The sequence below is a fragment of the Coffea eugenioides genome, chromosome 6, assembly GCF_003713205.1.
Source record: "Coffea eugenioides isolate CCC68of chromosome 6, Ceug_1.0, whole genome shotgun sequence".
Taxonomy (NCBI): domain Eukaryota; kingdom Viridiplantae; phylum Streptophyta; class Magnoliopsida; order Gentianales; family Rubiaceae; genus Coffea; species Coffea eugenioides.
The window spans coordinates 8,051,306-8,119,585 of record NC_040040.1 but is presented as its reverse complement, the minus strand read 5'-3'; the positions used below and the strand labels follow the sequence as shown (position 1 = coordinate 8,119,585).

At 37.4% G+C, this 68,280-nt stretch overlaps 9 protein-coding genes, 1 non-coding gene and 1 pseudogene across 10 annotated transcripts; 4 read left to right on the top strand and 7 right to left on the bottom strand.

Moving 5' to 3' along the window:
- The first annotated feature begins 8,102 nt into the window (after positions 1-8,102).
- Positions 8,103-12,069, top strand: LOC113773369 (beta-glucuronosyltransferase GlcAT14B-like). Its single transcript, XM_027317998.1, has 4 exons — positions 8,103-8,915; positions 9,540-9,615; positions 9,752-9,867; positions 11,033-12,069. The coding sequence occupies exons 1-4, from the start codon at positions 8,372-8,374 to the stop codon at positions 11,542-11,544; spliced, it is 1,248 nt and encodes a 415-aa protein (XP_027173799.1). The 5' UTR covers positions 8,103-8,371; the 3' UTR covers positions 11,545-12,069.
- Positions 12,070-12,513: 444 nt separating this feature from the next.
- LOC113775871 (pentatricopeptide repeat-containing protein At5g48910-like) lies at positions 12,514-14,470 on the bottom strand. The gene has a single exon (XM_027320915.1). It carries the CDS (start codon positions 14,154-14,156, stop codon positions 12,561-12,563), a length of 1,596 nt encoding a protein of 531 aa, XP_027176716.1. The 5' UTR covers positions 14,157-14,470; the 3' UTR covers positions 12,514-12,560.
- A 2-nt stretch (positions 14,471-14,472) lies between these two features.
- Positions 14,473-16,202, bottom strand: LOC113775872 (annotated as a pseudogene).
- A 905-nt stretch (positions 16,203-17,107) lies between these two features.
- Positions 17,108-43,040, top strand: LOC113775698 (nuclear pore complex protein NUP205). Its single transcript, XM_027320680.1, has 45 exons — positions 17,108-17,389; positions 17,515-17,610; positions 18,886-18,960; positions 19,185-19,289; positions 19,390-19,500; positions 19,873-20,032; positions 21,187-21,272; positions 22,154-22,276; positions 22,356-22,583; positions 23,812-23,901; positions 24,356-24,517; positions 25,338-25,454; positions 25,531-25,737; positions 26,303-26,404; positions 26,533-26,676; positions 27,735-27,865; positions 27,949-28,068; positions 28,266-28,386; positions 29,938-30,135; positions 31,154-31,272; positions 31,380-31,527; positions 32,719-32,831; positions 32,924-33,005; positions 33,107-33,193; positions 33,313-33,390; positions 34,172-34,375; positions 35,257-35,346; positions 35,433-35,546; positions 35,633-35,803; positions 35,968-36,023; positions 36,098-36,170; positions 36,259-36,449; positions 36,551-36,674; positions 36,760-36,837; positions 37,050-37,214; positions 38,257-38,427; positions 38,515-38,652; positions 39,316-39,459; positions 39,729-39,851; positions 39,933-40,028; positions 40,136-40,273; positions 40,403-40,503; positions 41,645-41,764; positions 41,856-41,967; positions 42,735-43,040. The coding sequence occupies exons 1-45, from the start codon at positions 17,249-17,251 to the stop codon at positions 42,816-42,818; spliced, it is 5,637 nt and encodes a 1,878-aa protein (XP_027176481.1). The 5' UTR covers positions 17,108-17,248; the 3' UTR covers positions 42,819-43,040.
- Positions 43,041-44,893: 1,853 nt separating this feature from the next.
- On the top strand, positions 44,894-48,167 carry LOC113774960. The gene is made up of 2 exons (XM_027319631.1): positions 44,894-45,569; positions 47,419-48,167. The coding sequence occupies exons 1-2, from the start codon at positions 44,973-44,975 to the stop codon at positions 47,779-47,781; spliced, it is 960 nt and encodes a 319-aa protein (XP_027175432.1). The 5' UTR covers positions 44,894-44,972; the 3' UTR covers positions 47,782-48,167.
- Positions 48,168-48,604: 437 nt separating this feature from the next.
- On the bottom strand, positions 48,605-50,977 carry LOC113775688. The gene is made up of 8 exons (XM_027320667.1): positions 50,860-50,977; positions 50,610-50,752; positions 50,405-50,474; positions 50,046-50,128; positions 49,800-49,838; positions 49,317-49,387; positions 49,125-49,239; positions 48,605-49,007 (listed from the first exon to the last, which is right to left on the bottom strand). The coding sequence occupies exons 1-8, from the start codon at positions 50,903-50,905 to the stop codon at positions 48,933-48,935; spliced, it is 642 nt and encodes a 213-aa protein (XP_027176468.1). The 5' UTR covers positions 50,906-50,977; the 3' UTR covers positions 48,605-48,932.
- A 416-nt stretch (positions 50,978-51,393) lies between these two features.
- LOC113774710 (chaperone protein DnaJ) lies at positions 51,394-54,520 on the top strand. Its single transcript, XM_027319312.1, has 5 exons — positions 51,394-51,586; positions 51,789-51,889; positions 52,498-52,561; positions 53,018-53,114; positions 54,097-54,520. The coding sequence occupies exons 1-5, from the start codon at positions 51,529-51,531 to the stop codon at positions 54,173-54,175; spliced, it is 399 nt and encodes a 132-aa protein (XP_027175113.1). The 5' UTR covers positions 51,394-51,528; the 3' UTR covers positions 54,176-54,520.
- TRNAR-CCU lies at positions 54,382-54,454 on the bottom strand. The gene has a single exon. It is a non-coding gene; the product is annotated as a tRNA-Arg (tRNA).
- Positions 54,521-54,649: 129 nt separating the features above from the next.
- Positions 54,650-61,559, bottom strand: LOC113774709 (embryo-specific protein ATS3A-like). The gene is made up of 3 exons (XM_027319311.1): positions 61,146-61,559; positions 60,909-61,025; positions 54,650-55,082 (listed from the first exon to the last, which is right to left on the bottom strand). Exons 1-3 carry the CDS (start codon positions 61,290-61,292, stop codon positions 54,828-54,830), a joined length of 519 nt encoding a protein of 172 aa, XP_027175112.1. The 5' UTR covers positions 61,293-61,559; the 3' UTR covers positions 54,650-54,827.
- Positions 61,560-62,055: 496 nt separating this feature from the next.
- LOC113774779 (probable alpha-amylase 2) lies at positions 62,056-63,864 on the bottom strand. The gene has a single exon (XM_027319397.1). The coding sequence runs from the start codon at positions 63,544-63,546 to the stop codon at positions 62,305-62,307; it is 1,242 nt and encodes a 413-aa protein (XP_027175198.1). The 5' UTR covers positions 63,547-63,864; the 3' UTR covers positions 62,056-62,304.
- Positions 63,865-64,557: 693 nt separating this feature from the next.
- On the bottom strand, positions 64,558-67,572 carry LOC113775038 (heme oxygenase 1, chloroplastic). Its single transcript, XM_027319758.1, has 4 exons — positions 66,675-67,572; positions 65,657-65,880; positions 65,029-65,136; positions 64,558-64,891 (listed from the first exon to the last, which is right to left on the bottom strand). The coding sequence occupies exons 1-4, from the start codon at positions 67,102-67,104 to the stop codon at positions 64,799-64,801; spliced, it is 855 nt and encodes a 284-aa protein (XP_027175559.1). The 5' UTR covers positions 67,105-67,572; the 3' UTR covers positions 64,558-64,798.
- Between the last annotated feature and the right edge of the window lie 708 nt (positions 67,573-68,280).

The following is a 68,280-nucleotide window of genomic DNA, read 5'->3' as shown; positions in this document are numbered from 1 at the left end:
CCGGTAGTATTTAGACATCTTCTTCACAAAATTGAATTAAATCTTATTGTGGCAAGTAAATCTTATTGTGCATGAATCTAATTGAATTTGATTAAAATTTTTCTTTTCCTATGAGGATATTATTTGATTCGGGTTTATTGCTTTCCTTTTTAGGATGAGCTGAGTTATGCACGCACCCACAAAAGCACTACTGAGCTTTTTGGCTCACCTTAATGATTTCTTCTGGGGTTCCTAACCTCCGTATGCATACGATACAACCTAATAATTAATTGTCTACATTGGATTTATGGGATTGTTTCTATTTTTGGCATGTTATTTTATTACTACTTGCTATGAACTTCAAGGGTAGCAATCCCTTTGGAAGCGCTCAATGAAATGAGACACCCAATATTTTTGTTCTCCAACACAAAAAGAACAAAAATGTGAAACACCAAAAAGTTAAAGATATTGTTTAGAGTGCAGTATTTCTTGAAAATTTTTGAAAAAAAAAAAGAGATTAGGATTAATCTTTCCTGCACTGACAATGTATACACCGTCAAGTACTGAATGGATGAATGATAACTATGCAAAATTTGAATTTGAACTCCAACTTTTACATATATGTCATGGATTCAACGGTGAAAGTGCATACACTATCAGTGTATATAAGATTTAGGGTTAATTCCACTTTGTCCCCCCAAACTTTGGACGATTATCCACTTAAGTCCCTAAACTTCAAAATGGGACACTTAAGTCCCTAAACTTATAAATACCTCCCACTTAAGGAAAATTGTTAACAAATCCTGAATGCCATTGGTAGTCGAAGTGTCCCATTTTATAAGGGTTTAGGGATTTAAGTGTCTCATTTTATAAGTTCAGGGACTTAAGTGGGAGGTATTTATAAGTTTAGGGACTTAAGTGTCCCATTTTGAAGTTTAGGGACTTAAGTGGATAATCGTCCAAAGTTTGGGGGGACAAAGTGGAATTAACCCTAAGATTTACTCAAAGGATTATTATAACACGTTTGAAAATATAATGTATGTGAAGTAAAAAAAACGATTGAGAAAATGGGTAAAATGAATTTTAACAAAAAAAAATTCTCCAAAAACTAGCAGTCCAAGCAGAGCTTAATAAGTAGTAGATATCAAACAACAGGAACCTAGAGCACTTGCCCGTTGCCCACTTGTTAGCATTCTCTAGTTACCTTTTGGATATTTAATTAGTGGTAGAATGCAACAATGATAATTAATTGGCTACTAGAATAGCAAAGTGGAAAAACCGGTATGTGCCTTCAAAACAATAATAACATGAACGACTGCTTGCTGATTAGTGGTCTAATTACAAAGAAAAATCATGAAGGCAGCAGTCAAGGTATACCTTTTATTTTTTTATTTAAAAAAAAGAAAGAAAGAAAGTTAGTCCAATCCAATGGCACCCATAAATAATTACCAGGTGGAAGTATTTTTCGTCTTCACGCTGGGCCCAGATATTCAAACTGTAATTGAATTCCCGTCGCGTGTTAGTCCTGCTTCTTTCTTTCCCCAAATCTCCTTCTTTTCTATCTAAAAAAAAAAATTGTAAGTAGTCAAAAAGGATAGCCAAAATCGTTGAACAAAGATGTCAGTCCGCATCTTTCACGCCAGCACCTTCCCTGTCAATCCCCAAATCCCTGGATCAATAAAATAAAATGAAAGAGTCCAAGAAGGTAGGTGAAATACGACTACTAGTAGTGTGTTTCTTTACCAAAATCTTGCAATTTTTCATAGCTAACATTATTATTATTGAATTGATTGTCATGACAAGCCATCTCCACTTCACCCATAACCCGAACTCGATTGATTGATAATGGTTTCATGAAAGTAAAATTGCACCCTTTCATTAATTTCAAGTGGAAAAAATGGGATATCCTTCCCCATATGCCATGGGTGGGATAATAATAAATGGAGGAGTGAGGAGTTGGGTTCTCGTGGGCTTAGCAGCAGGCTCCCCCGTTGTGGAGGTTTGGGGTGTCGTCCCCTTTGATGTATTCCACATCGGGGTTGGGAGTGTTTGGATTGGTAGTTATAAGTCTCCTGTGGAATCTCAAAGGATACCGGTTTTTGGGGTTTTCTCGGGGTTTAGGTTTGTAAAATTGACGTAAGCTCTTTGGGCTTCGAAAGGAAAAAAAAAAAAAAAAGGACCGAGGACTAACATGGTGCCTTAGTACAGCACCTGCTTTTTCTAGAAACTTTTTAAGAGCTTGCATCAACTCTCAATGATTAATTGCTTCAAAAAAAAAAAAAACTCTTAATGATTAATGGATAGAAGAATTTCACTGGTTGGAAATATTTAATTTGTTATGCACAGCCAAAGAAGAATACTCCTATTTAACCTGTTATACACGACCAAAAATAAGTCGTTACATTTCTAAATTGAATGACTTGAAAAGAACAGTAGAAAATTGCTTGAAAGGGAGGTTGGAGACATGGAGATGGGAATATTGGAAATAACGGGACACTTGTCACTGGTTGTTGAAGGTTTAACGTGTGGAGGATCGGAATTTGGTGGTTTGTTTAGTGTTTACGATGGTTTTCACATGCCCAATCCGACCGACCAGTGACTTGAGGCATTGACCATCAAATGTACTTTTTTTTTTTTTGAGGAGACGTTGAAATGTTTGGTAATACGTTCTTGCCTGTTTGTAGTTTTTCGATCTTTACCTCAACGTGTACATCTAGTTAGTAGGAGTATCTTTTCTTTTTTGTTTTTTTTTGGGAGGAAAGTTAGTGGTAGTATCTATTACGTTTGATTGACAGAAGGAACGAGAAGCAGGGGCTGAAACATTTTATTGACATTGGCTGCGTGGTCATTGGTTTCCCGTAGAACACTCCACGATTCCTTGCCCAAGCTCCGATGTTACCTGTGTGTCAGATGGAAATTGCACGCACAAATCATGGGATTGGTCGATTAAATTGTTCTTGTCGAATTTGATGGAGTACTCGAAATTTCCCGTTCAATCAATGTCATGGCGGGCGATGCCTGGAAAGCTTTTTATGATTCCCAGATGCATTAGTGTATTATATATAGTGGATTAATAAAATGTAAAGCACTAATCTTTGCAGTGCTAAGCATCGTAATTGCTTCTATTCAGAATTCATTCAATGCGGCTTGAGCAAAACCAATTTCACTTCGTTGTTTCTCCGTAGCTCGTAAGAAAGATTGCCGAGAGATTATGTGTGCTCGTTTTGAGTATCTGTGGAAAAACGTCACGAAGTTCTTGGCATTCAAAACCAACGTTGATAAATCCAGACTGGATAGCGACTCGAGTAAAATTATTGGATTAAATGTCAACTAGTTTGATCGGTCAGACCATTATAAAAAAATTTGCTGATATCGGTATGATATTATAACTATTACATATTTTTCATAAGTTTTAGAAATATTGAAATTGAGTTCTTAATTGTATTCGACCAACTGTATAAAATGTTCCAAAATACTAGGGTTACAGTCAAACATACACCTAAAAATTATATATAAAAATGTGAATTGATGTCTAAAAAATGTTCATTCTCCAAAACTATTTGAGAAACTGAATTAAAATAAATTATGCCCAATTCGAGATCTTTTTTATTGGGAATATAGCTTTATAATGCAAGTTGGGATTGCCGATGATAAATTGACAATATGATAGGGATGAAAATTCTTGATTTTATTTAGAAATAATTTAGAGAAGCATGTGATTTTAGTTTTCGTATTAAATGGGTGGCATTTTTTTATTCCTATTAACAAATGAAAATTTTACAATTTAGATAATTCAAATTATGTCCGAAGAAAATAAGGAAGAAAAGTTTAAGAATCGGATCAAGCAATTGAACCGGATCACTGATTTGACTGATTTATGATGTTTTTGACTAAGGCAAAATTTGTGTTGTTAATCAATTCGGAAAGAATATCAATTCCAACCCCCCCCCTCCGAATCTAACAACGCTATTCAAAACTTGTGAAACTTGGGCTGAGAATTGGTTAAAGTTCGTTAGTGTTTGAACCATATAATGATTTTTAGATTAGTCCCGGACTTTAATCAAGCGCCTAAGTCAATAGGTTTTGTAACTTCAATCGAGCTATATGATTTTATCATGTTCCCAATCAAAAAAAGTAAAAAAAAAAAAAAAAGGAGAGTACGAGCTTGTAGGTAACTTTTGCAAAACGGCACCAAACAATCGGAGATTCTTTCTTTTTGTTTTTTTTCTTCATTTACGAAATGGAATTAAAAAAAAATAATATAATTGTTTATTTATTTATTAGATAATAAGATACTGAAAATGTTAATTGTCATGTTCATAAGTTGAGAGTTGAGACTGCAGACATGTCCATGAACTTGGCCATTATGTTACGGATCTACTTATTTTACTATTTTCTGTCCCACAACTTAAACCACAAAACAAGCAGGCTCAAACGCTACTTTCCTCTCGAACTCATTTCTAAATTTGCTGGACTTCAGCAATGCGTGATCAGAGTGACGGTCCACCATGACCACGCCTTGTTTGAATAGCTTTTTCTTAAATTTTTTTTTTATACTTTCATAAATGCATTTTTAATTATTTTTTTTATTTTACATATATCACACGCCACTATATATATATTTTTTATAAAAACTTCAGAGAATAACAAATAGAAACTTTTGTTGTTTGGTTTTGGGGGAAACCTAAAAATTAATCAACTCTAAGTTCGGACAAGCCTGAAGAGGGCTGGGTGGATTGATTTAAGTTAAAGATGTCCATAGCCCAACCTAAGCTACGTGTGGTTTGAAGCTGTTGAAACAACTGATTACCCAGTCTCCAATGATGTTTTTCCGTAATAGGCCCACGCGATTCTGTAGAGTTTGTGGTGTGTCATTGTCCAGCTCTCATTCTGCTCATCCTCCTTCAATCAAATTACTCTGTTTTCGATAAATGATTGAACTTTATTTTGGTCCAGTGTACTTTTCATGACTTTCTTTTTAAAGAAAAAGAAAAAGAAAAAAAACTTGAGAAAGTTACAAGAACTTTTTTCCTTTTTAACTTCTTTTTTTTAATCTTTTCATCTCTCTTTTTCACCATTCATCCTTTTAAGACTTAATTGTGAGTATTTGTGGCAAACAAATCCTTTTAATTAAATTTACCCATACCTACCAATGACTAAATGGATATGGGTATTTTAAATTTTTGCATATGAATGTAAATTGATTATCCAATAATACCCATTTAATAAATGAGTATTATTGGGTAATTTATCAAATCCAATTAACCCATTTAGAATTGTCTTCTTCCAATTCTCCTATCTTTCCTCACCTTTTTTTAGATTCTTCATTTTGTCATAATGTTAACTATTTTTGTTTCATTATTATTACTATTTGTTAGTTTTATCTTATCATTTTATTTTTTCTTAGTTTTTTAACTTGCTCATTTTTCAGCATTGCTAATTTATGACAAGTTTTAGCTTCTTTTCCTACCTTTTCAAAATAAAATTTTAAATTTACACACAAAAAAAATGCTAGGTGTTCAAAATGTTTGGATTAAGTTTTTATGTTAACTTTTATAGTATTTAGTTCAAATTTTTATCTTCTTATTGTTCAATTATTAAATAGTATGTAATTTTGCGACATAGAGTACGGATGGAAAAAAAATTGGTAATTAGATTTATTGACCATTATAAGTAAATATTTAAAACAAATGATGAATGCAAATAGTGGTATGAATTAATAGCTTAACTTGCAAAAATGAATTTAAATGAGTTTACAAAAAGTTAAAATAAATGGGTTATAAATGGGTAATTGGGTTATCTAATTTATTTTTTGATTTATACTTATCTAATTAAATGTATATAAATGGATTGACTCATTTATATTTATTATCCATTTTAACCAACTCAATTTCGCCCAAATCATCCATTTTGACGCCTCTAATTGCGGATTCGAATTCTAAATCGGGTAACAAAAAAGACCGGTGAAAACAAGAACTTTATTGACCTTTATACATCGACGCCGCGGATGCACCAACATTTGATGCCATCGGGGCATGTGATCATCATATTGGCCTGGAATTTTCAACGTTCCCAACCATCCACATCATCGACGAAAGTCTCTCACAAAATGCTTATTACCCAACTGGGGACCAATATTCTTCACACCTTTTATAAGTGCTCTCCTTCCTTGGCTTGTCTTTTGGGCACTATGATATTCCTTGGTTTTAATAAATGTTTACTTGGAAGAATTCCAATTGTATTGGAGACGATCTTTCCTGGGTCTACTTTTTGTGGAAACTTTTGGTCAATCGCTATTTTTCTCTTATTGTATTAAAGTATAAAGCTAAGTCATTGATTCACCATATGAACCAGAAATGAAAACTAATTTCAATTCAAATTTCAGCAAAATGCGAAACAGAAAAATTGTTCATAGGTAACTGTACCTCCATTAGTCCAATTCGCAACCGAGCAGTTAGATTTTCCGAACGCGGCTTAATTGGCACGAGTCAATCAAGCAATAAACATCCAAGTCTGTGGTGAGTCTCCTGATCACGCGCTTGTGAATCGCTTGGTTAAACTCAAGTGTCATTTGTCCAAAGCAAAAATTTTGTAAGAGTTTTTCTTTTAATTATTTAAATAATTAAATGTTTTTTAGTAGTTGGTGCCTTAAGAGCATGTGATAAACACGCCAGAAAAAACAAGATGGACTAATTATTGATGTTTTAAAATTATCATTTACCTCCTGAATTGTGGCAGTATTTTCACAGCAAAATTTTACGTTTTTTTATAGAGAAATAATGCCGACTCAATTTCTTAACATGTGTTCTATGTACATTAACTAAATTATGTTTTATAGCATTTGCTTCTAGATTTGAAAATTTAAAAAAAGCGTGCGTAACTTTCTGACGAGATGAATTTCCATATTATGCGTCTCTACTAAATTTTCATAATATCTCTCATCAAATATGGTGACGTGCATCACTCGTATAAATATCTGCATTTGGTGGGAATTGGGTGATTTTGAGTACATCGATAATTGATTAATGTTCGTTAATCAAGCAATAAATAGAACAAAAAACTTTAAATTGGAAGTTTCCATATAGACAATGAGCAATTTAGTAGAAGTTTGTCAAAATATCGAATAGACCATTGTCATTATTTTAATTAGATATTTAGTAGAAAATTGTCAAAATATTGAATTGACCATTGTCACTATTTTAATTGGATGATATTGCATGGAGTTGATTCCAATTACAGATATGCAATATGCATTAGAAGGTTTCGATCAATTCTTAATACTTCAAAAATTCCCAATTTATAATATGTTTGCACGAGAAATTTATTTTTTTGTAAAAAAAAAAAAATTAGACTTATTTCTTATTTGGTGCTCTAAAGTCACGAAATACACAAATCTTTATAAGAAAATGTTGCTAACATTGGATCCACTCTCTCGTTTAAGGTATTAAGTTAATGTATCATCATCAATATTACTTAATGAACAAGAGAGATTTCACCATCAATGACATTAATTAAATTATAAAAAATGACAGTTTTGTTTGGTAACAGGAAGAATTTAAGTTTCAGACTTTAACCTACAAGGCCGATAAGTCAAGTTAAAGATCTCTACGTCTCGCTTTTCATTTTAAGTCGCCAACTAACAACCAAGAACATTGAGATATTGTCAATACCACCAATAGTTTTTCAACTTTCATCAAAAATCCCCCCACCACCAAACCCTCCCAAAAGGAAAAAAGCAAAGAAGAAAAAAAGCACTTTTTTGATTATCAGCTTAAAGGTTTAAACATTAAATAAAACAGTCATTTGTGTTACAAGAACCAAACTCAAATTTTTAGAAAAAATTTACGGGTCTGGGGTTTAGTTAATTGATTTTTTTTTTTTTTTGACAAATTCTTCTTAAGGAATAGACACTCAATAGTTTTGTGGACGAATTTAATTGCTCAAGTTACACTGCTGTAACATAACACCTATTTAATGGGCAGGATGACCGCGCGTGGAAAGCAACCACAAAGATTTGTTAGTAATATTTTACTCCCCTCACAAGACTGGAAATTCTTTCATTAGTCCGCGCAGTCTCACCACCAAGTCCCAACAAAACTCAGAGGCCACCAGTATCATTTTCCACCAGTCGTCAGTGCAGAAAAGAGAAAAAAAAAAAAGAGAGTCGTCAGTGCAGTAAAGAAGTCGGCACTAGGAATTTCTCAGATCATATCCACTCTTAAACGCGTTGGAAAGTTAAATCACCGATATCCATAAATTCCGTGACCAGCGGTGCAATTAACGCAACCAACATCGATCACCTTCCCACTTCTTCCCTTTACTTTACTTTGACACACAGAACAGCATCTGCAGGCAGCTAAATGGGAAAGTAGCACAAGCAGCCATTCCTTTAATGGAGACTAATAAACCATTGAAAAGCAAAAAATGGGCTCTTCCTCTCATGTTCTCAATTTCAATCTCATGTTGTCTTACCATTGTTTCTGTTTTTAGTGCCAACCCTTTTGAGCAAAGATCCAAGAACATCAAAGATGAAGTTCCAGTCTTTGTCGAATCAAAGTTGCATGTAGCTCCGACTCAGCCCTTTCCAAGAATTCCAAGACTGGCTTATTTGATCTCTGGTTCTAGCGGTGATGGTGAGAGCTTGAAGAGGACGCTCATGGCCCTTTATCACCCGTTGAATCAGTATGCGGTGCATTTGGACCTCGAGGCTTCCGTTGAGGAGAGACTGGAGCTGGTGAATTTTGTAAAGAATGAATCTTTATTTGAGGAAGCTGGGAATGTGAGGGTCATTGTGAGATCCAATTTAGTGACTTATAGAGGGCCTACTATGGTTGCTAATACCCTTCATGCTGCTGCTATTTTGTTGAAAGAAGGCGGAGATTGGGACTGGTTTATCAATTTGAGTGCTTCAGATTATCCTCTGCTCACCCAAGATGGTATGAAATACTCGTTGCTATTATATACGAGCATTGCTTTTACTAACCTGTGAATTCTTTTCCCCAATAAATTGTGGGTTGGCACTTGTTTCTGCGGTATGTGCTCTGGCTTAATTCTTGAGTAACCAGTTGATACTTGATAGGACATGCTATTTCTGTCTCATGATCATAGGTTCTTTTTCGGATCATATCAGTCTCCTGGGGTTTCTTATTTATTTATTTATTTTCAAGGTTGAAGCAGTGGATGCAATTAGTAGTTGCTCTATTTCTTCAAATGGATGTGTGAATGTTTACCCTGCAGTTGGAACTTCATTTTCTTTACTGTCTCTTGATGTTCTGCTTGGTGTTTCAATGCATTCTAAACTATTACCTCGTTGTCACGAATTTTTAATTTTATTCTCCTTTGTTCTATATCTGTAACATTAGTCCATGCTGCTTAAGGTGGTTAATTTTTAGTGCATAACAAGATTCAGTTTTTGCTAATAGGATGCTGTTACAACTGAAATGTCTAAACTGAATTTAAGCCGTTATTTATTCTCATTCTTAGAATTAACTACAAATGAAAGTATGGAATGCATGCTGACGCAGTTTGCTTTGTGTTTTTGCCATCACCTATGCGAACAGATATCCTTCACACTTTATCTACTGTTCCTAGAGAACTTAATTTTATTGAGCACACAAGCGACATTGGTTGGAAGGAGTAAGTATTCACATTCTCTCTTGATCTGTACAAGAAGAGCTTAATAGTTTTACATATTTCAGATAAAAGCTATTCATAGTGTAGCATGTTAGGCTATATTTTTCCCCTTCAAATACTGCAGCTTTTGATCTTCTAGGTATCAAAGGGCGAAGCCTGTTATAATTGATCCGGGACTCTATAGCCTGAAAAAATCAGATGTCTTTTGGGTCACACAGAAAAGGAGCGTGCCTACAGCATTCAAACTCTTTACTGGTAAACATCTTCATAATATTTTTGCATATGTTATTGTTGTTCTTCCCTGTGATTTTGAGCTCACACCAAGTAACGGATGTAAACATTAACAACATTCGAACATTAATAACATCCTGCTTGAAGTAAATGTAAATGATTTCTTCTGAAAAAAGGATTCACTTGGTCCAAAGATCACTTGAGTTCAAACAAGTCTACGTTTTGATGACTCTCTGATTTTCTGACTAAGTTAATCATTCATTCTGATTTCGGCGGGGATGCTCCGGTTGTTGCACCCTTTCCATCCTGTTTCATTTCTCTTATGAGGTCCTTGAAAAAAAGAAACTGCCATATGTTTTCTGAATCTTGAAAGGTAAAGGTGATTATCACACAAGGAGATGACCGAATGTGCAAGTGTTGGTTGTCCAAATAGTTGGCAAGGCATGGAAATCTTGGTAGAAGTGACAATGTTGCGCTACCTACAAGCTTCTCTATCAAACCCAGTGTTGAGTAATGGTCAAACAGAATGCATATCCATGAAGCAGGAATATTTGTTTGTCGATGATATAGTTAAAGTCAGTTGCTCAGATAGATTTAGATGTCAATCTGAGTTTTGAGTAATATAAATTTCTTTACCTGAATGCTTAGTTGGGAAGATCAGTCAAATTTAATATGTTCCTTGTACATCTTTTCTTTTCTTTTTTTTTCATGACATTATCACTGCCAGAATGTGTGTAGTTTCCTAGCTGTTCATGCATTAGTAACGTTTTATTTCCAGTGGAGCATTAATTTGAGCATACAATTTTAGAACATTACCGCAGTTACCATTAGCATCTTTAAGAACTGCTTTTTTTGAGGAATCTAACATATTATGGGTGTTTTATTTTCTCGGTTTTGGGTAATCTCCAATAATTTGACCTAATGTGCAATTAATTTCTTTGACAGATAATTTAGGAAATAGCTAGTCATAAAGAGCTAGATTGTTTTTGGTACTCTCCAGCAAGTGGAAGTTTGAAATTGTACAGGCATTTCTGACGTTTTTGATACCCTAAATGGTAGCTCCCATCTGGGGTACAGGAGCAAGTTTTGTCGTTATTCATAACCTGATGATTATTCGATTTTCTATATATACTTTTAATATGCCAATATTGATAACCTTCCTGGCTTTTAACATGGTTTTTGCAATCAGGTTCTGCTTGGATGATGCTGTCTCGCCCTTTCATTGAGTACTGCATTTGGGGTTGGGATAACCTACCTCGGATAGTCTTAATGTACTATGCCAACTTTCTTTCTTCACCAGAGGGATATTTTCACACAGTGATCTGTAATGCAAAAGAGTTTCGAAATACCACAGTGAATCATGACCTCCATTTCATATCCTGGGACAACCCTCCAAAGCAGCACCCTCATTTCCTCACAGACAATGATTACCAGAGAATGGTAGACAGCAATGCTCCTTTTGCCCGAAAATTTGGCAGAGATGTAGCTGTTCTTGGAAGGATTGATTCTGAGCTTTTGGGCCGTAAAGCAGATGGCTTCGTCCCAGGCAGTTGGTTTGATGGTGGGACAAATAGAACTGATCTTCGGTATATTATTAGAAATATAACTACCCTTAGGCCTGGGCCTGGTGCAGAAAGATTCAAAAATCTGATAAACAGTTTGTTAGCTGATAAAGATTTTGATGTGAAGCATTGCATCTAGCCCCAGAACCAAGCAAATCTTTGGAGAGTGCATCGCCATTGAAGTAATTCAACGGCTGATAAAATTTCCTTGTTCTTCAAATAATGGGGTACAGCTTTTGAGACTGCTCAGAAGGTTATAGGAATTGACATAGGTAGAGAGTCATACAGTTTGGGATGGTAAGCATCCTTCCCTTATCTTTCAACATATTAATTTGTAGGTCAAAGATATAAACAGCTGCTTCTTTGTCTTGATTGGTTAACAAATGGGAGTACTGTAATGTTCTTACGGGTGGAATAACTCATGATCCTGAGTCCACTAGGACGCCAGAGCTTTGGACTTACTCAGAGACTTCCTGAACGGGTGGAGAAGAACACAGAATGTGTGAAGATACTGTTCGGAGAGCATGGATGGCTGGTGCAAGGTCTGGTCTACTGAAAGATTCTTATTCTTGATAGTTCATAAAGTGCCTGAACGCTTTGAAAATGTTCTGCAGATTGGTTCCGATTGGCGACTGGGTCCCCAAAAGTTAAAAGAGTTCTTTAACCAGGCGTCCACCTCACCCTTTAGTTCTGTCATGTTGAATGAAGAACTTCGTTTAATACCAAAAGCAAATCTTGAATAGACATAAAATTTGTATCTTGAATAGGCAATAAAAGCCCCTATAGGTACTATGACACTTCCATTAAGGGTTACCACCAAATGAAGGTTCAATGTGGTGCCTTCTCAACTGGGAACTTAATACCATGGGCCAGAATGATTAGAAAAACAAATGCTAAGAGGATGCTTAGTCATGGACCGGCATCTCCCTCTATTTTTTTGGGGAAAAAAAAAATCCACTCACTCTTAAACGTACTCGTCTAAAATCGAGATTTGACTCAACGGATGAGCATTCTCTTTGGATTTATAATCCCATCTACAGATAATAATAAAGAGAACGAAAAACAACAATAAGTTAAATGTATCATTGAAATTTTCCTCCAATATTGCTTCATTCTTACTATACATGGTCTTAAAATGTCAAACCTGTATATAATTCAGTTAGCAAGATGCATTACATTGAACAAAGAATCAAGCGTCTGGCACACTTCTGGTGCTTTGGGATGCACGAAGGCACCAGCACGGAACTCTTCAAGCAAACCATTGACCTCTATAGCACTACAACCTGGCTTCTTCTTCATTCCTGTGTCCTCCATCAGTCTCCAAACTCTTCTTGCTTCCATGTCACTGCCGGCTTGCCTGTAAATGTTATATGAAAGGACGTGAGTCCCATAATCTGTTACTCCCATGTTAGCTAGTTTTCTCCATATTCTATCCCCCATTGCTGTATTGCCATAAATTCTACAAGCACCAAGTAAAGCACCCCAGATATTAGCATCACCTTGGCTAATTCCTCCAATTTTGTCTTCAATGAATTCCTCAGCCTCTTCCAACCTACCGGCTCTAGCCAAAAGGTCAACCACACATGCATAATGCTCAAGCCTTGGTTCAACCTTATAAACACTACTCATTTGTTCAAATAACCAGAGGCCTTTGTCAACCATACTTGCATGTGTACAAGCACTGATGACAGCAACAAACGTGGCCTCAGAAGGTTGAGTCCCACCGAGCACCATTTGATCAAATAATTCAAGTGATCTAGTAGCGTAACCATTCATTGCAAAACCAGAAATTATAGCATTCCATGCTCCACTGTCTTTGTTGACAATTCCGTAAAATACAGAAGAAGCCAGTTCCACCAAACCGCATTTTGAGTACATATCAACCAAAGCAGTAGCTAATATTTGGTTATCCTCGTATCCACAGCTTCTGGCATATGAGTGTACCCACAAGCCTTGTGATAAAGCACCAAGTTGAGCACAAGCAGTAAGGACAGTCACGAGCACCGACTCATTAGGCTTCACAGCAGCTTCCTCCATACGCCCGTATAAATCAAGCACTTCCTTAAAATCACCGGACCGTGAATACCCTGCCATTAGTGCGCTCCAGGAAATCACATTTCTCTCGGGCATTTCTTCAAACAGAGCCCTTGCTTCTTCCACCTGACCCACTTTTCCATACCCATCAATCATCGTAGTCCACAGAACCACATCCCTCCGGGGAATTTCATCGAACAGCATCCGCGCTTTATCCATCTCAAGACTCGACGAATAAAATTCAATCAACGAGCTACTTATAAATGGGTCATAAACAAGACATAATTTCAGCACATGGCAATGTACCAATAAACCCGCAAGATTAAACTCCTGCGAAACCAAGGAACACGCCTTAAATAAAGGCGTGAACGTGTAATTGTTCGGAATAAGCCCGTCTTTTAGCATGCTTTTATAGCACGAAATGGCGGGTTTCGCCAGATGTGATTGAACATATCCTCTGATCATGGTATTGTACAAGAAGGTGGTCTTGTACTGAAGATTTTGGAAAATAGTGCGAGCGTAGGAAAAGAAAGCGGGATTCTTGGAGGTGGCGGCGAAGGAGAGAAGCGGGGCAATGCTTGATGGGTTCTCGGCGAGGTAGAGTTTGAGGAAGTGGGCATGGACTTGTTTGAGCTGGTTGACAGATTTGCATTTTTCAGTAAGAAATCCTAGAATGGCGTTTGTGTGGGTAGTCTTACTAACTGAATTATGAATCATCGGAAGTTGAAGAAGAAGGATTGGCGGGTAACTTCATTTGGGTCCCCCGCACTTTTTGAGTTAAGCAAGTCGAGAGGAATGGAATTAGGGAAGATCTAAAATTGGTAATCCATCTGACTCCAATTCGGCTTACTCTCTGGAGAGAGCTCAAAACCTTTTCAGCATTTTGTTCAAGTCACCTCCGATGGTCACTGGGTCTTTGTAGTTGTTAGGGACAGTAAAACTGAACTGTAACTGCATTTTCTGCTGGCCATTAAATCTAAGAAGACGACTATGAAAATCTGGACTGTTTATAATTATGCCCCTTCGACTGCTAGCAATTTACTATGATGCTTAGGACTTCATGGAAATATGCAACAGGGGCTACCACTGGGAGTGGGACAACCTTGCACTGTCCGATGAGGGTTTCAATTCTACTGTTAAAATGCCGCTCTGTTCCTGTCCCGATGAGGGTGCTCAATAAGAATGTGACGATGATGATGATTCATACTGTCTAACAGATGCTCTAGTGAAATGATTACAGAGCATCTGAAAATTGAACCATTCTTTTCCCAACATTATCGCCACGAAAAAGTCCTGCAAATGCAGATGGTATGCTTTCCACACCATGTGAAATGTCTTCAAGAACATGCATTTTCCCAGTTTGGAGGGACTCGAGTGTGGCTGAAAGGAAATCCTGATAGATATTGAGGTGATCACCAACTAAAAATCCTTGAGTCTTAATCCTTTTGTACACAACATCTACCATGTTCAGAGCAACAAGTCGAATCGTTTATCCGTATATTCAGCTATAACACCACACGCAGCGATCTACCAAAGGCATTCATGTTATCCACTGCTGCTTCTAGCATCCCTGCTCCCACGTTATCAAAATAAATGTCAATCCCATCTGGAAAGTACCTGCAGTAATACTGTAATAAAATTGAGACGGATTCGCAAGTATCATAATTTAAAATCTTTGTTTGGAAAATCCCGACTCCAATTTACAAAATATCAGGTGAGATTTTGGTAAAATTCTGAAAGCACTCAAAACTTCTCACATTCAGAAATGGAGATGAATTACCTCTTAAGATCAGTTTCTTCTTTGTAGTTGAAAGCCTCGTCAAAACCAAGCTTATTCTTGAGCAAATCTACCTGCTATCCACTCAAGGTAACAGGCATGCGTTATATCCATAAAGAATAGTACAGAAACGAATAGGGATATTACCAACAATAGAGCAGAAGAGGGCAAGAAGAGATGCTAGACCTTTTCTGAGCTTCCAGCACTGCCTACAACATAGCAACCGATGAGCTTCGCATACCGTCCCACTAAATTTCCTATCGATCCTGAAGCAGCAGAGACAAATACCTTTTCCCCTTTCTTTGGCTTACACAACTCGAAAAATCCAGCATAAGCAGTAAGGCCACCGAATCCTGATTTACAAACATGGATTAACAAATGCTCAAAAGTTTTCATGAATCCTGGTTTTAGCCTGATACTACAAGTTCTGTCCTCTAGAATGAAGAAACGCTGACAATGTACCTAGAATTCCTACATTGTAAGAAATCGGAAATCCCATTGTATCCACCTTCCTTAACATGGCACCACCCTCTTCTATTATGCTGTACTCTCCCCAGCACAGGAACCCAGAAACCAAGTCATCCTTCTCATGGTCAGGGTTCCCAGAAAGAACAACTCTCCCAACACCATAACCATCAATGCACTATGGACTCAAAAACAAATTCTACGAGAATTAGTACTGCTATTAGATGAAAATGCAATCATATCTTCACGGAGATGCCATTAATCAATACAACTAAGAATGCAACTTACCTTGCCAGGGATAACATCGCCCGCAAAATTTATGGCTCGCTCAGAGGGAGATTGGTTCTTCATGAGGTTGAATTGGTACGGATCAATTGATAATTAAAGATTTTTCACGATAACATCCGTTTTTTCCTGGCTTCGTTGATAAAGAAAAAGCTTCAGACTTGAGCTCAAAATCAGACTCTTGTGGTTCTCCATCAATGTTATGTTTAATGACTGTACCTATTTGTTACTTCCATTGAAAATTATGGGCCTAGAAACTTCACAATTTAAGCTAGTGAAGAAGAATAATACTTGGAATGTGTATTTACTTGGAATCTCCAACCTTTTAGCAGGTGTATTTACTTGGAATCTCTTTGTTCGTATGATGGGCGCGACCGTCTTCTGCGGCGGGGGTCGGAAGAGGACTCAGCTCAGCACAAAATTTGGTCCTTGTTTGTGTTTTTCTTCTTCCTTACCTGTCTTTCTCAGGTTCCCTCCATTCGCCCAAGAATTAAGTGGATCATTACATAATTTACATTGAAATCTTCTGAAAAGGTGGATTGCAGTCCCAAATTCTCAGCATATGATACTCTAGCAAAATGATAATTATATTATCGCCTCTAAAAAGGACCTGAAAAAGCAAATGGTATGCTATATTACATTCTATTTGTAAATTTGTAATTAAATTAACAGGATGAGTAACTTTATTTAAGCCAAGCTTGAGTAATTACTACCCAAGCTCCGTAAAAACAAATAAAATTATGAGCTTGATTAATTGTTTACATTCTTAATTTTTGGGCCGGCGTGCTTGAGCTGTTTTTCATTTTGTGCAAGTACATACGGAACAAAAGCCTTTTGTACTGGATGTGTTGCGTGATTGAGTGGGCTAGATGCCCTCTTTTATTAGGCCTTGTGTTTAAAATTCCAGCGTATTCCAGACGCAATGACTGTTTGGGCTCAAACTTCTTGCTTGTGGATCCATAACTTTTAGTTCCGTGGTTTCCAAATTGAAGGCCCAGTAAGTAAAAGCGTACCAACCACGCGTAAGTAATGTCATAAAACGGACAGTTAAGGCAAACCGACTCCAGAACGCCACGGAACCAGCGGACGCCTTCTCTTTTAGGGCTTTTCCCGCCCAATCTCTCTCTTCTTTTTTCTCTCTCCTCGAGAATTTGCACATTTTTTGTCTGCTTCGCTCTCAATTTTCAACTATTTCCTTAGTCACTCTTATTTCTCTTTTTCTTCACATTCTTCCGAGAGATCAATTGGAGTTCACTGCTAATTGAAGAATTACAGTTCAACAATGGTGTCGCCGAAGCAGCTTTTATCGACAGTGGAAGAGTCGCTGCTTGGCCCAAACCCTCCGACGCCGGCGCAGAGAGTAGAACTCATCCATGCCATTCGCCAATCTCTTCCCTCTCTCCGCAACTTGCTTTCTTATCCTGTCAGTCCATTACTAATCACAAGAACCTCACAAGAAAACCTTTCAGTTAGCATATTCAGTTCTACTTTTTGTGAACTTTTTTTTTTTAATTTTCCTTTTTCTTTGGTGCATTTTTTGACGCTTAGCCTCCAAAACCATCGGACCGAGCTCAGGTGCATTCTAAGGAAGTCAGGCTGCCAAATTCTGGATCAATTACGCTGGATGATGAAGATGTCCAGATTGTTAGTTCCTCTTTCAACAACTTAATTTCGAGCTAATTACTGCTAATATTGGTTTCTTTTTTTATGTTTCTTGCGCAAGGTCGTTTTATTAGAACTTGAAATAGACGACAGTTACAAATTGGCTGTCGTGAAGTTCTGATGTTCTGATTTAGCTTCCATGGTTCTACCCTACAATGTTCCAAGGTTTATTATTGCCCAGTGATACATGCCTAATCAGTATTACTTTTTGTACGAGACATCATATGTGGTGATTCGAAAAGGTTACGGCTTGGCACATGCTCATCTGTTGTAGGTTCTTGTTTCAACTTTACTGCATTTCTTGTTAATATTGAGTTGAGAACTGTAAGCAATCCTTTGTGAACATGTTTCCATGTATTTTAAGCTTTCTCTCTGTGAAATTAGGAGTGCAGGGGTTTTCCAACCTCAAGTCTTTCGGTCTAGACACTTTGAATGAGTAATTTCTGGAAGTTTCACACTGCTATTCTTTAGGTATTTTTGCCTTTTGTTGCTCTTTATCCTCCAATTCATACATAACGCTTATTGTTTCTCTACTGATCACTTCCCTGCAAGACCTGATTTAACTCAGTTTCCTTATCTTTTGTGTAGCTTATCTATTCCCATCTAGACAAACAATTTGGCCCCTCACTTAATCTTCTTCCAAATATTTCTGTGGTTGGGCACTTCCTGAAGATATAGTATGTTGTCAGGTTTTATATGCTTGTAAATAATATCCCCTGAGCTTTATGGAGATCTTTGTTTCTTCTGATCCTCCAAAAGTGACGCCTTTTCTCTGTCTGGGTTCCTGTTACATGTCCTCTGAAACCACCATACAGTTGGTTGTTACCAATTACCTGGCCCTATATTTGAGAGTATTAGCTCAGTGCTGATTGCGAATTTTCTGTCTTTAAGGGAAGTTGAAGGAAAAGATATCAGTTTCTTGACATCAGTAATTGCTTCTGTGACAAATGAAAAAGCACTTTGCAGATGTCATTGATGAAATTTGGCTGCTTTTGGTTGTTTTTTCGGCCAAAGGGTTACTATTTGGTTATCTAATTCTTTGGTGGATTTTCTACAGTTTGTCTTCATGCATGTCTTTGGTTATTCTTATTGGTCGACTTCTTGCAACTTAAGGATTGGTGTTATAGGTCTTGCTCTTTTTCTCCAAAAAAAAAAAAAATTAATAATAATTTTTATGTACTTGCTGCTCTATTTTTCTTGTCTTCAATGTTCTGCTTCAGCCTTTTGGTTAATATTGCCCACTTGCTGAAATTTCAGGCGCTTAAACTCAGTGATGATCACCATCTTAATGAAATTGACTGTGTTCGCTTGCTTGTTGCTGCCAATCAAGAGGTGGAACTTCTCTTATTTTGTTTCTATGATATATCTACGTATTTGATACTTTGAGTTGAGATGTTATTAAGCTGATATACTACCGCTATATATTTTAATTGACACTGGTGTACAATAACCAGGATGAAGTTTTCCTGTCCATTTTTTTTCTCTGTGACTTGAGTAAAGATGTGAGATGTTGAGTTCTCAAATTTGGCTGACGGGTGTTTTCTTTTCACTATTAGTGGAGCTTATTAGGGAGAGATCCTTTAGAAATTTTGCGCCTTGCAGCAGGACTCTGGTATACAGAGAGAAGGGATCTAATAACAGCTCTTTACACTTTACTACGGGTATTGTAAACCTTTTGCTTTACTAGATAAACAGTATTCTTACTGTTATTTGTTTTTAGATTCAAAAGTTGTAAAGCATCATTTTGCTAGTCACGTGCAGGCTGTTGTCCTTGACCAAGGGCTTGAAGCTGATCTTTTGGCTGACATCCAGAGATACTTGGAAGATCTATTTAATTCTGGAGTTAGACAGCGATTTATTTCATTAATAAAGGTAAGTATTGAAAAGCTGTCAATCTCTTTACGGACCAACAGTTTTGTAGCTCTCTCATTGCCCAGGGATTGACTAAGAAGAGAATATAATATCTATTTATGTTAACAATTGTCAAGTTGCTTAAATAATGCCAAATTATGTGGTTCTGATGACAACTTAGCTTTTCATGAGCATGATAAGTTTTAGTAACTAGTGGCCAGCGTTACTTCCTGTCTTGGTGGGATTTAAACAATTTTGTTGACTGGTTTGGTTAATCGTGTCGTATATTCTCTGGATCAACTGGATTTCTTGAGTTTATTTTATAAAAGGTTTCTTTTATCAGTGTTGTAGTGTTGTCCATGTGCTTCATAGCTGCATTTTTCTTTGTCACAGGAACTCAATCGAGAAGAACCTGCGGGGTTGGGTGGGCCTAATTCAGAATGCTATGTTCTTGACTCAAGGGGTGCTCTAGTGGAACGGCGAGCTGTGGTTTGTAGAGAGAGGGTCATTCTTGGTCATTGCCTTGTTCTTTCTGTTTTGGTCGTAAGAACAGGTTGGATATGCTTGATTGTTCAGTTCTACTTTCATGGTCTTTTTTACTTTTATGTGTTATTTTGATTACTTTGGTACTCTATTTTTTTGATATTAGAAATTAACAAGGCTTCCATGGTATTCAGGTTTGGAATTTCAAGTGTTCTTGTGTGAAAATTGCCTTTCTAAGAGCCTTTTAAAGTGATGTTGCTGTGTTTCCTTGCCTTTTCTTTAGTGGTGATCGTGGGTTGCTTTCTCTGATAAAATGCTTTTAATGTTGCCACATCCACATAAAGCGCTTTTTGAACTTAATTTTAAATGGGTGTTATTTACTTGATGCCATTGCTAGCTCCCTAAGCTGCTCTCTTATTGGGTTAGTAAGCTCTGTTCTTGGGTTTTTCTTATGCCAATTGCAAGTACCTGGCCTAAACCCTTGTTATTGGCGTGCTGCGATAGCTGCTGTCTGATTATTTCCTCCATTTGTGGTTTGTCCCATCGAAATTCATATGCTGTTTACTGCTTGAAAGCCTTTAAGTTCTTAGGTCTGCTTATGTTGGCCTTCTTTTATTTACTTGATGTTTCAAGTTTGCAATGCCTTATTGCTCAACCAAGAAGTCTATGCCCATTAAGTTATTCAAAGAAATAGAACCATTCTTCCAATTATTGTACGGATAAGGATTTTAAAGACGGGATTGAGTTCACCCCCTCTTCAACTCCAAAAGGAAAAGAGTCATCAACTGATTTTTTCCTGGCCCGGGCAAGAGTAGACCAACTAATGATCTTTTTAGATCTTTAAATTCTCTACTTTTGATTGTTGAGTAGATGATGACTTTTTTTTAAGTGCTCTGGTTGTTTCTATCTCAATCTTTCATGTGTTATTTCCTTTGTATTGGAACCCTTGGAGAATGAATAGAAGAAGTAAGTTTTGCCATGGGGAAGGAGAACTTACAATAAAGGAAGCAACTTTTACCTTTGGCTCCCTTTTATTTTCTTCTTTACTGGTGTATAGTAAGAAGGCTTTAGCTGTTTGTGCCTAATTGAATTGGCTATTGGAAAGACTTTCTTTTGAGCTTCAGGCTGCATCACTAATTAAGTGACACATCATGACATCACATTGTTGCTAATGCTTTATAGCACATATCTGATTAGCTGCTATTTTTTTATTCATTCTTGCAGGTTCTAAAGATGCAAAAGACATCTTTGCTGCCTTAAAAGATAATACAGAGGACTTTAGTCAGAGCACCGATGTTTTGAAGCATCAGGTCTTGCCTTGTTATCACAAAAGCTGTACAGTTTGGTGTTCGAATACTTGTGATGTAACAACTTGTCAATTGTTAACTGCACTTTATGCTGGTCCTTTGCTTGGTTATGTACTTGCATGCCTTATCGCAGCTTATGTGAGGTCAAGTGAAGTTAATTTTGGATAGTTTATCCCACACTGAACTTTGCACACATTGGAGAAATTGCAGCCTTATCTGTAAATTGAGTTCTTTACTTTCTTGTAGGAATCTGGAACTTCTTACTTTACTAGATTTTTAGTTTTGCTTTTGAGTAATTGTGTGTAGTGGTTGAAACCCTTGATAAACTAAGATGAAGTCTTGAAGTCCACGGTTAGATTATCCTGTTCTTAAAGCATTAGAATTCAGTTTGTTAGAGTTTGCCGGCTATGGAACTTTCATTATATTGATGTGAAGGAACAAGATTGAATAACTAAAAAAGTGTGTTGCATCTGATATGGAATTTGGTGGCTTCCTTCTAGGCATCTCTGTTATGTCCTTGTGTATATTTATTTTATCTCATCATGTGCTTGGTAATTTTATCTTTCCTGTATTCTGTTTTTCATAGATTTTGCTAGAAAAAAAAAGAATTTCTATTCAGACATGTTTTGAAAACACAGAAAATGGAACAGATGATAATCGGTGAATCTGCTTCACCTATCTGTTATTGCCTACATTCAGTTTTTGAGTTGGGGATGGTGAATGCGTGTAATAAATAGCAGTAGTACTTTACTGTTTTAGTATCATTCAACTTGTAGTTAGATGAATAGAACATAAAACACATGCTTGGATAATGCACTTTTTCTTGGATTCCACTTTGCATTTGAAATTTGCGGTCATGACCAAATTCATGTTACTTCTTGCAGGTTATATATAGCCTTCTTTTCTCTCTTGTGATTGCTTTCATCTCAGATGCTTTAAGTGCAGTACCCGATAAAGAGTCTGTATTGTCTTGTGACCCTTCATTTAAGAACGATTTCCAGAAAGCTGTAAGTCACATATTGATTCTTTTGTTTAAAATGCTTTAGTAGTTTTCATCAGCACTGAACATGGTAATGTTTCATATAGGTTATGGTTACTGGAAATGATCCAATTGTTGAGGGCTTTGTCAATTGTGTAAGGCTTGCATGGGCTGTACATTTGATGTTAACACAGGATGGTTTTGATGTAAAGGATACTTCAGCTGCTCCTTCATCTAATCATGCGCAATACATTTGTGCATGCTTGGACATCGTTTTCTCCAACAATGTTTTCCAGTTTTGGCTGGATAAGATTCTTCGAACTGCTGCTTTTAAGGTTGGTTGTCTTCCCACATGCTTGTAACACAAGTTAGTCATGTTTTCTCCTGTGCTTCCCCCCAGCAGAGTTGCTGTTGATGTCAGCATCATTCTGTTTTATCGTGTGTTTTTGGAGCTACTTTTGTGTTTAAATTTATGCTTTCTTTTGTAAGCAATGATTCCTGATGTGGTTGCAAAGAATGATCTCTGGGATGCTGCTTTTTGTGATATCTGTCAGTACAAGGAGGCTAAGTTTATATGAACCCAAGAACTGATGTTGCCAATTGTAGATGGCACTTGTGATCAGCAACCATCAACACCAATTTACCAATCTTATGAGGATCTAATTCTTAGTGTTGAGTGTAGACTATGGAGCTTGGGGATGCTAGAATTTAAAGATTTATATCTAGATCACAAACCAGATAACTGAAAGAATATATAAATAAGGAGAATACTTGGTAAAGGAGTTTCAAGCCATTCACTCTTAACTGTGTACATGTACACATGGATGTGGATTTGTAGTTATGCAGATTAGACCACTACTACTAGAAAACGTTTGCGCACTAAGTTAGGGATATTTCAGATCAAATTGGCAACTGAACTTTGTAAAAATAAGGTTATGCATGAGTAATAGAAATATATGTCTGAATCTTTTAAAATGGACGTTCAGTTTATTCCTTAAGGAATTGAGGACCTTTATTATAAACAAATGTTTGAACAAAAAAAATTGAATTTTCTTGTTTTATGTAATTATAGTCTGCATTTGAATGCTTCTATTTCCTTTTCTGATGCATCTTTGAGTTGATAGAGACTTTATCTGCATGTGACTCCTAAAGGTTGTTCCTTTATGTAAGTTTTCTTTTTTCTTTTTTGCTTCTTTATTCCATTGATCTTGTTATTAGCTGTTATCATGTTACTCATTTTCATCTGACTTCCTTTCAAGGGTTTTATGTTCACTTTTGTCTGGGAGATATTTGTGTTCTTTCTTTTGGGGATAATTAAATTGCATCATGGTGGTGCAATCATTATGTGTTTTGCCTGCTCAGCTTGGTAAACTTTCTGTCAGGGTCCTCGGATATCCTTTCCTTTTGCTGACGTGCTGATGATTCAGTACATAGTTGCTTGTTTCTAACACTTGAATATTGTGTTAGTCAAAGAAAAGTGATTTATAGTACCTTTGAATCTCTGGTGAAGTATTATACTCCCATCTCATTCAGTTTGCATTGAATTTTGGTTGTTTGATGCAGAACGATGATGAGGATATGATTTATATGTACGATGCTTACCTGCATAAAATGGTTACATGCTTTCTATCTCATCCGCTTGCTAGAGACAAGGTAAGTAGATGTCACTTTGTCCTCAAGATTTAAAAAAAAAACTTGTTTAAGCCATTTGAATCGAGGATAAGAAGTTACAAAAGGCAACAAAGAGGACCAGTTTAATAGATCTAAGGCTTAAATAAGTGGATTTTGCCATGTTCTCAGGCTGCAATTTGTTTAAGATCTTTTTCTACAGGGGAAGATGTTAGGAATGACACGATGAGTTTCAAGTCATTGACTGCATCATGATATAGGGGTTACAGTACACTGCAATTATCATTCATGATGACCTAAGAATCTGTTTTTTGTTGAGTACCACTCTAGCTCTGCAAGAGAATTGGAGTTTCTTTTCAATGTTTGACAGCACAAGAAACTTTTTAAGGAAGAATCTGGGTTTGTTTTAAAATGCTTGGCTACATAAGAAATGTAAGTCTTTTAGAATATGATATACTTTGTATGGAACTATCTGTAGGTTAAAGAAACAAAAGAAAAAGCAATGAATGCCCTTGGTGCATACCGCCAGGTTGGTTCGAATGATCCTATGGTGGATGGTGGCTCACATTCTCATCATTCTTCTGAAACAACTTCTCAACCTTTTGTGTCTTTGTTGGAGTTTGTAAGTGAAATTTATCAGGTTGGTCTATTCTCACCTTTTCTCCTGAAATTTTTTGGGTACCTTCTATGTTGTTTGTTGCTTTTAGTTTACATGCTTCTGATAATTGGGCTGTGGAAATGGGATTAATGGGTGGGTAGAGTCTAGGTGTTGTATTCGGTCGGCATTTGTCATCGGTTATTGTATATGTATAGGGTGCCTAGAGTTCCAAAAGCAGGGAAGCATTTTGAACCAAAGAGTATATGTCAGATGTATATACATATTTTGAACCAAAGAGTATATGACCAAAAATGGTTTAATATCTGTACATATTTTTATTGTAACAAGTTTATCTTTGATTTTCAGATATTTGGATGGTGTTGTATGTTGTCTCTTTTGCATCTTACTTTGTCTTTTGCTGGTAACATTTCCTTTATCTGTTGAAAGTAGTCCTTCTTGGGTAAGTTTTTGGGTGCTTTCTATTCTTGCTTGTTTTGGAAAGTATGTGGTGCTTTCTATGCTTGCTTATTTTGGAAAAACAAGAAACTCATTGCATGATTAGTTGCCCAATCTCCAAAGATTTTATTGACCAATTCCTTGCTGAGCCAAGCAAGATCTTGCCCTCACTGATCCTCTTTTACAGGGTCAGTGGTCTTTTTTTTTTTGAACTGATCAGTGACTGCCTTTTATGAGCAAGGTTGTTATCGATAAAGTCTAAAAGCTGCATTTCCCCTTCTTGTGAATTATACTAAATGAAAGTGGAATATATTTTGTTGAAGCCTATGTTAAGCTGGAATAACATCTTTGTTTGTATGATGCCCAATATTATATTTAACCTATTTCTTGTTCTTCCTTTTTTTAGAAGGAGCCTGAGCTATTGATTGGGAATGATGTCTTATGGACATTTGTGAATTTTGCTGGAGAAGATCATACTAATTTTCAAACGCTAGTAGCATTTTTAAACATGCTGAGCACTTTGGTATGGTTTGTGTTATGTTCAATATGATAAAGAATCTTTAATACCCTAATTTTGATGGTAATTTATGCTGACCCAGGCCTCCAGTCCAGAGGGTGCTTCAAAAGTATTCGAGTTACTTCAAGGAAAAACATTTCGCTCTATTGGGTGGAGCACTTTATTTGATTGCTTGTCAATATATGAGGAAAAATTTAAGCAGTCCCTTCAAAGTCCAGGAGCCTTGTTGCCAGAGTTCCAGGAAGGAGATGCAAAAGCTCTTGTTGCATATTTGAATGTTCTACAGAAGGTGATATTCATTGAACCTGTTTTTCTTTTTACCCTACAAATACACGTGGACACATTGGTGTTGTATATATTTTGTATTTTTGAGTTATTATCTTGTATAGGCAGTTGATGTCTTGTGCATTTTTTGGCAATTCTTACCATGACAATATTTCCAGTTGTTGTGTTGGTCATTTTGAGATATTTTTCCCTCTAAAGGCCACATTCCTTGGTCATTTTGAGATGTTTTTCTTTTTACCCTACAAATACACGTGGGCACATTGGCGTTGTATATATTTTGTATTTTTGAGTTATTATCTTGTACAGGCAGTTGATGTCTTGTGCATTTTTTGGCAATTCTCACCATGACAATATTTCCAGTTGTCGTGTTGGTCATTTTTGAGATATTTTGAAAGCATGCAGCTTTTTTGTAAATTTTTCATTTAATGTTGACGATTATCTGTTTTGACATTCTTTTCAACTGTCTTTCCTTGGATTTGGCTATAATTGCTTTTTAACATGTCTTGTTGCTGTGCTTCTTAAGAAATGTGAAGCTGAATGATTTGTAACTTCATTTCACTATTTTAAAGGTTGTTGAAAATGGGAATCCAATTGAAAGGAAGAACTGGTTTCCAGATATCGAGCCTTTATTCAAGCTTCTTGGTTATGAAAACGTCCCTCCTTATCTCAAGGTTGTGAATTTCAGTTTGTTTCCTGTCCTTACTGCTACTTCTCTTATTATGTCTCCCTGTTTACTGATTTGGTCCAATGTTGCGATCAAGTTTTTTTGGTAACTGTCTTGTTGTTTTATCATTTGTAGGGTGCATTGCGTAATACCATAGCTACTTTTGTCAAAGTCTCTCCTGCTCTAAGAGATGCAATTTGGGCTTATTTAGAGCAATATGATCTACCTGTAGTTATTGGTCCTCAGGTCAGAAACAATGTACAGCCAATGCCTGCACAGGTTGGTTTTTGAGTTGTTTTAATTATAGTATTCTTGATTAGAAGTTTACTGAGTGCTAGTTAGGATCTTATTTGTTTATTCTGCTCTTTCGATGCTAGTTTAACCAGATATCTTTGTTTGCTAATAATGTTAGTTTCATTTGTCAAAATCTACTTTGGGTTTATGTGTCTGTTTGTTCTTAAGATTGGAACCAAGCTTTCTAGAAGTACCTTTTCTTGGTCTTACTATATAGTGCGGACACTCTCAAATGGCAATCTTGTGGTGTCAAGCACTGTCTTTTGACTAAACGTTGCAGTGCCAGGGCGTGTGTCAAAAATTGTAAAACTCATGTGACACTTAAGGGAGGTGTAGTATGAAGTTACAAACAAAATTTTCTTAGCAATTTTCTTATAGATGAACAGCAGGCGCAAGGATTTACTCCCTTGAAAGTAGTGAATTGTAAAGGATTACATTGCATCAAGGAATAGACAAAAAGAAATTGTTCTAGTTTGTGACTTGAAAGTAGTGTCTCGCTTGTGTGCTCTTACATGCGTGCGCACACATTTGTGTTTTTGTTTGCTGAGCTTTTTATATGTTCATTAAATTCTTTTGATTCCAACATAATCTTTTATCATAATTTCTTGGCAAAAAAATCTCGGCTGCCATTAAACTATTGTCCGCATCAACTTTTGACTATCAAACAAGCTTTCGTCACAAATTAGCCACTAAACTAACTAATCAGCCGCCCGTGGCCGTTTCGTCGATTATTGCTCTTAATTTATTAAATAATCAAATCGTGTTTGACAAAAAATAACCATGGTGGGCAAATATACCATTGCATTTTGACACGTGTTCTGATTATTTTGTAGAGTTAGAGCAATAATTGACAAAATGGCCACGGACGAGCTGATTAGTTAGTTTCGTGGCTAATTTGTGATGAAAAATTGTTTGATGGTCAAAAGTTGACGCGAGCAATAGTTCAATGGCCATTGAGGTTTTTTGCCCTAATTTCTTTTTGCTGCTTGGTATATGCTCATCTTTTCAGCATTTTTGAGCTGTTCAGCTGCTTCACATTGCAGATATATGATATGCGGTATGAGTTAAATGAGATAGAAGCAAGAAGAGAGCAATATCCATCTACTATATCATTTGTTAACCTACTAAATACTCTTATTGCTGATGAAACGGATGTGAGCGATCGAGGGCGTAGGTATGGTGCAATGAGGATATGGTGCTTCTCTTGTTTTCCTTCTTAGAAAAGCTACTTCTCCTTACTTATGCGTCTTTTTGCAGATTTATTGGCATTTTCAGATTCATATGTGATCATGTGTTTGGACCATTTCCCCAGAGAGCCTATTCAGATCCTTGTGAGAAATGGCAGCTGGTTGTTGCTTGTCTTCAGCACTTCCGGATGTATGCCATCTTCCTTTACATTGGTTACCTCCAGTTAACATTATTTAGTTCTGCTGCTGTATTCTATTGCATTAGGTCCTTCTTTCCCCAATAGAGCTGTCTATATTGTTTGTTACTTACGTGCGAAATTCTTGTACCCGCTTCCTTTGTGCAACCATGGAGAAATGTTTTCTTGATCTTTGACTATGTGTCTGCAGGATACTTGCCATGTATGATATCAAGGATGAGGATATTGATAGTGTTAACCCATCTCAACAATCATCCGTGCTGCAATCTACTCCACTTGAGATGCAGCTTCCTGTGATGGAGTTGATGAAAGTATTGCTTCTTCTTCTTCTTCTTCTCCTGTACTTTTTTTGCCCTTTGGGATGTGTATCTTCACAACAACACCAATTTCCTTTTCACTTTTGCTTAGCATTTGCTGGCTCCTACACGCTACATGCATGGGGGAGTTTCTTGATCAGCAAGTATAGTTGAACTTGCATCCTTCATAATTATGATGATGATTAAACAAAGTAAATGTGTCTATCATCAGAAACATGCTTCTCAACTGCCAAATTTGTTGCTTATCATTTTCCTACCTTTCAGATCTTGCTAATGCTATTGTTGTGTTGAGATCTGGTTCTTTAGCTGCTGTTGACATTCCTCTTCGTTGTAGAAGCTTGGATATTTGTGCTTGAACACTAGACCCAGCCACAATTTGGTCTCCTCCTATGAATATGCAGTAGTCTCTTGCAGATCCTCTACTATTTTTGGGATGCTTATCTTTATAAGTCTTGCTATTAGATTACTGTGCTTATTTATTGCAATTCAATCTTTTTAGGAATAGAATATAAGTATCTGGATGAGAGGAAAGTTTGCATTTTAATGAAGGATGGGTGAGGAGTAGAATATATCTTGGGAACCAAAGTGCTCTTGGTTGAATTTTCTTACAGGCTTCCACATAATGAAGGATGAGTGAGGAAAGTTCGCATTTTAATTGCATGTCTAGTGTGTGTGTGTATGTTTTTTTTTTTCCAATGACTTTTTTAAACTGCAGTTGATATGATGGTTTACCTTCAGGTTTGAATTATTTCTTTACACCTTGACATGTAATCTGTTATCCATTATGTGAATGTGGTATCACTTAGGCGCGTCTATGACTTTTATGATCTTTCTGCCACATTTGATAACACATTTGTCTTGAACTCCTTGGTGAACAGACTTTTTGTTTTGTATATCTCTTTTTCATATTTTCCTTTGGTTACAGAAATTGGTGCCTTTGCTATTGATATTGCTGGTTTTGGTAGTTTATATATCTATATGTCAGATGTCTGTTAAAGTAAAATCATTGCTATAAGTGGCATTTTTAGCTCTCAGTGATTGTTGGAGATGTTTTGGTACTGGAATTAACCAATTAACGTTGGTAAGTTTTGTTGTTGTTGTTGCTGTTTTTTCATGTCTATGAACTCTCTTGGCTTGTCTTGTTCCTTCACCGACGGTAATAACAAGCTTATGTTCACCAGTCCCCTTGGTGGCCTATTAAACCTATCTTAATTTGGTATTTGGCAGCATAAGTCATCCAATTTGCTTCATCTGATTCCTTTTATATTGACTAGTGTTGACAACAGAGATACGTTCAATGATGTGGTATGCACATTTCATGTTGTTATCTTAGATATAAATTTTTGATAAACTTCATTCGTACTTATGTCAGTTCGTTGTTTCTTGCAGTTATATACATGTGTACTATTGACTCTCCTTTTTGCTAGTTGGTGCTTTATCTTTTTGAGGCTGCTGCTAGCTAGATATCCTCAAGTTGAACAGGCATTTCCTTAAAGTTATTATGCAGTTTGTTGAGTGATATAATTCCTGATATTATTCTTGCAGGATTTTATGAGTGGAAAAACTGTGTTCCGAAATGTGATGGCCATTATTTTGCCTGGTGTCGATTCTATAATTACAGACCGCACAAATCAAATTTATGGGCAACTCCTTGAAAAAGCCGTCCTCCTATCATTAGAAGTTATTCTTCTTGTTTTGGACAAAGATGTAACTGTATCTGATTTCTGGCGCCCACTATATCAGGTAAGAAACTCAACTTTTCTGCTGTTTATGCAAGTTGCTTTTTTCCTGAGGTTTTCATTGTTTTGAGAACTGATGTGAGCATCCTGTTCGGCTCAATGTTATGACTTATTATGACCTTTACTTCATGAAATTATGTTCCTTTTTGGGGTAGGAAGATGTATCGGTGGTGGAGTCTGAGTTTGAAGTAGTTGCTTAGCTTCAAACATTCTGGATATTTCTGTGGCGATTTTTCTTTTGTTGTCCAGTCCCCATAGTTTGACTGCATTTGGACTTAGATTTTCCGAGTAAAGAGAGAAAAAAAATGTACTCTCAAATAAGGAAAAGTTTGGAGGAGAGCTCCTTTCCAAGTTCCTAATCTGTTGTAAAGATACATCTGAAAGTTATCAGAAGCTGTAGCCCTGTGGGGTAGGGGAAGCACCCCACTGCTGTTAATTGATGTTGGAAAATCCTTATTCTTCTGTTCATTCAAGTTTCAGAGGATGTAAATAGAATGGTATTAGCATAGTACTCCTTCCAGTCTGAGTTTGAAGGTATTTTATTATATTCTAATCATTCTCACAAATTTACTTGTGATTTAATATGTATCCCCAAAATGAATTAATATAGCCCTGTCCACATATCTCAATTTTCACAACATAGAGTATCCGACACTTCTACGCATATCCGTATTTGACATCGGTATCCAAGTTTGGGTAACATACCAAACAAGGAGAACTTATTCTTTGAGTGAATTTGATGTTAATGTGCTAAAGTATGTGAGTTTTGGCTGAAAATTTAGAATGGCTCTTCCTCCTTAGGAAACTAAGTATTTTGTTGAACTCATTTTCTGGTCAACCTGATTATTCGATTTTCTTCTATACATGATATCATATGCTGTGAACACTTCTTCATCTTGTCCTGTCCATAGATTCTGTCCTTATTTATGCTTTGTATCTTACGACTACACTGGTTTCATATCTCCAACCAGATAAATAGAATCTTTTATTGCATATTTTGACTGTGCTGCTTTGTTCTGCAGCCTTTGGATGTTGTACTCTCTCAGGATCATAATCAGATAGTGGCTCTCATAGAGTATGTCAGATATGATTTTCAGCCAAGAATTCAGCAATGTTCTATTAAAATTATGAGTATTCTAAGGTACTTGTATTGATTTTTTTTAAGAAATCTTGCTCGTGTTATGGTGTATCGTTTTAGTGAAATGGTATTCAACCAATAGTGACAAGACTTTGGTTTTCTTATGGCAGTTCTCGAATGGTTGGTCTAGTTCAATTGCTTTTAAAATCCAATGCTGCAGGTCCTTTGATTGAGGACTATGCTGCCTGCTTGGAGTTACGATCTGAGTCTCAGATTGTTGAGGACAGCAGTGAAGATCCTGGCGTTCTCATATTGCAAGTAAGTCCCTGGTTTGCTCTTCTCTTGCGTGCAGTGCTTCTTCTTGGAGCTGTTTCATGTTTGATACTCCCTCTGTCCCAGTTTTAGGGACGTTTATTGGGAGTGCAACTTTTTATGTACAGTGATATCATTATTGACAGCCAAGCCTTTACTTCCAAATTTACCCCGTTACAAGTACAATAGTCAGCTGAAATTTGTGTTTTTCATGGAGTAATGATTTCGTGGTTCCTATCTCAACCAAATGCATCCCTTCATATGTTAAAGACACGCCATCATTGGCCTTATAAAGTGGGAGTTGTCTCACACACTTCTCTAGCTTCTCCAAATAAACAATAAATTGTGGGTCCTACTAAATTTCTTTGGACTTATTAACACATGCACTATGAGGTGACAATTTTCTGGATCAAAGGCTGACCCCACCTTTTGTGCCTCTTTTCCATTAAATAGAAACTCTGTACATTCTATTCTAGGTAAGAATATATCTACCTATCTAATATATTAATTACAGATATGCTAATGTACAGCTAATATACATGGTAGAGCAGATCCCATAATTTCAGCCATAATCTTTGCAATTATGATAGAACAGATCCCATAATCAGCTGCCCTTGATTATTGCCATTAGTAGACCATAACCTCTGCCCTTGATATGAGGGTAAAGACGGAACGTTAGACGGAAAATGCTGTAGCATGACTCTAATTTTGGGACAATAAAAAAGGTGAAACATGACATTAACAATGGGACGGAAAGAGTATTTACTTTGCAGAATATTACTTTGCATGGGTCATCAAATTGGTGAATGTTGTACTTCGATATATTCTCCTATTTCATCCAGCCATCTTCAAGCTTAAGATTAGACCATTGATAAAAGTAGTAGTGTTTTATGTAAAAGTGGTATAGCTCCCATGCTTATGGGTCGTTTTTCTGCGTTTTTGTAAACTAGATAGAATATTAGAAATTGTCAGAAGCTGGGATAGTGGAGTGAGGTAAAAGACCTCTGATGTTGTGTTGAGATCAAAAGTAAGCCAAGTGATTTGGACACAGATTTTTTTGAGTGCTTGTCCTTTTTCATGATTAAGAGGGTCATGATATGGATGAGCCAGCTAGCCTGATTGGGCTCTTTCAGGGGATGTGGTTATTTGTAGCTTTTTATTGAATAGGCTCATGACATTTCATTCTTCAAAATGCAGCTGCTTATAGATAATATTGGCAGGCCGGCCCCAAATATTGCTCATCTACTTCTCAAGTTTGATCTTGATAGCCCGGTCGAGAGGACGGTGCTTCAGCCAAAATTTCACTACAGGTCGTGCTTAATTCCATACTTCATTTTCTTCTACGTTTTCATTCATTTCCTTTCCGGGTTTTAACACGTGCTTTTAGTTTGAATGCTTCCAGTTGCTTGAAGGTCATTCTTGATGTTTTGGAAAAGCTGTCAAAACCTGAGGTGAATGCATTGCTTCACGAATTTGGCTTTCAGGTTAGCTGTCCTTTGCTGATACCTACTTTAAGTCTTCCTATTACTGAAATTAGATGTTTTTGATACGTTTTTTGATTGCTTATATTTTGCTGTTCGTGTAGCTCCTTTATGAGTTATGTGTGGATCCACTCGCTGGTGGTCCTACAATGGATCTGTTGAGTACCAAGAAGTATCAGTTCTTTCTGAAGGTACATTCTGTCACAACATCATAAATTTTGAAGTTGGATATTGGCTACTGTTATTCAGCTTAATCTCCAATGTTGGTTTTTTTTGTGGTCTTTACTTAATATGATTTTTGTCCCAACAGCACCTAGATACATTTGCTGTTGCTCCACTTCCCAAGAGGAATAACAATCAGGCTCTTCGGATCAGCTCTCTTCATCAGGTTTACTACGACCGAAGTTATTGTTCACCAATCCAGAATATCCCCTAGTGTTTTCTTCTTCCTGTTCTTCTTTTTCCCCTAATTTGCTGCAATACTAGGGTATTTAACTTGGAACAGTTGCTATCTAGGCTAGTTGTCATAGTCTTGCATAGCTAGAATTTTCCGGATGACTTCTGAAGAATTTTGTGCACCATAATCTTGTTATTCTTTCTTTCTCCTTCTTTATGTTGTTATATTTTAGCCAAAAAGCACCATTTATTGGGCATCAAAGGGTTTCACCATTTAAAGAAAGTGGGTAGTAAGTCTGATTAATGAGAATACATGTATGTTAAGATTATTTTTCAGCTTCTGTTTAATGAAGAAATGGCTTTTCTCCCCTATGGCGGATGTGTCTTGTAGAGTTAAACCCCATCCTATTACTGAGACTTGATCTTTGCATCCTTGCGCAACTTTTAGCTTTAGCAAGATGTGTTAGTGGAAAACCCCAAAGTGGCTGGCGACGGTGTTAACCATCTTCCGAAAATGCTTTAGCTGATTTACATGTTTAAATGTTGAAGTTTCTGGCTGAGTTTTGGCTTACCATCTAGCAAATTAGGGAAACTGTTGTCTATTAGATATACTAACAAATCTGCAGAAGTGCTCCCTGGTTACTTGTGCTCTCTTTGTACTTCTTTGTGTATGTTTTAACACTTTTCTGACAAAACCTAGCTTTCTGGTGGAATGTTTGTTTTTTTGGGGTCATTTTTATTTCATACATTAACACCTAACCATATTTCGGCAGAGAGCATGGTTGTTGAAGCTTTTAGCTGTTGAATTACATGGTGCTGATATGGCTAGTTCTCATCATAGAGATTCATGTCAATGTATTCTTGCTGAGCTATTTGGCTTGGAAATTCCTGAGAGTGGCATTGATAAGAATACACTACAACCAATGATTTTGAACAGCAGTGATATTGCTGGAATTAGAATGATGGGCAAGAACAAGGTAATGTTGGCTGCCATTTTAAATTGCCACCAGATGCATTCAAGCTCATTGTTATTGTTTCATGTTGAATTTATATGCCTTCTTTGTGCTTTGATAAACAACTGTGCAGTTTCTTCAACGTTCAAATATTGGTATGCCTACAAGAATAAATTGCGTAGAGGATACTTTTGTGGTTATTCCATCCTGATGCTACTCGCATAAATATTACTGCCCAAAGGACTTGCTGTAGACCATATGCGATTGTTAACTGTCATTGAACAGATAAACAGAGAAGAATCAACTCAAATAAGATTTCAGCTTCTGTTGTTTGTTAGTAGTCTATCTATTTATGGGATTGGTACTTCAGCTGCATATGGAAGAAGCAGCATGGGAAAAAGTTGGAGAGCTAGTTTAGAAAGAAGAAAGCACTTGACCTTGCAAGGGCTGGTCACAAGTCTTCTGAAGTCAATCTCTCAGAGTTGCATCATTTTACTTTTGAACTTTATAGCGTATCTATAAGTTCAAGAATTTCAGAGGACAGTTTTCTGTTATTGGTTGGATAAGTATCTTTATTGAACGGTAACTAATTTGACTTCTATGCCAAACTTTCACTTGCTCTTACTGAACTTTTCAATGTTCAAGTTCAATTCTAGATATGGCATTTAGTGTATTAAACTCTTGTTTCTGTTGCCTCCTTTTTTTTGAATTATGTATGCATTAATGTTTGATTTTATCTCAGCAAACTAGTCATACAGCATTAACTGAGACTCTGTAACTGTTTGATTCTTTGAAACGCAAAATCTAGATTGACATTCCTTTTTTCCTTTTGCCTTCTCGGGTCTAAAGGTTGTCGTGCTCTTGCAATTTTGCTGATAGTATAATTCTTCTGTTTTGGCAAATAGGTTTTAGGATTGCTTGAAGTTGTGCAGTTCAAATCCCCAGACAATGTGAAGTCTTCACAGGCCATCTCTAATATGAAATGTGGTTTTATGGTAAGAGAAACTGTAAGATGTAAGATGGTAATGGGACAATGTTTAATTTCATTATAGTCTTTTATTTGGTGCTTTGTATCTGATAGGCCGAGGAGATCCTTAGCAATCCATCAACTGTTGGAAAGGGTGGTATTTATTACTACTCAGAGCGGGGTGATCGCTTGATTGATCTTACTTCATTTCGTGACAAACTTTGGCAGGTGTTATTTTTATGTCTGCTACTAATATAAACATCAGAACAGTTATGTGGTAAGGTCTGACTGTTTTCATTATTTTTCCTTGGCAGAAATGTAATATATTTAATCCCCAGCTAAGCTCCTTTGGTAGTGAAGCTGAGCTAAATGAATTGAGGGATGTAATTCAGCAGTTGCTGAGATGGGGATGGAAATATAACAAGAATCTTGAAGAACAAGCTGCTCAGCTTCACATGCTAACAGGCTGGTCTCAGATTGTTGAGGTGAGATGTTTTATTTCCTCTCTCTCTCACACACACACACATGCGCACCCAGATTTTTTAACAAGTGAATTGTACTTTTCATTGATCATCTTGTCATTATTATTAATAGTTTATCCTACAGTACTTTCTTATTCTCTGTCCTTGTCTTTATTGCTGCCGATTAGGTCTCTGCATCCAGAAGGATTTCATCGCTTCAGAATAGATCTGAAGTACTATTTCAGTAGGTTACTGAGAACCTTCAGTTTTTTTTTTTTTCCTTGACTGGTTTCTTTTATAGTCTGCTCTACTTCTCAGGTTGCTAGACGCTTCCCTCAGTGCTTCTGCTTCTCCTGACTGTTCACTGAAGATGGCGCTTATGTTGTCGCAGGTCTTATAATGGAAGTCGTTTGGGATTATAACTTCATTTAATTTTTCCTTCATGGCGTTGATTTTTTGTTTTCCAAAATTTGTTGAAGGTTGGTCTTACATGCATGGCAAAATTACGTGATGAACGTTTCTTATGGCCTGGTGGTATGAATGCCGATACAGTCGCTTTTCTTGATATGATCATGACAAAACAGTTGTCTAATGGAGCATGCCAATCTATTTTATTCAAGCTTATCATGGCAATTCTTAGACATGAAACATCGGAAACATTGAGGAGACGGTAGGAGTTCTGTCAGGCAATGAGTGATTGCTTAGACTTTTACCTGCATATTGATAGTGTGGAAATTTAAACCCTCATCCTTATTCTTGTTGCTTATGCAGCCAATACGCATTGCTCCTCAGCTACTTCCAGTACTGTCAACATATGCTTGATCCTGATATTCCTGCCACAGTTCTGCAGTTCTTATCAGCTAATGAGCAAGACAATGATCTGGATCTAGAAAAGGTTTCATAATCTCATAGCTGGAGGTTTTTGTTTTTTGTACTGTATTTGGTCATAGAGGTTACATTGCAAAATTTTTTCCCAACAGTATGACAAAGAGCAGGCTGAATTGGCACGATTGAATTTTGCTATTTTACGGAAGGAAGCTCAACCAATCCTCGATTTGGTGGGTGCATGACAGAGCTTGCTTTTGCTCTGTCATACTTATTCTTTTCTGTCTATAATGGTCAAATTCTTTTCTGTCTATAATGGTCAAATTCTAAGTGCTGGTCCCATCCAGTGAGATTGTGCTTGTAATAGCATCATTGTTATTGTCTTACTGTTGTTTATTTTTTTCTTCATCTCATGTTACGCTTTGTTTTAATATCCTTCAAATAGGTAATAAAAGATGCAACTCAAGGTGGTGAATCTGGAAAGACCATGTCGCTTTATGTTCTGGATGCATTGATCTCCATTGATCATGACAAGTTTTTCCTAAGCCAACTACAAAGTAGAGGCTTTTTAAGGTCTTGCTTAATGAGCATCAGTAATGTGTCATATCAGGTATGGGGAATGAACAAGATGTTATAATTACAAAACTATATTAAATTGTATGCTTTTTCTCATTCTATGTTCTTGAGATTCTATCATTATAAACGGCCTTTCTTATCTCATTTCATCTTTACTTTTTTCCCCATTTTCCAGTAACAAGGCTGAGAATTTTGTTTTTGGTCACAATAAATTGTTGCAGTGTTTAAATTGTGGATTATTGCTTGTTGAGTATTTTCTAAGAGATCATGACTTACCTTCTGAGGTAGGATAGTCTATCTCAAGCTTCTAAATTTATCTAGAAGGTTATATAAAAAGTATTTCTTTTGTTAGATTGATCTGTTAAATTGCCGGTGTACCATTACTGTTAATTTGTAGCTGAAGAAAACAATTTACAAGACTTGGTTTGGGTTTGTTTTTTAGAACCAATTCTTCATGGTGTTGACAAAGTTGGGGGAGGCTTGTCTGGGCCTATTTTTAACCCCCACAGTTGACTCTCTTAAATTTTTTGTTGGATGTTTTTTATGTGATGTTTCTTCATCTTTGAATGCTAGTCATATGTTGTCTGCATCAATAATTAATTCGTCCTTGGATGTTTTGACACTAAATTCGTGTGAATTACCACATCTGGAAACTTAAGCTATGTGGGAGACTGTACCATATACCTTCCTATAGAGAAATAAACAACCAAAAGTAGGCCTGAGTTAATTGAATTGCTCACTATCCCGCACAACTATTACAAATTTCTGAATATAGCTTAACAAGAAATAAACTAGATTGTGGTGTTTGGAGATTTTAAGTAGTTTTTTAATTGCTTCCTTTGATAGATTAGATGTGCATTCCTAGCACTCTCATTCCCTTTGTTGATTCTGTGCTTTATGCCTTTAACTGGATTGAGTTGGTGATTTAATTGTCCTTGATAATTTGTCTGTGTTGGTACTTTTTGGTATGCGTGCGATATTCGACTCATCTCAATGTAGAACATGATGTGTGCATCGAATTTTCCTGGACTTTTCCTGATGACTTTTTGTTTACCCTTGTTGAAATGTCTTACCAGGATAGCCGGCTTTCTTTGGAGTCAATGCAACGGATTTACGCACTTGAAGGAGAGCTGGCACTTCTGTTGAGAATTAGCCATAAGTATGGAAAATCAGGCGCCCAGGTTCTATTCTCAATGGGTGCTGTGGAGCATCTTTCTTCTTGTAGGGTATTTAACATGCAAGTTAAGGTACCATGCTTCAAGTCATTTGCTGGCTATTTTTGCTTGCTGCCTCCTGAATTTGATTGGTGTAAAATGGATGCTGACTTTTTTCAGGGGGGTCTCCGGCGTGTTGATACTAAATTTGGAAGGGACTTTTCTGTGGATGTTGATAAACAACGAATGGTTATTGCTCCAATACTAAGATTAGTATTTTCCTTGACCTCATTGGTTGATACATCTGATTTTTTTGAGGTTAGACTCGTTCATTTACCTGTAATATTGGTGTTTTACATATTATCCTTTGTTTGCTGTAGACAAATTTAGGAAACTCAAACAATGCCAATTAGATGCATAATTATTGTGATTATTCTGTATATGAGTGCTTGTCATATTTTACTTCCTAGCTCTCCTGATGTTTATGACATGGCAGTTTTACATGCCTTTTGCAACTAATTTCAGAAATTCTTTGAATGTATTTGTTTGTCATGATCAGGACATAATTATTGCAATCTGGCTGGACTTAGTTAAAAAAATGAATAAATAATAGATACAAAATACAAAAATACAAATTGAAAATTAGTAAAAATTTGAAAAATGTGGGGTTCGTTGGCATTTTGAGCATTAGTGGAAAGCTGACAATATAGGTCTGCAACTTAGAAATTTTTTGTTTAAAAAAAAATAGAAGAGATAGAAGTTTCCTCTTAGTGGGATAGGGCTAGTTATTAAGAAATGGCTTTTGCCATGATGTCTTTGTGGTGAAAGAAATAATGTTACACCAAATGAGCCCTTACTACTTTATTCTATTAACTTTTTGTTGCTTTTGTATCCTAGGAACCGTGCATTGTACGGAAATCTCTATTCGTTCCATATTATCATTTCTTGAGTATGTTGTAATTGTGGTTTCTTATATGGCAGGTGAAGAATAAAGTTGTGCGTGAAGTTATAGAATTTGTTAAAGGGAATCTATTGCTGTTTGATCAAATTCTTCAGGAAAACATTTCAGATGTTGATGAACTGACTATGGAACAAATGAATCTTGTTGTTGGGATGCTGAGCAAGGTATTAACTATTGGACATGAATTTAACTTTTCGTGCAATGTCAGAAGGTCTTTCTGTGGCAATATTGCTTACATCATCCTAACTTCCAATGGGCTGTGAAACTATAAGCACACCTTCTCCTTTTTTGTGTAGCACTGGAATTATCATGGATTTTGACCTAAGCATTCTGTCATCCATGTTCTACATTATCTGGCATGCATGTCTTGGTAATTTTGTACTCTTTGAGAAATGCAGAAGCTTGAAAAGGAAATCTATTTAATGTCTTGTAGGTTTGGTCATATGAAGAGAGTGGTGAATATGGTTTCATTCAAGGGCTCTTTGGGATGATGTGTGTTCTTTACTCACATAATCCAGAATATTTTTCTTCGACGGAGTCCACACGTTTTTTGGAGGTAATGAGTTGTCTTTGTTATGGATTTTCTGCTGCTAAAATACAAATCATGGGATTTCTACTGACTTGCATGTGGATGCAGAGTAAGAGGAAGGCAGAATTGAACAGATCTCGCCTTTGCTTTAGCTTGAGCTCGTATCTCTATTTTATGGTGAAACAGAAGTCCTTGAGACTACAGGTATATGTAGGGCAAGTATACTCTCTGTCATTAGTCTGTTGTTTGCATATGAGAATTACAGGAAGGGACGAATAAATACTTGATGGGCCCAATGTTCTTTTTGCCAGGTGTCAGATGGTCCCACAGAGTATCGTGCATCTGCCACACGACAGCAACCTACATTGACTTTGCTTGGTCATTTCCTCAACTCTTTGACTACTGCACTTGAACGAGCGGCTGAAGAGAATTGCTTACTACTTAACAAGGTTGACTTCATGATTTTCAGAATAAGTAAATAAAAGGAAAAATAAAAGATAAAAGATAAAAGATAAAAAGAGAGTGTTGCCATGCTTATATACATATGTTGAATTATGTAATGAAAATTCTTTTGCTAGATCCGAGACATCAATGAACTATCAAGACAGGAGGTTGATGAAATAATTACCATGTGTTCTCGTCAAGATTGTATTTCTTCAAGTGAGAATATTCAGAGAAGGTACTTGTTGCTTCTCTCTCCTCCCCCAAAACAACCCCCCCCAAAAAAAAGGGAAGAAGTTTTAAGCTGCTGTATGTTTTTCCTTTTTTGAGATTCATCAGCAATTTTATTATCATCAGCTTGCTTATGCATATTAGCTTGGTGATCCTTTAATACGTAAAGGTTTATTGTGGAGTACATATTTCGAGAACCTTTTCTGAGGCTTCATTTGCTCAGGTTTAAAATGTTGAAAAGATTATTTAAATAGTACTAGTGCATGGGAGGTTTAGCAAAAACCTTCAGGAGTTGTATAGGGACGCCTTTATAGATAGCAGGGTCAAGTTTCTGTTGAACTTTGAGATAATCTTCTAATGCTTGCAACCTTTCGGGAAATGCTGCTTTGCCTTCCTTCCTTGATTATAAGCTCCTTTTATAATGAATGTAGCTTCTGAAAAATGCATTGCCTGGACTGAAGCAGTTAAGCACTTCTCTGTCCTTTCTCTATAGGTTGTGTTTTTAATGTTTTTATTATACTCATCGCCTGTTTTCCACATGTACTTAATTAAAATTTTTTTCTCTGCTCTGGCTGTAGCCATTAGCTTGCTGATATGAACAGCTTCCTCTTGAGATGGTGCCTGCACTTATGCATGCATGTGCATGTCTGCTGGGGGAGGGCTTGAGGTGGTGGGGTGTGAAGAGAGAGAGAGAGTACTTTATAAATGCATAACTGCTGAAAAACTCCTATACTACTGGACTCCAAAAAAAAGATGGCCCCATATTAGACACTAACTTATCTATAACCACTACTGAGTGGCTTTGATACTGAAAATTGTTAATGATTAAGGCAATTAAATTTCCACTTGCAACCAATTAAAAATGCAAATGCCTAGTTAGCAACTGCTTTGACTCACTCCCAGAAAGAAAGTTGTTGGTTCCTATCTGCTTTAGTTGGTACAAATAATCGACCTTCTTTATGGCAATGATTCATTGACAAAAATGTTTACAGTTTGTGTCTTGATAATATTTAGGTACTTCTGTATCTTTAGGATATTGAGTATACTTGTTTGGATCTTGTGGGGTGGTCCTTTATACTTGCGTTAGGTGTTTCAATCATATGTTCTTATAATTGTTGATATTGGTCGGCCTTTCCTTCTTTCTTCAGGAGGTATATTGCCATGGTGGAGATGTGTCAATCTGTCGCAGACAGGAATCGACTTGTTACCCTATTACTTCTGCTTGCAGAAAATGTGATGAACATAATCCTTGTCCATTTTCAAGATGGGTATGCCAACCTTCTTCCTTATTTTTCCTCATAGGTATGTTGTTACCTTTCTTGATGACTTTCTTAGCAGCTCATTTGTCTATGATTTCAGCCAAGTGATGAAAGCATTTACAAATGAAAGAAAAGGGAACTTTGATGAGGACATCAGTTTTCTTTGCCAGAAGTTAGTTCCAATTTTAGAAAGGCTTGAATCGCTAACTGAGGTATTCTTCTGATTCTTGATTGTACTTTCTACTGCCTTCATCACCAACTTCATCTCTTTCATTTCTGTTCTTTTTTCAGATTTCTTGGTTGGATGTGGTCTTGTCTTGCGTCTTTGTGCTGAAGTTGATTTTTTTTTTCTTTTCTTTTTAAAATTTTTTCCTGTTAAATATTCTGCTGCTTTGGTTGGGGAAGTGGGGGCAGGAAGCTTTCATATGGGAGTGGTTCTTCGGTAGTTTTGCTGTCTTGGAGCATATTTTCAGCCTTTTCCTAATAAATGTTTTATCCCTTTGTTTATGTTGTTCGCATGAACTTCTATTTATCAGTAGCAGAAACTTAAAATGGAAGCTATGTTGAAATTTTTATTGATTCCTAGTGATGAGATAATGCAGCAAATTATCTTCTGATGAGGCAATTGCTAATCATCACTTTTTCTTTTTTGGCCCTTTATAGTGGTGTAGTCGTGCTGCCCATTTAGTTCTTTGCATTGTTTGGTTGACCTATTTTATTCTCTCAGGTTAGCATATGTGATATCCCCATATTCCCTTATTGGGCAGATATTGGTCGTGTTCTGTGTTCCTTCAATCAAATTGCTAGTACAGTGCTTTGCGCGAGTGTCTCTTGTTTATGGTTCCTAGTCATCAATTTTACAAATGCTTGCATCTTATGTTTGTTTTCCGTATGAATATGCCTTGTGGATTCTTGAATTCCCTAATATTCAAAACAATTTTTGTTTATTGTTATTTCATTGTTACTTCTTGGTTCACAGGATAAAACGGGCCACAACCTCAAGGTATTTTGTAGATTAGCGAGTTCCCTCAAGGAAATATCTATTCAGAAGCTGGCAATGTGAGTATTGTTATTTTACCATGCCAGTATACCTTTTTCTGTATAATTTGGAGAATGTACAAGCCATTCACCATTTTGTCTTGGGGATCCTTATTTATTGTTCTCCTGTATATCGTACTTGTGCATAAATGAATGTATCATAGAATTCACTTTGATAGTTCTTGAGATCGGTTTGCTGGTTGCCTGAAGATTATCAATGGAGAGTTTGGAGTTGAATTTCTGTTTTCTTAATGTTTACAAAGGACATTAAAAAAAAGTTTTTCTTTTGGGTGGGGGTGTTGGAAAGGAAAAGGGGGGGGGGGGGGTTTTAAGGGTTCGACTGAAGACAATTTTCAACGTTAATCTTTCTGCAAGTCCCGGGCCATCTTAAAAGGGGGTTGTGCAACTTAATCAACTAGGCACTGGGACGGTTGATCAAAATACTGAATTGGCGCTACTTGGCATTGGGAACTTTAGATTTTATTTTTCCTTACTTTAATTGAAGAAGATATTCGCCTAATTGCTGACTCAGCAACTGCAAATACTGCCTAAACATGGACTTGCGAATTGATTATTGGTATTGTAGTGAGCTGGGTAATGTCCATTTTCAATTACCCTAGAGGAAGTATAAAAGGTCTACTTTTCTGATTAATTTTGTATTGGAAATTAGAACTTTCCCAGATTGTGGGTCATATCATACCATTTTGATTTTGGTAAGATATAGGAAATGTATGCAGTAAACAAGGGCCTGGTACTACGTCAATTTCTTGGCCATAAGCATTTGTGCAACTAGCTGTGACTTGGTTGCCAGAGGTGGCGGATTCTAAATGTATGGCTTCCATTCATATTTCGGAGCAGGGAATGGAGCGGCTGCAATTAAGATTAAATGCAATCTTGGTCCTTGAAGTTCCAGACATTGTCTTGTAGGTTACATTCCTTATGTCATCATCGATAATCAAGCAATATTATTAATTTCGCTAAGGAGATGTTGAACGCATGTGAAATTGTCACCCTACGAGAAAGTTCAAGACAGAAAATCTTACATGTCATTGTTTTACCAGTTCCGGGCAGGCACCTCGAACTTGGCAGTAATTCTGATCGATGATGATGGGATTCTCGACAGAAATGTTGTCTCACCCGGAGCTTAAAACGGGTCAGATTTGGATCAAGACTGGAAGACCCACATCCATAGAACATAAAACCCCAAATTGGACGGTTAAGAGACTCCGGATCTTTCGTGTGTTTTTACGCTAATTTATTAATAGAAAATTTTCTAATTTTGGAGGAAATTCTTATTCATGACAATTACTTCACCAAGACTATGAACGCAGTCCTTTTTTTGAGCAATTCTACTTGCATTTTTCTAATAATTCATTTGTTATGTAGAATTTAGTTTTAACCACCGTGCCAAGTTCAGTGGCCACCAAAGAGGATCTTATGTTATAGGTGGGGTTTCAAATTCGACCTATAGCGAAAAAAATTCAAAGATTGTGTCAAAACATCCCTTTAATCTAGTAAGGTATGTGTACCTATTAATTTCTGAAAAAAAAAGTAGATTCTATTTTTATATCTGTATATACTTATGCAGTTTTTTTGTTGTATTCCTTCTTTTACCTTCAAAACATAAGGCAAAACAATAATATCTTCCTCTAAAAGAATAATATATACTCACCTTTACAAGTCTAAGATTTTCAACAATGTGCAATACTCTGCAATCTTCCCAAAAGATCAAAAGAAAGAAAAACTTACATTCATAGACCTAATAAAAATCTCAAATAATTCAACATCTTTTGATTTTTTAAGAATTTTTCGTTTTTGTAAAAATTAGAGGTTTCAATTCCCCTTTTCACTCTCTTGACTTCTTAAATTTCACCCCTTCATGTTAAAAAAGTTTTGAAAAAACACATAAAATGTGCCATTTCCCACTAGTATTAACATGGAATTCAACTAAATAGGAATTATGTATCAGTCCAGATTTTGAGTTGGGAATGGATCAGATCCGGATTCAGACCCGAAACCCAATTCCTCTTTCTCCAAATCTAAAGGGCAGCATAAGCAGTACCCAAGTGGCCCATCCCCCTTCCTCACTCCAAGAAAGATCTCATCTTTCATATTTTTCCCGAAATTTTCCGGGAAAATCCTGTGTCCTCTCTCACTTTCCCTCTCAAATTAAATTTCCATGGCAAATGCCTGGAAAAGAAATCAACCCACAAAAATTCTCACCCCAAAAACCATCCTCCTCTTCCTCTTAACGTCTCTCCTCCTCGTCACCTTCCTCTACCTAGCCTCCCAAATCCAAACTCCTACTCCTAAAACCATCAAAACCCTTGCTCAATTTGACCGAAAAATCAAGCCTTTTGATTGCTACAGTTCACCCCAAGCCCACCCTGTCATTGCCAACATCGTTGAAGGCCTTAAGTACCCTTTTCTTTATTCACTCTCAGACTTTGGGAATTTACCAGAAAAGCCCCACAAGAATATTGTTAGGACCCTTAAAGGAAAACCCTTTAGGAAGGCTGATATTTCAGTCACTGTGCAAGAACTATTGGAAAAATTGAAAGGCGATAAACATGGTATTTTCGTAGATGTTGGTGCTAACGTGGGAATGGCTACCTTTGCAGCTGCTGTAATGGGGATTAAAGTTTTGGCCTTTGAGCCCGTTTTTGAGAATTTGCAGAGGATTTGTGAAGGGATTTACTTCAACAGAGTTGGGGGCTTAGTTGAGGTTTTTGAAGCTGCAACTTCGGATAGATCAGGGAATATCACATTTCATAAGGTAGTATTATATACTATGATGGTTTAGTATCACTATATCCTTATGCATGTTATGGAATTCAGTTATTTGCTTTATAATATGGTGACTCATTTAATGCTACTTTGCTTGCTTGTATTCTTTGTTTCAGTCAAAGTTCTACAACTAATCTGAATGTCTTGTGTGTTTAATGATTTTGGTTTATCCAGATCATTGTATGGTTATTAGTTATTGGTAATTTTGTTAGTATCTGTGACGTGTTCGAATTTGGATCTGAAAATGCCATCTTACTAATGCTTCATTCTACCAGACGCCATTTCTTACCTTTGCATCTGATAAGCAAGAGTGTTGATTTTTGTCTCCCTAACCTGAAAGGCACATGGCTCCTTTTCCTCTTCAGATTATTGTGAGTTAATTATATCTTACTGTGAGCCTACATATTTGGTGACAAGTTTGTAGGCATGCTCTTGTGGTTTATGCAATTAGTTGTCTTCGCTTTTACGAGGCACATTGATTGCTTGACATGTGAGCCTTGCATCTGAGCTTTGTGATCTTCATTCTTCTACTAATCTAGTAAAAGGAACCAATGAGTAATCTGATCTAGATTCAGATTTTTGGCTGTAAGATTAACCAACCGCTTCATAATATTTTAAACTTCCCATCAGAAGCCAGCAGTTCTAACATTGTACATATGACAACCGAGCATCATTATTTTAAGGTAAGAGCAGTGATATTCGTCTTGTCATTAATGGACTGATTTCCACTTTAACACATTATATAATTTTTTTCTGTACATTATCTCGGTAATACTTCTGAACAAAGTCATGAAAGCCTCAGAAGAATTTTGGATGACTGGTAAAAATAACTGTTTCTGCACTTAAATAGGTCAGTCCATATATTTTCATAACATTTAAGTGTCAAAGTCACATTAACTTGGAAAATGCACTAGTAGTCTGAAGTCAACTTCTGGACTCCTAATTATTTGCACAAACATAAGCTGTTACAGTGGATGGTTTGATCCACCTGTCTGTGGTTATGCCTCATACTTTTAAAGCCCTATCTATTGTCAAAAGCTCATATTTTAAGCAATAATTGGTATTTATAATATGTATAATTTGTTCATTTCTCCTTGAGCGGTTGCAGTATGTATAGTTTGTTTAGATCCCTTTGAGCTAATGTCTTGTCTACCAAAGTTTAGAAACAGTGCATGGAGAAATTCAAGTTATACATCTTTTGCTAAGCTGTTGGATCCACCACCAATGACAAGTCTTACATAGTTTTTTTTTTTTTCCTTTTTTTTGGGTCAAATACTATAGCTCATAAAGCTTTTCAGTTTCATCAACAAGAAACCTAATCAAGCTTGTCGATTCAGACATGCTTAGTTATTGTGTCAAAATCTGCAAGATGCCTTTTCCATATAGAGCCCTGAAATGTCTTCCTTGAAGACTAGTAGAGAGTAGAGACCAGCTACACAACAATTCTTATAATAGTTGGCCAATCATCATCCCGCATTGCTCTGTGATCAATATTACAGTCTGTTGATCAGTAATTCTGTTCAAAATTATGCACAATTGTTTTAAGGTATTGTAATTTTAACTGATGGTATGCAGAGCATATTTCTTTTGATGGGCTTCTTTCTTCAAATTCTTAGGTAGGGACAGCTGTGGTGAAATATTTTATTAGTTTATGATTGGTCTACTGTGTACAAAAGCATCTTCTTGAATCCAAGGTGGTGGCAGATCCAGAGATCCAACCAAACATTAATCTGTTATTTTTCTTTTATAGAAGTTATCCTGTATTTTGCTGGACTTGTTTTGGAATGTCTTCATCCATGCTCAATACTTAATATTTGCTTTTGCTTTCCTGCTGCTAGTTAGTCGGCCGGCTAGACAACAGTGCAGTCTCGGCCACTGGTGCCAAAATGGCATTTAAGTCCAACGAAGAGATTGCACTTCAAATCAAGTCAATTCCACTGGATGAAGTGATTGAAGAGTCTGAGCCCGTGCTCCTGCTTAAAATAGATGTTCAGGGTTGGGAGTACCACGTACTGAAGGGTGCCTCAAAGCTGCTATCAAGAAATAAGGGGGAAGCCCCGTACATAATATATGAGGAAGACGAGCGCTTGTTGAAAGCAAGCAATAGTAGTGCCAAAGAGATTCGGGAGTTTCTTCACAGTCTGGGCTATCATGACTGCACTCAGCATGGTACAGATGCACATTGCACAAAAACAGAATGACAAGGTGGTCCTAACCACAGGAAATTCACCATGACAGCTCAGTAAGAACGATGGTGACGTTTATCAGTTTCAAGTCATGCTTATCTGCCATGTGGTTTGGTTTCAGTAAACTCTATTGCAGAGGCAAAGGAATTGACGATTGCTCCGAGCTTATTATCAGCAATGTCATGAGAACTACTATATCATCGGCCGAAACTTGAGTTGGTTGATTGATGATTAGTGGAAGTGATAAACCAATTCATATGCTTGGTTTCAGTTGGATACTCATTTTAACATCCAACCCGATTTGTGATCTTGTAGAGGCTGGTTATTATTCTATTCTTTTTCCAATGCATGCTGCAGCATCGCAGTTTCCAGTGAATACAGTGGCTGGCTGCTTTTGTTTCTGCTTTTTGGGTTATGTGTTTTTTTCTTTCTTGGTTTTGGGTTTTTTTCCCTTTTTTTTTTTTTTTTGGGTGGGGGGGGGGGGGGGGTTTGTCCTGTTTGGTGGTAGGAGAATGTCTCCTTGATGTTTTTTGTTTTTTTTTTCAATGGGTCAATATCGCCTTTCAGACCTTTGAGATTTTGCATACTCATTTATGCTCTTTGAAGTTTTCTGTGTGTTTACAAGTACGTTGTTCTGAACAGAATTGAAATATATTGTCGTTTCTTTCGAACTTCAAGGTTTGAGATGTGGTAGCAAAGCTACTCGGAGCTCTTTTTTATTCTGCGCCAAGACGAGACATTCTAGTTTTGCAATTCACAGAGAGACCATTTACAAGTATTAAAGAAGGTAGCCGTGGTCCTAAGTGGATAGTACAAAGCATATCAGTATACTAGCATATGGTTTGAATGTACGGTCTTACTAGCTATCAAGTTCAACAATCTCGATAAGCTTTTTATGAATAACATGGTTCCAAAGCAGAAAATAAGCCTAAAAGGTAGACTCAATTTGAAGCCTAGGTATCCAATAAATACCAGCAAATGTCTTGAAGGCAAAAAGAAATCTATTGTGACATAAAGTGAAATTACATGTTGCTATTGAATTATTTCCACCTTTCACAATTTTACAGGAAGATTCCTAAAGAGCTAGTAGTATTACAGGGCCTTGTAATATTAGGTGATCACAGAGGACACAGGGTAGGCTCATAGTTTCCTTGAAAACTCCGGGCTTAGGATTCTTTGGGAGAACTAGTTTGTGAAGGGCCACACCTTTCCACCATAACATCATAGAGTTGCTTCCCATTCTGCCCACACAAACAAAAGAACAAAAGGAATTAATGCTCTGATTATATTGCTCTCAAGCTCGTGACTTGAATCCATAAATGCTCCATTTCAAGTCCCAGTGACTCTTGAATACTCACAAATATAACCGGGAAAAAGTGGATTTGTCCCTCAGGTTTTGTTTGCGTCTCCTTAAAATAGACAAGGATTGGAAAATTTGGCCACCAAAGCTCCCAGTTCACAAATGTTGAGTATCTGTTACAACCAATAGGTGAGATGAGTTCTAACTTCTAACGGTTTTAAATGAACAAAAGCGGAGCAGCCCTACTCACTTCCACCGATTTTTTCCGCCCACAAAAAAATTTTCACCAGACTCCTCAAGCTGCTCTCCTACTTTCACCTCCTAAAGACAAGATATGAGAGAGTTGTAAATTGAAGAAGAAAAATGAAGTATATTTTCCTAGGACTAATGTAGAGATCTAGAATTCAACCCCATCTAAAATAAAGTACAAACTTGTCATATGCAGAGCACTAGCTTGCTCCAACACTCAGTATTCTTAACAAGCTGAAAGCAACTGAATCAGAATTCAGAAGGAAAGCTAGAGAGGCATCGTGTGCCATTACTCATTAGACGAACAAGACAAATAAGTACAAGTTGAAAAGGAAGTACAGCAAGATGATCAGAAACTCAAACAAATGAGATAGGACAATGCAATGCCATATCATTAATTTGTAAGTAACTAAGTTCTCTTTCCTTGAACCATAAACATAAAATAGCTGCTTGCATGCGAAAAGGGTTGAGTGAGTAAACAAACCAGGGCCTCTTCATCAAAGACAAACCTCACTCTAGTCGTCTGAAAGAAGGAAATGAAGGGTGTTGTTAGTTGACCATTTTGGCCACAGAGCAAGACAACCAACGCTATTACTCGTGTAGATTTTGGTGCCAAGCAGTAGAGACAATGACTATGTCAGTCAAGCCTAATCTAAAAAAAGTCATGTTGATTACTCGTGATTGTGGGGTTTATGCAGAGGTAACTACTGTATATGGTCACCATATATACCTGGACTAATAGGAGCAACCCAAGTAGTCCTACAGGAGCTGCTCCTAACAGGTTATCTGCATAGATTAAACCTCCAGCAAAACCTGTTTTATCATACCAAATGTTACCACAGCAAATATGAAAGGCATGATCTGTATTGAATTGTGAAGGGAATAGAAGACAAGCTGATAATGTAACCATCAACAGCGATTTGATACCTGAGGTGAGGTGTGTAATGAATAACGTGCTAAACTACTATGAACCATTAACATCAGAGGATATAAGAGGATGAACACAATCTTGCAACCTCAAAGAGACCTAAACAACATCGTGCCATAATGTTAATCACTTGTAAATTTGTTTTAGCGCCTGTGACCTACCAAGAAGAACAATAGGAATTCGGTAATCGGGCTCAGGAACTACAGTCTCTTTCTTGATTTTCTTTCCCAGCTGTCAGAACAAAATCCCATGTACTCAACACTTGAATACTCATCAATCGATTCGAATACTAATTTAACTCGTGTAACGTTATTAGAACTTTGGAATTAGAAAGGGAGAAAGAATGAAGCAGTAGAAAATATGAACCACAGCAGAGATCACGAGACTGCTTCTGTTGCCACCACTGACACTATTATAATTCCTTCCCCAAAAACAACTGCGTCCACTCATCATTTTGCCGTAAAATGAGCTCTGGATTGTGGTTAATACAAGTCTGCCCCCTTCTTTATCTGCACATAATAGAATTGAAAATACAGTAATTCATTTCTGCGCCCAAAAGAAAAATGGCTTTCAAGAACTGATGTGTAGCAGATGATGGGTTAACAAAAATGCTTACTTGGCGAGGGGATGAAGCGAGACAGAGATAACAGAGTGCTTTCCATGTTTGCTGCTGCTTCGCTCTGCTTTCTTGGCGTCGCAAAGAGATTAACTAGAAAAAAAATTTTTTTTTTTGAATTAAGGAGTGAGAGGCGGTGCTTTCGCGGAGTTGTCATTGATGAAGAATTCCCATTGACTCTTCTGTCCTCGGTTAACTTAGGCAAAAGATTTTTCTTCATTTTCTCTGCCCTCTTTCTTTTTCTTTTTTTTAATAAAATCGAAGTACACAAAAATTTCTCAAGTTTTTTGTCATGTTGGAATATAATGAGTACATGCAGTTGAAAGTTGATTAAATTTGTAAAACAAAGAAGCTGGAGGTTCAGTGGCTTAGGACTTTTAAGATGCAAACTTTGAAAAAATAAATAAATAAATGGAATTCCCCCGACAAGGGTTTTTTTGTAATTGAGTAAAAATGGCATTGGAAGTGAAAAAAACGTAAAACCTTATCCAGTTGGCAGCTTCTGCTGCTCACGTTCGTTGCCACCAACGCTTGGCCTCACTTCATCCTCACAGCCACATTCTTCTCTTCCTAGAGTTTCTTGCTTTCTTTTGACTGCCAGCACATTTGCTCATTCTTCGTCACTCGTTTTGCTTGCTGAAGAGCGAAGATTCTTTTCTTTCTGTTTTAATGTCAAATTCGTTGTGTTTCACCCCTCTCATATCTTTCAAACCCACTAATAAGCCAGGTATTCCTCTCTCCCTCTCTCTATGGTAAGACCTCTTCTTTGTAAACTGTCAAAACTTCCTCCTCCTCCTCCTCAATTGATGAGTATTCCTGGGTGTAAGCTTGCAAGATGACTCTATTAAACGGAAAGTTGATATCTTTCGAGTTATTGTAAGTTAATTTTTTGTTTGATGGGATTTTGAATTGTTGATAATTCTTTTTAGGCATTACACTTGGCCGGTGCAATGGTAGAAAGGTCCAGTGGATGAATGATGTGACTCATAGCTCTAAAAATGCTGCTAATTTGCAAAATTTAGAGGTCAAGGTAAGTGTTCATTTCGCACATTTTGGTTGTCTCAAGTTTCAATAGTCTTTAACTTCTGAACTCAAGAACCAACACTACATTATCTCCTTCGGTAATTGCTCCAATAAACTTGCATAATACCAATTATTGGCTAATTTCTTCTTCCTGCATTTGAGATGGAAACAGAGTTCGTTTGCTGCTATACTTTGATTTTGTGAAGAAACTCTAGGCACAAAAGTCTGATTTTTGAAGCCGCTTTATGAGCAGAGTAAATTAGCACAAGCATCCTCCTTGAGTTTTTAAATGAGCATTAGTCTTGTTAACTGCATGCTCAGAGGAGAACATAATGAGGATGGACCTTGTGCTAGGAAGCGAAGCTCTCTGCTATTTTAGCCCCTTTGACCTATTCTGCAACATGATTTTGCATGCACTGAAATGATTGTTTAGTGCATTATTTGGATTCAACAACCTATTGAATCAATGGATTTATGCATTCAACACTATATAACAATGTAGTTTTGCTGGTTGTTCTCTTGTTTTAAGTATTATTTACAGATCTTTCTTAGTTACCAATTGAGAGTGCCCTATAAGTCATTTCACCATAATGCATTTTCATTTTGATTTAATAGGCAGCAGGCAGTGACCAAAGGACCAAACCAAATAGCATCGTCTGTGCTGAATGTGATGGAAATGGTAATGAAACTGATTAAGACTTTGTGGCTATTTGAAGTAACTATTTATTTCTTTCAAGTTGCCACCACCTGAAGGCGTTGAATTGCATCAATTTCTTAATTCTTCTTATAGTGTTATGCAAAAAGAAAATATTTATGAGCATTTATTGACAACTATAATTGCAAGAACCGTTTACAATTGGACTAGCTGTTCCTGTATTTAGTTGTTAAATGTGCCATTTGGACTCGTTCACCGACGTGATGCTAATAGATGTATATCGACAAGGTCTTTGATGAACTTGAGTCACTTATGATATACTGAAATTGAAGTAAAAGCCACAAAATCCTGCAAATTGTTGGTCGTAGGCCAATCTTAGTATGATTTTAACCTCCATTTCCTTGCTTAAGCAAGCAGCAGTACTTTAATAAGTTTTCCTGGTCTACATCTTATGGAGCACTGCGTTTGCTGTTTCTCTAGGTGCTGTTTCATGTAAGCAATGCAAAGGTTCAGGAGTCAACTCTGTTGATCACTTCAATGGACAATTCAAGGCTGGTGGATTATGTTGGCTTTGCAGGTATGTCGTTCAAGTATCATATTCCTCAATCTTATCTTATTCAACCCAAAAACATGAAAACCCCGAGCTTTGGATGTTCCCCTAGTTATCAGTGAAATAAAAGCAGTCATTTGTTACATCTACCCCTTCAGGCTAGCTCTATACTATTGATAGCCCTAGAGATTTGACTGCGACTACACCTGCTCTCCGACTGCAAAAAGAGAACAATAGCAGAAAGTGAACTCGCAACAGTCGTAAAAGATCGTCCATATTTTTCAGACATAGATAAACATGATGTAAATAAATTAGGAAAGACAAAGAAAAGAGTATAAGATAACAATGGAAAATATAAGTAATAGATTTAGGATTGGATGAGATTGAGGAGCCACATATCCTCCATCCCACCTCCATAAAAATGTGTACTGCTATTTTCCTCTGGCTTACCACCTGTAATTCTCTCAGAGTTGTGATCAGATATCCTCCCTTAAACTGGTACCTGCACCATGCATATATTTGGTGGCCCTATACATCCTTCCTCCATTCCATCCCATGGTTTAATTAATACTTGTGAGAACCTATTGCCATTACTGTTTCCGCTTCACCGCCTTCATTTTTCCCACTGCATGCTCCATCAGGCTGTCTGTGGTCTTGAGCAACTGTGTCAACATATGGTGCCCATGCCTTGTAACTTGATATGAAACCTGTAAACCTCAAAAAGCGTTTGGTATCAGGCTGAGGAAGAGGAACACCTATCCCCCTTTTTGTCTATCCTTATCTTTTTCTGCAAAATTGTTGATTTGCAAGTAATGGATTGGGAGAGTGGTATACCTGGCTGGCGCTGACAAGGGAAGTTGTATTTTCAGGATTTTATGTCCTTCTTATGTGAAGAATGATTTAGGATAGAAATGCATTTTTGTGTTGTCCCATATTATCTTCGCAGCATTGTTCACTTGCCCAAATCGAGTATTAACTGGGTTGTGCTCTTCCGTGACTACTTTTGCAGAGGTAAAAAGCAGATTTTGTGCGGCAACTGTAATGGTGCTGGCTTTATTGGCGGAATCATGAGCACTATTGACGATTAGTGTTTTCCAGTCATTGGTCTTAAAGTGTTAGATGCCTCCTGTTGGTGGAGAAGAAAGAAAAGCCTCCAACCAAAATATTTGGTTTTGACTAAAACAATATGCTGTTTTTTTTTTTTTTCATTTGATTGTTCATATACACTGATAGCAGCGGGTTAAAAAGTCTGAATGTCTTATAATAAGACTTCAAGAGGTAAACATCTGTTAAACGCGCCAGGTAGGGGTCGAACCTACGACTTTCTGCTTAGGAAACAGACGCTCTATCCACTGAGCTACAGGCGCGTTGGGTGCCCGTTCAATGACGGAATCAGATAGATGCTGATAACACCTCTTTTTTTGTGGTTTAAAGATGCCGATCACCTTATTTGTCACGCAAAGGCAAACCAATGAAATGCCCACGAAAGCGGAAGTCACTAAAACTATAACGATACGAAGAAAGCAATTGCCCTGGGCATCCCAAATATGGGGCGGAAAGTATACCAAAAATCCATCCATCCATCCATATTCCATACCATAATACTACTACTATAACACTGAGAAAAATAATAATACAATACAAAATCTCACAAAAGAAGTACGTAGTATTTCATTCTGCCAAATCCAACCGTAAAAACGATGTTGTACAGGGCAAGACAGGTGGGAAAGTTTGAAATTGTTACATAAGCAGGGCAGCAGATCCCCCATTACAATGGTTGAAACCAAACCGAACTCCATCAGGCAGAAATGTGTTGTAATTGAAGGTAATTGCCCTCCCATCAGGAACGAACACCTTCACGCTCTCCGGCTCCCAACCGTCCGATCCTACCCTCAGCAAGTAGAGATAACAGACGTCGTAGGTGCAGGGTCCGCGTATCCTAAATGTGTCCGTGGAGCACCTCGATGAGGGATCGTCCAATCTCGCTGCATACACCTACCCGAACAAAAAAGCAATAACATCATCAATTTTTCATCAAATTCAAGAAAAAAAATAAGGGTTAAAAACATAAAAGCCCCCTGTAGTATAGCTATTACACATAAAAACCCCTCGTAGTTTCAAATCATGCCTATCGGTACCCCATGGTTTGAAAGAAAGTGCATTTTCGACGGAAATCGTTAATGAAAACGGAGGTCAGTGAAAAGACATAAATGCCCTAACGATATAAGCGAAAAATTGCTGAAGGAATTAGTCAGTTTGCTGAGATAGAACGATCGAAGAGAGAAACAAAGAAAAAGCCCTAGAGAGAGAGAGAGACAATTATCAGCCAAATTCCCGATTGTTATAGCAATCAAACTCCGACAGCGACAGGAACTACAAGGAAGTGAAGATTTGCTGAAAAAATCGAAGAAAAATGGGTTTGTATGCCGTCCCTCATCTATTTCGATTTGGGGTTTGGGGTAGTTTGGGATTTTTATTGTGATTTACTGGTTTCATACTACATTTTAAGGTCATTATTTAACAAAAATAAGGTTTTTGATATATATATTAATGTTGTTAATGAATTGAAGGTTTTCGAAGTATGCCCTACATTTGCTATTTTGATTATCAATTGGCAAATTTGTTAGGATATTGTCTTTGGTTGACTACGAAAAAGAAAAGCCTTATAATCTGGAGTTGTTAGCGGACATTCTTAGTTGCTGAATCTGAATATGTGATTGTCTTTGAATCTCAGTCAACTAAGTTGTTCGTCTTTAAATCTGTTGTACTATCGAATTAGAGTAGTTGGCAGAAGACTGAATCTGTCCAAATTTGTATCGTTATCAGTTTTCAGGAGTTAATGAAAACATGTTGTAGTCAAATGTGGTCCCCCATCTCATGTATAATGAATTATTTGTTCTGGATCTGTTGTATTATGTTAGCTTTTTGTATAATTGTGAAAGATAAATTACTGAAAAATGAGTACTTTATTGTTTGTCATGCAATAGCAGAGGAGAACATCAAGGATAAAGTAGACATAAAGATGTACTTTGGTGGAAAATTCAAAGAAAAACCAAGGCTCCACTACACGGGAACTCACATGGCCATTTTCAAAGAAAGAGTTGAAGATAAGGTAGACATAGTGAGTTTGTGCAGAATGTTTAAGAAAGTAGATGAAGGAGCAACGAGAGTAACGTTTTGGTTTTGTGCCCCCTTTGTTGATTTGGATGGTGGCCTACATCCAATTAGAAACAATGATGATATTAAATTGATGAATTTGGCATATGAGGGGACACCAGAAAGACTAATTTATGCTTGTAGTGGGGATGAGCCATTTGAAAAAGAGCCTGAAGATGGTGGGGTCAATGATGGTACATCTACAAAGGAAACATCCAGCAACACAACAATAAAAAAGAAAGGCAGTGATACAAAGGATGGTGGGGTAGCTATAGTTACTACAGGGACAGATACAAGTACTGATGATAATGAAGAGCCAGAATGGTTAAAAGAGGGGTTGGAAACAATAGAAGATGAGGACATATTTGCACCCAAGAAAGATGCCGCAGGAGACAACAACCAGACCAATATAACTAGTGGAGGCAACAACCAAAAAGCTGATGGAGACAAGGACAAAGCTGATGGGGCCACTGTTTCAGCAAGACTCCCTCTGCACGTATTCTCATTTGCTGAGAATAAAGATGAAAAAAGTGCTGCTAAAAGTGCGGATGCAAGGAAGAAAAAGACAAGTAAAACCAAGCAATCAAAAGGGCCTGATGTGATTCAGAAAATTCCACCAACTATTTCAACTCAAATACCATCACAAATTCCATCAGAAGATGAAGCTGTTAGAACTGAAAAAGACCCTTCAACAGTTGGAGATCCAGATTTGAGAGCAGGCATACAACAAGAAGTGAATGATGATGTCGTTGAAGAGAATTGGCAGGAACCAGTGATTTCGGATGAGGAGTTGCTGGATGCAAAAAGATGTGATGGTAGAGAAGATGATGATTGCCTTGACTTTAATCCTGAAGTTGAGTTTAAGAAGCCAAACTTTGAGCTGAAAGTGGGGCAGAAGTTTACTAATTTCAGAGTGTTCAGATTTGTGTTGCGTGAATGGCTAGTCAGAGAAGGATATGAAGTTACTTGGGTGAAAAACTACTCCAAGAAAATTATTGCCAAGTGTGCGAAAGGCTGTACATGGAGGATTCGTGCAACACCAATTCAATTTGAATCAACCTTTCAAATAAAGTCATTGAAGGGTGAGCATGTGTGTGCTCGAGAGTATAAAAACAAGCATGCAACAGCTGCATATTTGAGCATCAAGTATCAAGATAAGATCAGGGATAATCCAAGAGGTGATTTGATGGGGCTGAAGAATGACATCAAGAGAGACTTAATGATCAATGTTTCAATTGCTAAGGTCGGCAGAGCTAAGCGTAAGGCAAAGGATCTGATGCTTGGTACGGACATGGAGCAGTATCAGAAACTTTGGAGTTATGCAGCGACAGTCCGAGACACAAATCCTGGAAGTACTATCAAGATTCAGATGGACAGACCAACTGAAGGTTCAAATGGGACATTTGAAAGATTATATTATTGCTTGCATGCATGCAAGCAGGGTTTTCTTGATGGTTGTAGACCAATAATTGGTCTAGATGGCTGTTTTCTTAAAACAGCATTTGGTGGCCAATTACTGTCTGCTCTTGGGAGAGATGGCAACGACAACATGGTGCCAATAGCAGTTGCAGTGGTTGAGGTAGAGAGGTATGACTCCTGAAAATGGTTTTTGGAGTTGTTAATGGCTGATTTGGGCATGGGAAAGGATAACATTCCTTGGACATTTATCTCAGATAGACAGAAAGGGCTAGTACATGCTGTGAATGAACTTTTTCCAGATTCGGAACATAGATTCTGCTTGAGACATATGTACCAAAATTTCAACCAAAAGTTCAAAGGAAAGGAAATGAAAGACATGTTCTGGGCTGCTGCAAGTGTTGGCAATGAAAAGGAATGGAAGGTGGCAATGAATGACTTGGAAAAGGCAAACAAAGAAGCTGCTGAATGGCTGAACCGGATTCCACCAACTCTGTGGAGTAGATCACATTTTAGAGGAAGTAGTAAGTGTGACATTCTAGTGAACAACCTAAATGAGTCATTCAACAATTATATATTAGAAGCAAGAGAGTTACCAATCATTGGGATGCTTGAATGGATAAGGAGGAAGCTGATGCATAGAATTCAAACAAAAAGATCTGGAATGCAAAAGTTTCATGGACAAATCTGTCCAAATATAGCAGAAAAGATTGATAAGAATCAAAGGTTGAGCCGGACATTTGTTGCGACATGGGACGGACATCAGAAATATGAGATAGATTGTGGTCCGAGAAAATGTGTGGTGGTTGATTTGCATGAATGGACTTGTACCTGTGGTTATTTTCAACTAACAGGTTATCCTTGTGCCCATGCATGTGCTGCAATAGGAGTGTGTAGATTACCTATAAACGATTATGTTCATGCTTGCTACACTAGAGTAGAATATCTGAAGATATATGCACACACTATCACACATGTTCCAAGTGATACCTACTGAATAACATGTGAACAAGAGGGCTTAAACCCCCCTGAAGTTAGGAGAATGCCTGGCAGACCAAAGAAGATGCGTCAAAGAGCACAAGATGAGCCTAAGAAGGGGCAAATATCTACTAGAAAGGGTCTATCTGTGCATTGCAAGAGGTGTTTTCAACCAAATCATAACTCACGGACGTGCAAGAATCCCATTCACCCTAACTCCAAATTTTACAAGGTAATCTTTCATTGTACACTTAAATGGCATTGTTACAGCATTTGTATTTATTATTACTAATGTTAAATGCTCTTTGTAGGCACCTGAAGCAAGTGCTACAGCTTCCATGCAATCACAGCCAATTGTTGAGTCATCTACTGAACCACAGTCATTTACTGAAGAGGCTGCTGCAACCGGGACTACTACAAAGACAAGCACTAAGGCTCGGAAGGTGTACACTCCTTCCATAACATTCACTGGTTGAAAGACTTATCAGTTCAGTGGGACATTTCTAAATTGTCTTTTTGTTTTAATTTCAGTCTGTAGCTGGTACAAACCAAGGGTGTAGCAGGGCTGATGACACCACTGCACCAACAAAAAGAGCTCTGGCTCGTACTGTTACTGATGTCCTGCAGAAGTTAAGGCCAAAGAGAGCAAAAGCTGTCCAGCCTTAATTACTTGCCTAATATTTGCCTATCTGTATTTAGACTTTCATTTTGGAATATTACATCTGGTTGTAATGATGCCTGCAGAATGATTGGTTGCCTGCAGAACGTCTGGAATTCTTTTGTCTAATTTTTTGTACACTTGACTTGGCAGTAGTTGCCACTATTTGGTTGTACCTTTTGAATGAAGTTCTCTGTGCAGCCAGGTTATTTTACAGAAATTTTCCACCAAGTGCTAAACCTTTTGTCTGTAATGGCACTTCGTGCCTCTTTGATCACTAGTTATTTTACAGGTTATTGAACGTCTAGAAATCTTTTGTCTGTAAAGGCACGAATAATGGCACTTCGTGCCTCTTTTATTTTTTCTGTTCATTTTTCTAAAACATTTGCTGCTTATGAGTATTCTATTCAAAGTTTTAAGTTACAACATTTTGAAAGCAGTTGAAACAGTCGAATTATACTTCATCAAGAAAGCATAGCATTACAAGGTTCTAGCTGAAACAGCCAAATGATCAGCTTTAGCAACTCCATACAACTGGCTACCAAATTCCAGAGTCTTATTTGGTAGATATCAACAACAGTAAAATAGAAAAAACAGATACCATAACACAACCTCTAACTAGCAATTTTAAGTTCTTGAACTCATTATCCAAATTTTCCAGTTTTGAGAGCACGCCATCCACATTGGAATGTTCTGCAACAGGTTGGCTCACAAACTGATTTTCCCGATCTGGTTCATCTCTGTAAATGGGAATACACCAAGAAAAGAACCTACATTCATCTTTTTCACACACAAAATATAACATTCCCTTTGATGGCTTTTCTGACTCAACAATCTTTAGTTTCGCCTTCCTTCGACAATTACACATCTTGTACTGGTATCGAAGATCTCTAGCTCCGTTTCCCCCACTGCCTGGTCGAGAGCTTGAGGAAGACATCATCGTACGGTTTCTTAATTATTCCTTTCACTATTTACACAAACAAAAATATAGAGCTCATTATAAGAATTTAGTGATATTCCAAATGGTTAAAGGTTTTACCTTTTGAAACTTGCACTTAAGGAGGCACAAGCCTACAGATTTTCCTCCTGAGGCACGAGAGCTTGAAGAAACCTTCGGTCAAAGAAGCTGGGTTTCTCCAAAGTCCGACGAAAATGATTGGAAATCAAGTTTTATTAAGTTGTCAAGGGCACAAGAGGAATATCAGCTCAAACTTTGAGTTAAAAAATCATTTTCCGAAGCAACCACGCTCTTTTTCAGCGCGTGGTTCATAATCGCGTTTTCATTAACGATTTCCGTCGAAAATGCACTTTCTTTCAAACCATGGGGTACCGATAGGCATGATTTGAAACTACGAGGGATTTTTATGTGTAATAGCTATACCACAGGGGGCTTTTATGTTTTTAACCCAAAAAATAATAAAATGGATCTTGTTTCGAACAACTAAAAATGAATAAGTATCCAGAAAGTGGGATTTGTTTTAGATGTAGATTTTTTAATGCAGACTAGCTAAAATTGCAGCATCTACCAAAAAGATACGTCCTTTTTAACAAGTTAGGATTTTTTTTTTTGTTGGGGGGGTTTTGGTTGTCACTGACTGGACTGATCGCCGGACCTCATTGCCATAGGCATCACCGAATGCAAGACTGACTCTGTCTCTGGTGTAAGATGAAGAAGAACAGCTGGTCTTGATGGTCACGGTGTAGGAACAGCTCCTTGCACTTGCAGCGCTCTACCAACCAAGTCAACAATTAATAAAATTTTGTTATGAGAAAATGGGTTTGATCGGAATTACAAGAAATTTTCATTACTTGGCGAGGGGGTCGGGGGAATTTAAAGATTTTTAGATTACCTGGTTGGGTTTGATCTTGAAGGATTTGAGCAGATGAGGGAGGAGTGTTGACGTCGGAGGAGGAAGGGATCTTGCCTCAGAAATGGTGATCACAACAGCTAGGAATGAGGCAAAGAGGAGAAGCAAATCTGGGAGCGGTTTGGCCATTTCCGGGGGATTATTGCTTTGTCAATTACGTACTGGTTTTACTACTATCTTCTACCTGCGGACTGGAGCAGACCAGAGTGATGAGGGTGCAGCTACGCAGCTGCCTTATAATAATAATAATAATGCTAATAATTCAACTCTCAAATCTCCCTACTAGTAGCAGAGTGGATCGTGGCACTGTCATTCTTAAATTATTTTACTAGTAGCAGGTTTGGTAAATTCTTTGATTTAAACCATTTTCACAAGTAAATATGGCGCCCCTACACATGGCACTGGACGCCAAATCCACAGGGCAGAAATTACGACATTTGGAATTAGCTAAAGAAAATACAAAAACAACCGGTAATGACTTCAAAGATTCTTGAGAAAACTGGCAATGGCGCGCACAGCCACTGGACCTTGTGTAAAGAAGAACAAATTCTTCATTCCCCGAAAAGAAACAAAGGTGACCATAGGTCGGCTATTGGCCGCCACCAAAATGTTTGGACTGTGATTTTTCGCAAGAAAACGTTTATGTTTTTTGTGAAGATATTTTTCAATTACTTTTTTATTTCGTATATATCAAATCGTTATTATTTTTTCATCTCATACATATCAAATTACTACAATACATTTTTCTATAAAAACTTCTAAAAATAATAATTCAAATAGAGTCAAAAGTGAGAAGTTAATGGTCCAAACTTTGTCTTCCATTATCGTGCCACTAACACGGGACTTCTCCCGTTACATGTTTTGCCTCTTTCACGCTTTTTTCAGAGGAAGCAAAGTAATATGCAATTGCAAGCACCATTTTTATTTATTTCGTCATCAGGTAAAATGACAAAAAGAAGACGCAAGATAAGACAACATCTGATACAATATTACAATGTATAACCAAGTATGCAGCAGTATCTTATTTCACCCGCTAATAGCTGCTTGGAATTAATTTATTACGGACTAAAAGCCTTATTCAAAGAAGGTTAGCTCGAAGCTGCCCTTAGTTCCGGCCCAGTCCACTAACAAAGAAAAGGATCTACTTTTGCCAGACAGCATATCTGGTGCCGCTAGCTGCAAGCGTCCAGTCCCTCCCAGCTGGGCACCATGACCCATCTCCAATCTTCATGCATATTTTCTCACCAATCATTGCAGCGTACAAGTTTGGCTGTGCCGTAAGGATTTCTATCGAGGATCGGCTATGTATGCCTTGAAACCGTCGAATCTCCATCAGCTTCACAATTTGGTCATGAATGGAATTTCCCCAATCATAAAAATGGTCATAAAATACTGATGGAATCCCTGGATGTGTGAGTATATAGGCGTAACCCTCCATAATATGACTAGCAGGGAAAGGCCAGTGAGCCTGAGTTGACCCTGTGTCATGGTTATCAATGAAAGTGACAGCCCTTGATGGCCACCATCCCATAACACCTGGTGGTTTCCCTTGAGAGTCACGGAGGCGCCAGAGTTCTCCTTTCACGGCTCCCTGGAGAATTCCCTTCGTTGTAAAGTCAAAAGCAGTAGACAGTTGCCCTGTACCATCAATCCAATTGACAATTCTTTGCCTGTGATTGTCTTGGTTGTAGTCCAAGTTACAGCCATTGTAGTTGCAACTATCCCAGTATTCGCCAACAGAAAATATTGGCTTCGCACCTTCAATGTATTCCCTCACATATTTTGGTGAATAGCCTCTAACAAAATCGAAGCGAAAGTCCTGGAAACCAACATCATAGCGAAGCCACCGTAGCCAGTCAGTCATATCTTTCCGAACAAAGTGTTGAGTATGATCAACATTTGGAAAACCAGGAAAGTTATCCCCTGTGCTCCTATTACCCCGGCCCCCAGTACATGATGTAACTGCACGTTCATCCCATGCTAATGGAATCCCATCAAAACGGTTATACGTTCCACCATGCCCCTGGGTAGTCCCAACTCGGTGATTTATCACTATGTCAGCCATTGCCCTCACTTTGTACTGTTTCATCTTACTAAGTAAAGCTTTTAAGACATAATCAGAACCATATGCAGAATTCAAAGAATAAAGGTTCTGTGGAGTATACCCCTGAGGTGCGAATGAATGAGTTGGTGGAGGCAACCAAGCTGATGTGAAGCCAGATTTTGCAATATCAGGAACTTTCTTCTCTATGTTTCTCCACCAGTCATGTTTATGAGACTCCCAGTTGAAGGCCTGCAATAAAATTTCTCTCCCGTTGCGTAGCACTGCCGCAGGATCCGTCTGCTGCACATTCTCATCCGATCCACTGTTGAGGTAACCCATATCTTAAAGATGGGAAGATTAACAGATATCTGAAGTTGGTTGAGAAAATGCTCAAGAGCTTAGGGGTTCTGAAGAAGCCAATTGCAGCTGACTTTATAAATCGGCACTCTTGCCTCTGCACATATATATATATATGTGTTGTACTTCGTCCAAAGTGCACCTGGAAAGTAAACGCAGGAGAATGGGATTTGATTCTTTTGGAAGCGGAATACAAAATTTGCAGCCACAAAAAGGAAGCACTGAAAAAAGTAGCTACAGATTTCCTTTGTTAATCGTTGGTGGAATGGGGGCTGCAAGAAAGAAAGAATGTGGTCGCCGCCAAGCAATGAGAGGACCAATAAAATTTAATGACCACGGGTGCCAATTTCAATTTTAGTTATTCTAAATCTCATGGCTGTTCAGCAAAGTAGGAAGTTCTGATTCCATGGTACGGGCAAAAGGGAATCGATTTTTGAATTCTGATTCTCGTATCTGTTTGAATCGGTGGACTTGAACCTAACAAAGAATTTCTAATGGACAGATTTAAAATCTTCGGAAAGTGCTTAACATGGTTGGAAATTAATGAAATTCAACAAGTGATTTAGAAATGCATGGTCTAACACATGCCCCTTGCAGCGTTTTCATCTCCCTATGACCAGCAGAATGATTCAAACATATACACAAACAACTCATGCGCATCCCATATAGATTTCATTCATAAAAAAAAAAAAAAAAACACACACACACACACAGGCAAGAAATGCAAAGGCAGGACCATCCGTGTCCCATACCGCGAAACTCTTCGAATTAGGCAACGATATAGAAGGGCAGACCACAGCAATCCACCGGAATTAGTCTTGCACTTATCCTTCGTAGTTGGATTGCGAATAATAATATCACAGCTGAATGCTCAAAACCCTCCATGCATAAGGCCCACAACGAACCCGATTCCTCTCTCACACAGACCCAAAAAAACACCAGAAAACCGCAGCATCATAGCCCAAGAACGGGACAAACCCAATTTCCAAAAGATTTCATCAAAGCAAAGAGGAAAAAGCCCTGCAGCGATGACAGTAGTCTGCTACCAATGCAAAAAGAAGTGTGAAGTATGCATGTGTTTAACTTTAACACCCCTTTCTTCACATCACATTCACAGAGAAGGGGAGATTTGATAGAAGAGTTAGTGAAGCATAATAACATCACAATGAGTGCGAGTTGAGAATGATATTAACAAATTAGTAGAGCTTGCGCCCTCTCTATTATACAAACTTTATCATGACAATATCAAGCGGAGGATATCCCCTGAAAACTTGAATGATTTCTCGGTCTCTTCCAAGCAATGGTTCTTCTCCTCTCTAGTCCAGCTCTGAATAAAATCGAAAAACAAAATGCGTATCAGATAGCAGATGTATCGTATAACCCACCACCGATCACAAGCTTAGAGACAATACTTGCATAACCAAAACACAACAATAGGAGGAAGTAGGCCTCAGGTGAAGTTACCTCAGCAACTCTATTTAGCTTGTCCCTCACATTCTGTAACAATTGTGAGAGATCGCCATCCCATTTGTAGAATTCCAACTCCTTCTTGTTGAGTATCTTCTCAGCTACCTGAAGAGAGAAAAGAATCGACTTCATTACCAGACTCATGCACATTTATCTAACCTTTGTAGCCATTGCAACCAACCACATCAGTATCTCGTTTCAACGTTGCCCTCCTTTGCAGGGGGGAGAGATGACATTAAAAAAGTATTACAGAAATTTTTAATTGCAATTTTATATGACTTGCATCCTCAGTAAACAATCATGAGCCTGTACCTACAGAAGGTACAGCATTTCAATCACTGTTCCACAAAGATTAGTCACCCTCACTCCCCTTGCTCAGGGAAGAATCAAATGTATCAACCAAGCATGAAAGTAGGGGTTGGGGAAAAAAGGAAAAAGCACCAAGTTATACCAGACACATTAGAATAGCCACTCCTAATTTCTTCCGGATTTATTCTCAAGTATGATGGTCAAAAAATCTCATCAGTCAGTCTTAGAATAATAGGGTGAGCTAACATTTCTTACAATTAAGTTACAGGTCCCAGATAGCGAAGAAAGTTTAGAAGTAAGCCAACTAATTGCTCACCTTCTTTCCAATCATCCGCCCACCAGCTGTATGGGCGAAGTATATGTTGTAGAAGTGACAAATAAATGCTTGAGGATCCTTTTCTGATAACTCTTCAAGATACCGAGCATACTCAACTCCAGGTGTAGATGGTTCTGGGATGGCATGACCTTGCTCCTTGAACCATTCCAAATCCTTTGCAAGACGCTCTGACCTTTCCAATCCTGTGTTCCTGAACTCTGCATCTGGATAGCAAACAAGAAAACTATTTAACAGTTTAACCATGATGGTGTTGCACATTCATCAAAAGTCAATCTCCAAATAAGGCATAAAGTTCTTGAGAAGACAAAGCAACTTAACATAATCTCATTTTATAGCTTAGATCGTAACAATTTCTGACTAAATTTCGCACCAACCATCTTTGTGAACCATAATTGCACCCTCTGGTTTTTCCTGTCACTTAAAATTGTGAATTGGTGAGTCATCATGTTCCCTACTCTTCATGAAGCCCCAAAATTACATGTCCCGAACACACATTGTAGCTACTTTTAATTCCAATGGACAAAACTGAACTTCTGTGCAGCATGTAATGGATATATCTGAATTGTAGTCGTCGAGTAACAAAAGCAGAGCTATCGTATGCTAACATTTTTATCCGATGTCATCCTTCAGCCTTAAAAGCTATGACTCAATTAACTCACCAGGACGTAAACGAAAGAAGAAACTAGATTTACATCCCAACAAATGCAGGGGTAGCATTACGCAGGAAAAGCCTGGCAAAAGATTTTCATCTGACAAAGATAACGATCTTCCGCAATGGCACCCACAAAATATGCAGAATAAGTAGACCCCCAAATTGCATGCTTCTAAATCAAGAATCACAATTCTGCCCAACGGAACATCTCAATCGACGGCCACTCAAACACAATAGGAAATGATACTACGAGCACAACTTATACTCAGTCAAAAGACAGGGGGCATTCCTGATCAATTCAATGAAACAAATAGATAGAAGAAGAGAGTTGTAAAGATTACTCACATTCAGGAAAAGAAGATTTCTCCACAATCTTCTCCAGGGTATCATAAACCAATTTACTATCCACCAAAAACTTCAAATACCCCTCGATAGTGGGCTCCCATTTAGCCACAGGCTGCCCCCGGGGCTCCTTCTCACCCTCCTTGGCCTGGTCTTTCGTATGCAATTTCATAGCCACAAACCTCATCTCCTCCACAAACCCCTTAGCCTCACCAGGGTACCTCTTCTTATGCTTCTCAGCGGCTGAAGCAGTGCCAGCAGAAGCCGCCGCCAGCAACACCATCCTTGAATTTCTAGCAAAAAGTTTTGATCTTTGAGAAAGTTCCGGGATGGGTTTAGCGAAAATTTGGGATTGAGATGCTTTAAGCACTCCACTTTCTGGTTTCTTGAGAAGAAACTGGGATTGAGAAATAGGTGTTGTTATGGAAGCCATCACAAGAAAGAGAAAGAGTATTTTATAAGATAGTCCTGCCTTGCTTGCTGGGCTAGAACACAGTAAGGGTGGAGTGTTGGTTGCTAAGAAGAAAAGGTCACAAAATTCCTTTATGCTATTGTTTTGGATAATTCGATAAGTATAATTTTGGATTGTAATAGGTGCTGAAGTAATCTTGAAGACTAAGCTTTAAACAGTTGACAGAAATAAAATAAGTATAGAATTGGTAATTATTGGCTTGAGAATGGGAAGTTAGTAAAGAATTATTTTTTGGGGGAATGAAGGGAATGGGCCTCCCTGCCTGGCTCTGCAGACAATACTCTATTTGTCTATGGAGTGCAAGCAAGTTTGCGGTTACGCTGCGCCGAGAGCTTTTATTTACGTCAAGGATAGGTTTGAGAGAAGATTTGTTTACTTATGAGGAAAATGTTTCGTGACGGCAGAGGCATTGGAATTCGCCAACAATCTGGAGAGGGACGACGATGGCGTCTCGATTTGCAGGAACGTGTGGCTCTTGGGGTGTAATTAGTGACGTGGGACCCCATCAAGGATTAAAATGTGTTTGCCAAAAATATAATATATATAATTAGCGGACAAAATTAAAAAGCTTTTTGGCCTTTTTGGTTTTGGCAATTGGGGAATGGTTGGGATGATCATGAACCTTGACCTTGTGGCCATCGACTTCCCACATATTTGTTGCGTAATTTTCTTTTTGCTTTCCTACTGCATTCAGCCACTGTATTTCCGTGAACCCTTTCACTTGCAGAGGTTCTCAGGTATAGGTTCATTTACCTAAAAGAAAACAAGCAGTAAAAGGTAAAATACTCCACAAATTTCGAGAGAAATGTTCGGTTAATGAACCTAATAGGGTATCGTTAGTGGGGCCCAATAGTTACTTGTTGAAAGAGACCACAGTGTCTAATTTTTTGAGAAAGTATTCCCTCCGCCCCCACTTTAATAAATTTGTTGTTTTTTCATCCGTTTCAAATAATAATTCATTTTTTAATTAAAAAATATAACTAATTTATGATTTCCCTAAAATATCCTAATTTAATGTCGGTTATTATTAAGTGCGACCTAATTTATTTAATATAAGCTAATTAGTCATACTTCATTTCATGTAAGCATGTTTTAGGAAGATAGTAAATTAAATTTATTAGTCCAATAAAGTTAACT

What these genes read in the sequence shown, in the direction of transcription:
- LOC113775038 (XM_027319758.1), bottom strand. Translation starts at nt 67,104, where the DNA reads ATGGCTTCCATAACAACACCTATTTCTCAATCCCAGTTTCTTCTCAAG. An exon ending in GGCGGATGATTGGAAAGAAG is followed by an intron (nt 65,137 to 65,656) that starts GTGAGCAATTAG and finishes TTCTCTCTTCAG; the next exon opens with GTAGCTGAGAAGATACTCAA. An exon ending in AGCTAAATAGAGTTGCTGAG is followed by an intron (nt 64,892 to 65,028) that starts GTAACTTCACCT and finishes GATTTTATTCAG; the next exon opens with AGCTGGACTAGAGAGGAGAA.
- LOC113774709 (XM_027319311.1), bottom strand. Translation starts at nt 61,292, where the DNA reads ATGGCCAAACCGCTCCCAGATTTGCTTCTCCTCTTTGCCTCATTCCTA. An exon ending in TCAAGATCAAACCCAACCAG is followed by an intron (nt 61,026 to 61,145) that starts GTAATCTAAAAA and finishes CTTGGTTGGTAG; the next exon opens with AGCGCTGCAAGTGCAAGGAG. An exon ending in GTGATGCCTATGGCAATGAG is followed by an intron (nt 55,083 to 60,908) that starts GTCCGGCGATCA and finishes TTGTTCGGGTAG; the next exon opens with GTGTATGCAGCGAGATTGGA.
- LOC113775688 (XM_027320667.1), bottom strand. Translation starts at nt 50,905, where the DNA reads ATGGAAAGCACTCTGTTATCTCTGTCTCGCTTCATCCCCTCGCCAA. An exon ending in AATTCCTATTGTTCTTCTTG is followed by an intron (nt 50,129 to 50,404) that starts GTAGGTCACAGG and finishes ATGATAAAACAG; the next exon opens with GTTTTGCTGGAGGTTTAATC. An exon ending in GGTTGCTCCTATTAGTCCAG is followed by an intron (nt 49,839 to 50,045) that starts GTATATATGGTG and finishes TCCTTCTTTCAG; the next exon opens with ACGACTAGAGTGAGGTTTGT.
- LOC113774960 (XM_027319631.1), top strand. Translation starts at nt 44,973, where the DNA reads ATGGCAAATGCCTGGAAAAGAAATCAACCCACAAAAATTCTCACCCCA. An exon ending in GGAATATCACATTTCATAAG is followed by an intron (nt 45,570 to 47,418) that starts GTAGTATTATAT and finishes TCCTGCTGCTAG; the next exon opens with TTAGTCGGCCGGCTAGACAA.
- LOC113775871 (XM_027320915.1), bottom strand. Translation starts at nt 14,156, where the DNA reads ATGATTCATAATTCAGTTAGTAAGACTACCCACACAAACGCCATTCTA.
- LOC113773369 (XM_027317998.1), top strand. Translation starts at nt 8,372, where the DNA reads ATGGAGACTAATAAACCATTGAAAAGCAAAAAATGGGCTCTTCCTCTC. An exon ending in AGCGACATTGGTTGGAAGGA is followed by an intron (nt 9,616 to 9,751) that starts GTAAGTATTCAC and finishes TTGATCTTCTAG; the next exon opens with GTATCAAAGGGCGAAGCCTG. An exon ending in AGCATTCAAACTCTTTACTG is followed by an intron (nt 9,868 to 11,032) that starts GTAAACATCTTC and finishes TTTTGCAATCAG; the next exon opens with GTTCTGCTTGGATGATGCTG.
- LOC113775698 (XM_027320680.1), top strand. Translation starts at nt 17,249, where the DNA reads ATGGTGTCGCCGAAGCAGCTTTTATCGACAGTGGAAGAGTCGCTGCTT. An exon ending in ATGATCTGGATCTAGAAAAG is followed by an intron (nt 36,675 to 36,759) that starts GTTTCATAATCT and finishes TTTTCCCAACAG; the next exon opens with TATGACAAAGAGCAGGCTGA. An exon ending in GGCTTGAATCGCTAACTGAG is followed by an intron (nt 41,968 to 42,734) that starts GTATTCTTCTGA and finishes CTTGGTTCACAG; the next exon opens with GATAAAACGGGCCACAACCT.
- LOC113774710 (XM_027319312.1), top strand. Translation starts at nt 51,529, where the DNA reads ATGTCAAATTCGTTGTGTTTCACCCCTCTCATATCTTTCAAACCCACT. An exon ending in TGCAAAATTTAGAGGTCAAG is followed by an intron (nt 51,890 to 52,497) that starts GTAAGTGTTCAT and finishes TTGATTTAATAG; the next exon opens with GCAGCAGGCAGTGACCAAAG. An exon ending in GGATTATGTTGGCTTTGCAG is followed by an intron (nt 53,115 to 54,096) that starts GTATGTCGTTCA and finishes CTACTTTTGCAG; the next exon opens with AGGTAAAAAGCAGATTTTGT.
- LOC113774779 (XM_027319397.1), bottom strand. Translation starts at nt 63,546, where the DNA reads ATGGGTTACCTCAACAGTGGATCGGATGAGAATGTGCAGCAGACGGAT.